Here is a 72,089-nt window from a genome sequence, read left to right as displayed (position 1 = left end):
ATTCCACAGTATTCTGGACATCTGTGTTCGTGAATCTGTTTCAATCATGTTCATTGCATTATGGAGAAGGAAGCCGAGCAAGCAAAGAAGAAAGTTGTCGGTGCGAAATGGACGTATTTTTCGAACGTAGTCAGCCACAACAGTACACAGCCGGCGCTTCTTTGTTTACATTCCCGAAAGATGCAGTCAAGATGGAAGAACTCGGATAACAGAGACTCTAACCAGGAGGACTTTTGATTTGGATACACAGACGCCTGTAGAGAACTGGGACAACACAGACTCTTACCAGGATTACTTTGATTTGGATGACAAAGACGCAGACGTGCTACTGTGAGTATGCAGCTTTGGCTTTTTTTTTGCGTATGTACGTAACTTTTTAAAAATATATAAGCTTTATGAACCTTGGGTTAGGTGAACGGTCTTTTGGGCTGAGTGATTGTGTGTGTTGATCAGGTGTTTGAATTGTATTGGCGTGTTCTATGGAGCTAGGAGCTAGCAGAGGAGCTAGGAGCTAGCATAACACGTACCGTACCGTACGTGCGCGTCACGTACGTAACTTTTTAAAAATATATAAGCTTTATGAACCTTGGGTTAGGTAAACGGTCTTTTGGGCTGAGTGATTGTGTGTGTTGATCAGGTGTTTGAATTGTATTGGCGTGTTCTATGGAGCTAGGAGCTAGCAGAGGAGCTAGGAGCTAGGAGCTAGCATAACAAACACGCAGGTGTTTTTATGCAGGATTAATTTGTGGCATATTAAATATAAGCCTGGTTGTGTTGTGGCTAATAGAGTATATATATGTCTTGTGTTTATTTACTGTTGTAGTCATTCCCAGCTGAATATCAGGTCACCCCCGGCTCTCACAGCATCTTCCCTATCTGAATAGCTTCAACTCCCCACTAGTCCTTCACTTGCACTTTACTCATCCACAAATCTTTCATCCTCGCTCAAATTAATGGGGAAATTGTCGCTTTCTCGGTCCGAATCTCTCTCACTTCATGCGGCCATCATTGTAAACAATAGGGAACTTTGCGTATATGTTCAACTGACTACGTCACGCTACTTCCGGTAGGTGCAAGCCTTTTTTTTTATCAGATACCAAAAGTTGCAATCTTTATCGTCGTTGTTCTATACTAAATCCTTTCAGCAAAAATATGGCAATATCGCGAAATGATCAAGTATGACACTTAGAATAGATCTGCTATCCCCGTTTAAATAAAAAAAATTCATTTCAGTAGGCCTTTAAGGAGTGTTAATAGCATGGTGGATGTCCGGTTGTGCCCTGTGGAGATAATAAATAAAGTGACCAACTTGTAACTAATCGACGGCCTCGTCCTTCCGACCAAAGAGCGGAGCTTTATGGACCCAGTGTTACCCCCGACAAAACATGGGCCCTGGAGGGAACGTCTCCCCTGCGCTCCTCGACCACGGTCTGGGAGCCCACAAACAGGAAAGGTGTAAAGCAACGCTTGCAGAGCGGCGGCTCCCTGTTTAAAGTGTCACCTTTATTGTTAGTTTAGAAGCCCAAATACCTCCATATTACACTTCACGCACCCTCTTTATTAACCAGTAGAATTGTCCTTTGTTGCCTTTCTTCCTCTCCACCATGTTATTGCTTGTATGCACTTTGTGTGTGCGTTTTGACACACTCAACATCATGCGCCTCGGCTCTGTAGTCACCGCCGCACAGCGGCATTCAGATGAAAGAACGGTATTGGTACTTTTCAAAGGTGGTATAGTACCGATTTCAATTGATTAGTACCACAATACTTTATTAGTAGCAGTATACTGTACAACCCTACTACACACTCATACAGTACATAGAAGAAAGTGTGTTTTTGTTTGTTTGTGTCTTGCAGACGTCCAGCAGCTGATCGGTAATCCAGAAGAAATTTCCCCTCAGTTAGGGGGGAGCTCCACTTTGAAGCAGGAGACTCCACAACCACCCTGCATTAAAAAGGAAGAGGAGGAACTCTGCATCACTCAGGAGGGAGAGTGTCTTCTAGGACGAGAGGAAGCTGATTACACCAAGTTTCCACTGAGTATTCTCTCTGTGAAGACTGAAGATGATGAAGAGAAACCACAAGTAGACAACCTCTTAGCTCCTCTATCAGATAGTGAGGCTGAAGACGAGGTTGAAGAACCTTTGAGCAGCGATACAGACTGTGAAGGTGATATGAGGACTCACACTGACAACAAACACTCTGAATGCTCTTCAAAGAAGAGAGGTAAAACATGTTTGAGCTGCTCAGTTTGTGCTGAAAGTTTCACTACAAAGTTCAATTTGACTCGGCACATGAGAACACACACAGGTGAAAAACCATTTAATTGTTCAGTTTGTGGCAAAACCTTTAATCAAAATAGCTTGTTGAGTCGACACATGAGAACACACACAGGTGAAAAACCATTTAATTGTTCAGTTTGTGGCAAAAGCTTTTCTCAAAATAGCATGTTGACTCAGCACATGAGAACACACACAGGTGAAAAACCTTTTAATTGTTCAGTTTGTGGCAAAAGCTTTTCTCGAAATAGCTCTTTGACTCAACACATGAGAACTTACACAGGAGAAAAAACATTTAATTGTTCAGTTTGTGGCAACAGCTTTTCTCAAAAAAGCTCTTTGACTCAACACATGAGAACACACACAGGAGAAAAACCATTTAATTGTTCAGTTTGTGGCAAAAGCTTTTCTCGAAATACCTCTTTGACTGAACACATGAGAACACACACAGGTGAAAAGCCATTTAATTGTTCAGTTTGTGGCAAAAGCTTGTCTGTTAACAGATATTTGACTGAACACATGAGAACACACACAGGTGAAAAACCATTTAGCTGTTCAGTTTGTGGAAAAAGCTTTTCTTTTAAGGGTGGTTTGATAGAACACATGAGAACACACTCAGATGAAAAACCATATAAGTGTTCAGTTTGTGGCAAAAGCTTTTCTGTTAAGAGAATATTGACTCAACACATGAGAACACATAGGAGAAAAAACATTTAGTTGTTCAGTGTGCTTTAAAAGGCTCGCACATAATGCAGATGCAGTAAGTAACCCATGTCATGTTGATGATCCTGTAAGCAACTTTAATTCCAAAATTGTGAATATTATAGATATCATTGCACCTGCTACAGTTAAAACGATTTCTGGTAAGCAAAAGGCACCCTGAACAAATCTGGCAGAATACAAAACTTCATATTCACCATGACATCTATAAAGAGAGCCTCCAGGCCTACAATTTAGTCTTAAAAAGTGCTAGAGAAACATTATTCTCCAATATCATAAACAGCAACACAAATAAGGCCAAAACCCTATTCTCAACCGTTGACAGACTGACCAACCCCCCAACACAAATACCAGCCGAACTCCATTCCACGCAGAAATGCAATAAGTTTGCATTCTTTTATACTGATAAAATTGAAGGCATCAGACACGCCATTAATATCTTAAGCCAAAAAGTTGGATCACCAACCCATTTAGGCAAAAGTAACACAGCAATGATGGCAAGCTTTAATGCCATAGACTCTAAAACTCTAGTGGAAACGGTGACAGCTCTAAAGTCATCCACCTGCTGCCTTGATGTTTTACCTACCAACTTCTTTGAGAATTTTTTTGACTGCCTGTCAACAGACGTATTGCAAATAGTTAATAATTCTATTCAATCGGGCAATTTCCCGAAGGCTTTCAAAACTGCAGTCATTAAACCTCTTCTAAAAAAGCGGAGCCTAGATGCCTCTGTTATCAACAACTACAGACCAATTTCAAATCTACCATTCATAAGTAAAATAATTGAGAAAGTTGTCCTCCAACAACTAAATCACTTCTTGGCTTCTACTGGCTGCCACAACAACTTCCAGTCAGGTTTTCGACCTCTTCATAGCACAGAGACGGCCCTTCTTAAAGTTATAAATGACATATGTCTAAACACAGACTCTGGCAAAACTTCAGTATTAATGCTTTTGGACCTCAGTGCTGCATTTGACACTGTCGACCATTCAATACTTTTGGACAGGTTGGAAAACTGGGTGGGGATCTCAGGCACAGTTTTAAGCTGGTTCAAGTCATATCTACAAGATAGGAACTATTTTGTTTCCATTGGTGACTTTGTATCAGAACCAACCAACGTAACGTGTGGCGTAGGGATGATGTTTGATAAGAAATTATCGAGTTCGAGCCTATTATCGAATCCTCTTATCGAACCGATTCCTTATCGATTCTCTTATCGAGTCCAGATAGGTTGTTGTATATGGAAAAAAAAATACAATATTTGGTTTAACAAATCACTTCACATTGTCTACTGCTCGCTACTATAGTATTACCATATCTGAGTTATTGTGCAGAAATGTGGGGAAATAACTACAAATGTGCGCTACATTTGTTAACCGTGTTACAATAAAGATCAATTAGACTGATACATAATGTTGGATATAGAGAACATACAAACAGTTTATTTATTGAATCAAAGATATTAAAGTTCGATGATTTGGTAAAATTGCAAACAGCTAAAATGATGTGGAATTAAATGATGGAATGGATCAAGTAAAGAAGTTAAACATTGTACTGATATGATCCAGTTTAAGAGGTTGTTCAAATGAATAGTGCTTACAAAGTACAAAGAAGAAGCATTATGAGAAATACTTTCAACCTTATTAAAAATAAGATATTCTTCATCTCAGTATATTAATAATGACTGAATTAATTAATTAATTACATACTACAAAACTGTTGTATATACTAATTCACAGATATTTATTTATAAAAAGGTCAGTAAATTATGTATATATTTGTCGGATCATGTTTTGTTAGTTTTGGACTGTACGCGCACCTGTTGCTCATCAGAGACTCTATTTAAGCCTGCCTTTTCCAGTCACTCGTCGTGGCTTCATTGTTGGCATTCTGGTTTTCGAGCTCATGATTCATGTGCTAAAGTTACCTTAGCTTCTAGTATTCCTGTGCTAAGTAGGTTTTTGCTTTAGCTTCTCGTGCGAACGGCACGCTTTCCTTTTGTTTCGTTCCTGTCTGTTGTAATGTGTATGATTTATGAGAAATAAATCATCTCCTACCTGCACGCTTTCGTCCGGAGCCGTCAGTTTTGCGTCCCGGGAGAACGCTGCACCCCACCGTGACAAATGACTGAGCTACGTGAAGTCATTTCTTGTGATGTCTCACGGGGCATTTCTTGCCGGGACGGGATTCGTTCCCAGCGATTCGAATAAAGAACCAACTCTTTTTGTTTACTATAGTGGTCTCGATAACGGGAACCGGTTCTCAAAAAGGGATTCGAGTCCGAGGACTCGGTTCTTTTCTTATCGAACAACCGGGAAAATCGGTTTCGAGCATCATCCCTAGTGTGGAGTCCTCCAAGGTTCAATCTTGGGGCCGACTTTATTTAACATCTATATGCTCCCACTAGGACAAATCATGCAAAATAATAACATTGACCATTATTGCTATGCCGATGACACCCAAATCTATGTAGCGCTATCACCAAATGACTATCGCCCCATAGATCTTCTGTGCCAGTGCATTGAGCAAGTCAAACACTGGATGTGCCAAAATTTTCTACAACTAAATGAAGATAAAACTGAGATAATTGTTTTTGGTGCTAAAAAAGAAAGGTTTAAAGTCATCCAACACCTTCAATCACTGTCCCTGAAAACCTCAAATAAAGCCAGAAATCTTGGGGTTATTTTAGATTCTGATTTACATTTCGACAGTCACATCAAATCAGTAACAAAATCGGCCTACTATCACCTCAAAAATGTAAAAAGACTTAGAGGGCTCATGTCAGCTCAAGACTTTGAAAAACTTGTACATGTCTTTATTACCAGTAGGCTAGACTATTGTAATGGTCTCCTTGCAGGTCTTCCCAAAAAAACTGTCAGGCAGCTACAGCTTGTTCAGAACGCTGCTGCTAGAGTTCTAACAAAGACCAAAAATGTGAGCACATTACACCAATTCTTAAATCCTTACATTGGCTCCCTGTACATCAGAGAATTGATTTCAAAATCCTCCTGCTCACATATAAATCACTACATGGTCTAGGGCCCAAGTATATCACTGATATGCTCCCACTATATACGCCCTCTAGATCACTAAGATCTTCTGAGACCAATCTGTTAGCGGTTCCCAGAGTAAACTCAAATCAAGGGAGAGCATCATTCAGTCACTATGCAACAAATAGCTGGAATAAACTTCCTGAAGATGTCAGACTTTCCCCAACTCTGACTACTTTTAAAACTAGACTGAAAACTTTTATGTTCACCTTAGCTTTCAGCTAAATCTTTTAACGTCCACACTGTTTTTATTTTTGTTATTGTCTGCATTTTAATTTTGCTTTTATTTTCTTTCATTTCACTTTGTTGTACCACATGTTGTGCTGTGAAGCACTTTGAGTCTGCCTTGTGTATGAAAAGTGATATACAAATGAAGTTGCCTTTCCTTGCTTTGCCTAAGACACTTAAGAACACACACACAGGAAATTAACCAATTAGCTGTTTAGTTTGTGGTATGTTGCTCATATGTGGTGACATCCATCCTACCCAGGACCTCCTCACTGCTTCTTTCACAAATATCTGAGGTATTCATACAAACTTGGATTATTTGGAGCATAATCTTATCCACTCATGACCCCATGTCTTCTCTGTATCTGAAACCTTCCTGAACAGTAAGATAGATGATGCTTCAAGTGCTTGGTTACTCCTTCTTCAGTCCAGGGACCTGGGGCCTCATGTGTCAAGTTTGTGCACGCTCAAAAACCTGCACTACACCCTTTTTCACTGCAAAGTTGAGATGTGTCAAAACTTACGTGATGCTGGGTAACTGTTTGCATAACAAACTGCCAAATTTTACTCCTCATACTGATTAATGTGCAAATCAGAGACATATGAACAATTAACCCCCAACACCCACACCCCCCCCCCCCCCCCCCCCGACCCAACGTAAAACAGGAGTAAAATAACCAATCAGTAAGCCCACTTAAAACGTTTGCCCTTTTTCTGGTTTGAACAACAGCCATCGAAAAAGTCTGTGCACATGCTTGTATATATATATATTTTTTTTTATTTTCAAAGAGTAATTGTCCATTATTTGATGTTAGATACTTTTGCCAACAATTGTTTTAAAACAAGATTAAAATGCCTTTATTTTGAAAAACAACTGATGTGGCGTAGGAAACTGAAGTTGCTGGCTTCTAGCGCATGCGCAAATGCACGTAGAGCGACGCAAAAAGACGAAGACCGCAGGCTATGGTTTTTCGGATAATTTTCGAATTCACGATCATAAAGTCATATGATTCACAGCAAATATAGCAACAAATATCTCAATTGGTATTTTCCAAAGCCACGAAACGTGCATTGAGTTTGGAGCGATATCTGAAGTGAAGATTGAAGACGTGATAGAAGATGGACGACTACTGCTATGCTAAGATGGCGACGTCCGCTAAAAGAGAACATGAAAGAGAATCAGCGCCACCAACTTCCAGCAAATCACCAACGGAGATAAAGACGAAAGATGAAGGTGAGTGACTTGAAGTTTTGTCATTTGAAAGCTATCATAGGCCCTGGAAAAAGTGTTGATGAGAAATGAGCCGACCTTGTTGAAGAATGTAAAGAAAGAGCCGCCATGATTGTTAGCTTGAAGAAGGCAGTGGAGTTCACATCAGAGGAGATGAAAGAATGCAAAAGTCAAATGAAGAAAGTGGAAGAGCAAAACAAGCGCTTGTGTAAAGCAAATAATGATGTGAAAGAAGAGATGTTGGGGAAGAGTAAGAGATGTGAAGAGAAGACTGGACGTGCAGAGGTAATAAAGAATAATAATAATATGCAACGACTCATCATCATCATGACTTTTTTAATCCAAACGAAAGAGTTCCATTTTGGCAAACAACACTAATAAAGACATCAGCTAGCATTACTACGCTAAGCCATTGGTCACGTCCATCAATGAACTCGGTGGACTTATGAGTGGACTTCACATCCTCTAACTCCGTCTTGTCAACACTCATCTTGATTTCCATTTGGACTTGTCACAATCATTAAAGATGTCATAGAAATAAGTGTTTAACGGGCCGTGCAACGTGCATGCAAATGACTGAGCTTGTAGCTGAAAAAGAGCACGTCGAGTCCACCAGAAGTTTGGAATCTCAGCAGGTTTGCTACTTTGTATTTGCCCCAGCTAGTACGTCTTCTCCGTCACTCAACATAGAAGCGAGGCCAGGTCATTTCCCTCTTAGCCAAACTGCACACACAATTGCTCCATAAAATGTCATCTGCTGTCAAATGAAGTTAAAGTAGCCATGATTGTCACACACACACTAGGTGTGGCGAAATTATTCTCTGCATTTGACCCATCACCCCCTGGGAGATTAGGGGAGCAGTGGGCAGAAGCGGTGGCCACGCCCGGGAATAATTTTTTGTGATTTAACCCCCAATTCCAACCCTTGATGCTGAGTGTCAAACAGGCTCCCATTTTTATAATCTGTGGTATGAACTCACGACCTACCGATCTAGCAATGCAGAATATCACGGAAATTGACATGATGATGAGTACATTTTTGTCATTGGGAGGCGAAGGAACATTTTGTTTGGAAAATAATGTGTCCGTGACAACTCATTCATCCTCGTCACACTCAACCACCCCTTCCTGAACTCAACAATGTTGATACGCAGGCCCACAATTGTAACTTTTCAAGGTCAAGGCAAATGTTGCCTAAAGGAGAGCTCATATTTTAGGGCACCAAGGCAAGTATATATATATATATATATATATATATATATATATATATATATATATATATATATATATATATATATATATATATATATATATATATATATATATATATATATACACACATATATATATATATATATATATACACACATATATATAATATATATATGCACATATATATATATATATATATATATATATATATATATATATATATATATATCTATATATATATAGATATATATATACACATATATATAATATATATATACACATATATATATATATACATATATATATATATATATATATATATATATATATATATATATATATATATACATATACATATACATATACACATATATATATACATATATATATATATATATATATATATATATATATATATATATATATATATATATATATATATATATATATATACAAACCCTGTTTCCATATGAGTTGGGAAATTGTGTTAGATGTAAATATAAATGGAATACAATGATTTGCAAATCATTTTCAACCCATATTCAATTGAATGCACTACAAAGACAACATATTTGATGTTCAAACTGATAAACTTTTTTTTTTTTGCAAATAATCATTAACTTTAGAATTTGATGCCAGCAACACGTGACAAAGAAGTTGGGAAAGGTGGCAATAAATACTGATAATGTTGAGGAATGCTCATCAAACACTTATTTGGAACATCCCACAGGTGAACAGGCAAATTGGGAACAGGTGGGTGCCATGATTGGGTATAAAAGTAGATTCCATGAAATGCTCAGTCATTCACAAACAAGGATGGGGCGAGGGTCACCACTTTGTCAACAAATGCGTGAGCAAATTGTTGAACAGTTTAAGAAAAACCTTTCTCAACCAGCTATTGCAAGGAATTTCACCATCTACGCTCCGTAATATCATCAAAGGGTTCAGAGAATCTGGAGAAATCACTGCACGTAAGCAGCTAAGTCCGTGACCTTCCATCCCTCAGGCTGTACTGCATCAACAAGCGACATCAGTGTGTAAAGGATATCACCACATGGGCTCAGGAACACTTCAGAAACCCACTGTCAGTAACTACAGTTGGTCGCTACATCTGTAAGTGCAAGTTAAAACTCTCCTATGCAAGGCGAAAAGCATTTATCAACAACACCCAGAAACGCCGTCGGCTTCGCTGGGCCTGAACTCATCTAAGATGGACTGATACAAAGTGGAAAAGTGTTCTGTGGTCTGACGAGTCCACATTTCAAATTGTTTTTGGAAACTGTGGACGTCATGTCCTCCGGACCAAAGAGGAAAATAACCATCCGGATTGTTATAGGCGCAAAGTTGAAAAGCCAGCATCTGTGATGGTATGGGGGTGTATTAGTGCCCAAGACATGGGTAACTTACACATCTGTGAAGGCACCATTAATGCTGAAAGGTACATACAGGTTTTGGAGCAACATATGTTGCCATCCAAGCAACGTTACCATGGACGCCCCTGCTTATTTCAGCAAGACAATGCTAAGCCACGTGTTACATCAACGTGGCTTCATAGTAAAAGAGTGCGGGTACTAGACTGGCCTGCCTGTAGTCCAGACCTGTCTCCCATTGAAAATGTGTGGCGCATTATGAAGCCTAAAATAGCACAATGGAGACCCCCGGACTGTTGAACAACTTAAGCTGTACATCAAGCAAGAATGGGAAAGAATTCCACCTGAGAAGCTTCAAAAATGTGTCTCCTCAGTTCCCAAACGTTTACTGAGTGTTGTTAAAAGGAAAGGCCATGCAACACAGTGGTGAACATGCCCTTTCCCAACTACTGTGGCACGTGTTGCAGCCATGAAATTCTAAGTTAATTATTATTTGCAAAAAAAAAATAAAGTTTATGAGTTTGAACATCAAATATCTTGTATTTGTAGTGCATTCAACTGAATATGGCTTGAAAATGATTTGCAAATCATTGTATTCTGTTTATATTTACATCTAACACAATTCCCCAACTCATGGAAACGGGGTTTGTATATACACATATATATATATATATATATATATATATATATATATATATATATATATATATATATATATATATATATATATATATATAAAATGATCACGGTTATCATTATTATGGCTGTATTTTTAAATGTGTTCAAAAAGTTCTTACAGTTGTGGTCAAAAGTTTACATACACTTGTAAAGAACATAATGTCATGGCTGTCTTGAGTTTCCAATCATTTCTACAACTCTTATTTTTTTGTGATAGAGTGATTGGAGCACATACTTGTTGGTAACAAAAAAACATTTTTCTCCAATTCTTCAGGACAACCTAAAATCATCAGCCCGGAGGTTGGGTCTTGGGTGCAGTTGGGTGTTCCAACAGGACAATGACCCCAAACACACGTCAAAAGTGGTACAGGAATGGCTAAATCAGGCTAGAATGAAGGTTTTAGAATGGCCTTCCCAAAGTCCTGACTTAAGCGTGTGGACAATGCTGAAGAAACAAGTCCATGTCAGAAAACCAACACATTTAGCTGAACTGCACCAATTTTGTCAAGAGGAGTGGTCAAACATTCAAGCAGGAGCTTGTGGATGGCTACCAAAAGGTCCTTATTGCAGTGAAACTTACCAAGGGACATGTAAGCAAATATTAACATTGCTGTATGTATACTTTTGACCCAGCACATTTGCTCATATATTCAGTAGAACCATAATAAATTCATAAAAGAACCAAACTTCATGAATGTTTTTTGAGACCAACAAGTATGTGCTCCAATCACTCTATCACAAAAAAATAAGAGTTGTAGAAATGATTGGAAACTCAAGACAGCCATGACATGATGTTCTTTACAAGTGTATGTACACTTTTGACCACGACTGTATGTAGGTGTGTAAAGTGTGTTTGTGTTGTTTGTGTCCCACAGATGTTCAGCAGCTGATTGGTCATCCAGAAGAAGTTTCCCTTCAGTTGGCAGGGGGGAGCTCCACTTTGAAGCAGGAGACTCCACAACCACCCTGCATTAAAAAGGAAGAGGAGGAACTCTGCATCACTCAGGAGGGAGAGTGTCTTCTAGGACGAGAGGAAGCTGATTACACCAAGTTTCCACTGAGTATTCTCTCTGTGAAGACTGAAGATGATGAAGAGAAACCACAAGTGGACAACTTCTTAGCTCCACTATCAGATAGTGAGTATATGTGTTTATATGTATGTATATATACAGTCATGGTTAAAAGTTAACATACACTTGTAAAGAACATAATGTCATGGCTGTCTTGAGTTTCCAATCATTTCTACAACTCTTATTTTTTTGTGATAGAGTGATTGGAGCACATACTTGTTGGTCACAAAAAACATTCATAAAGTTTGGTTCTTTTATTAATTTATTATGGGTCTACTGAAAATGTGACCAATTCTGCTGGGTCAAAAGTATACATACAGCAACATACATTATCAATTTCGGTTGTGTAGAAAAGTTACAATCAAATCAAATTAGCTTCATGGCATGGCCTCTTAACTTCATGTGAGAGATTATGATTGACGACACCTGTTGACTTCTCTGAGCTCATTTAAATATGGCTCATGTGATGCAGTCATTAGACTCGGTTACAAACGCCACAATGGGAATGTCAAAGGAACTCCGCACAGATCTGAACAAACGAATCATTGACTTGAACAAGTCAGGAAAGTCATTTGGAGCCAATCCAAAGCAGCTTAAGGTCCCAAGAGCAACTTTGCAGACAATTGTTCGTAAGTATAAAGTGCATGGCACAGTTTTGTCACTGCCACAATCAGGAAGAAAAATACAAGCGATCACCTGCTGCTGAGAGAAAATTGGTCAGGATAATCAAGAGTCAACCGAGAACGACCAAAAAGCAGGTCTGCAATATATTGGAAACTGCTGGAACACAGGTGTCAGTGTCCACAGTCAAGCGGGTTTTGCATCGCCATGGACTGAGAGGCTACCATGCAAGAAGGAAGCCCTTGCTCCAGAAGCCACACCTTAAGGCCCGTCTAAAGTTTGCTGCTGATCACATGGACAAAGATAATACCTTCTGGAGGAAAGTTCTGTGGTCAGATGAAACAAAAATTGAGCCGTTTGGCCACAATACCCAGCAATATGTTTGGAGGAGAATAGGTGAGGCGTTTAATCCCAGGAACACCATCCCTACCATCAGGCATGGTGGTGGTAGTATTATGCTCTGGGTCTGTTTTGCTGCCATCGGAACTGGTGTTTTACAGAGAGTAATTTGGACAATGAAAAAGGAGGATTACCTCCAAATTCTTCAGGACAAGCTAAAATCATCATCAGGGGTATGGTATTTTTATTTTGTATATTAGTTTTGGTGGTGGTAGTATTATGCTCTGGGTCTGTTTTGCTGCCATCGGAACTGGTGTTTTACAAAGAGTAATTTGGACAATGAAAAAGGAGGATTACCTCCAAATTCTTCAGGACAAGCTAAAATCATCATCAGGGGTATGGTATTTTTATTTTGTATATTTTTTTTTTTTGTCATAAAGAAATACAATCATGTGTTCTTACGGACTGTATCCCAGCAAACTATATTGATATTTATTGATATATAATGTATATATTGTGTTTTTTATTTTGATTTAATTAAAAAAATATATATATATATATTTTTTAAATTTTTTATTTTTTTTAAATTTCTTGTGCGGCCCGGTACCAATCGGTCCACGGACCGGTACCGGTGGTTGGGGGCCACTGCACTAGATGAGTATTTTTTTCTGACTATAAGTCGCAGTTTTTTTCATAGTTTGGCCGGGGGTGCGACTTATACTCAGGAGCGACTTATGTGTGAAATTATTAACACATTACCGTAAAATATCAAATAATATTATTTAGCTCATTCACGTAAGAGACTAGACGTATAAGATTTCATGGGATTTACCGATTAGGAGTGACAGATTGTTTGGTAAACGTATAGCATGTTCTATATGTTATAGTTATTTGAATGACTCTTACCATAATATGTTACCTTAACATAACAGGCACGTTCTCAGTTGGTTATTTATGCCTCATATAACGTACACTTATTCAGCCTGTTGTTCACTATTCTTTATTTATTTTAAATTGCCTTTCAAATGTCTATTCTTGGTGTTGGCTTTTATCAAATACATTTCCCCAAAAAATGCGATTTATACTCCAGTGCGACTTATATGTTTTTTTCCTTCTTTATTATGCATTTTCAGCCGGTGCAACTTATACTCCGGAGCGACTTATACTCCGAAATATACGGTAATTCATTGGACAAACTGTCAAAAAACTAAGTAATTTAAATGATAATTTTCCATTTATTGCAATTGTACAGAAAGTGGATCAAATGTATTGCCACTTAAATATAAGAAACGTCCTCTACTTTGTTACTGTCGACTTTTTAAAAATAGATACACTTATGTAAAAACGTTGAGATATATTTTCATATTGATTTTTTTCCCTCCACTAAATGAATGGCCATGAAACACTACACACACATACAGTACATATAAGAAAGTGTGTAAAATGTATTTGTGTTGTTTGTGTCTTGCAGACGTCCAGCAGCTGATCGGTAATCCAGAAGAAGTTTCCCCTCAGTTAGGGGGGAGCTCCACTTTGAAGCAGGAGACTCCACAACCACCCTGCATTAAAAAGGAAGAGGAGGAACTCTGCATCACTCAGGAGGGAGAGTGTCTTCTAGGACGAGAGGAAGCTGATTACACCAAGTTTCCACTGAGTATTCTCTCTGTGAAGACTGAAGATGATGAAGAGAAACCACAAGTAGACAACCTCTTAGCTCCACTATCAGATAGTGAGGCTGAAGACGAGGTTGAAGAACCTTTGAGCAGCGATACAGACTGTGAAGGTGATATGAGGACTCACACTGACAACAAACACTCTGAATGCTCTAAAAAGAAGAAAGGTAAAAAATGTATGAGCTGTTCAGTTTGTGGTAACATTTTTACTAACAGGAGAAATTTAACTTGCCACATGAAAACCCACAAAGGAGAAAAAACATTTAAATGCTCACTTTGTTGTAATAGTTATACTCGAAAGAGCCATTTGGCTGACCACATGAGGACGCACACAGGAGAAAAACCATTTACTTGTTCAGTTTGCGGTAAAAGATTTTCTGAAAAGAGCAGTGTGACTAGACACATGACAACACACACAGGAGCAAAACCATTTAATTGTTCAGTTTGTGGTACAAGCTTTTCTCTAAAGAGTAATTTGATTGAACACTTAAGAAGACACACTGGAGAAAAACCATTTAGTTGCTCACTTTGTTGTAATAGTTATAGTCGCAAGAGCCATTTGACTGACCACATTAGAACACACACAGGAGAAAAACCATTTACTTGTTCAGTTTGTGGTACACGATTTTCTCAAAAGGGCAGTGTGACTAAACACATGAGAACACACACAGGAGAAAAACCATTTAATTGTTCAGTTTGTGGTACAAGCTTTTCTCTAAAGAGTACTTTGATTGAGCACATGAGAACACACACTGGAGAAAAGCCATTTAGTTGCTCACTTTGTTGGAATAGCTTTACCCGAAAAAGTCGTTTGGCAGAACACATGAGAACACACACAGAAGAAAAAATGTTTACTTGTTCAGTTTGTGGTAAAAGCTTTTCTCAAAAGGGCAGTGTTACTAAACACATGAAAACACATATGGGAGAAAAAAACACTTATTTGCTCAGTTTGCAGTAAAATATTTGCTTCCAGACATGGTCTATTTCGTCACTTGAGAAAACACGTAGGCAGCGATACAGGCTGCAAAAGTGATGTGACGACAAGGACTCCAAATGCTCTAAAATGAGAAAGATGAAAAATGTTTGAGCTGTTCGGTTTGTGGTAAAAGTTTTACTCTCAGGAGCAATTTGACTTACCACATTAGAACACACACAGGAGAAAAGAACATTTAATTATTCAGTTTGTTGTAATACTTATGCTCGAAAGACCCATTTAACTGAACACATGAGAACACACACTGGAGTAAAACCATTTACTTGTTTAGTTTTTGGTAAAAGATGTACTCAAAAGAGCAGTGTAACTAAACACATGAAAACACACACAGGAGAAAATACATTTCATAGCTCAGTTTGCAGTAAAATATTTGCAACCAAACAAGGTTTGTTTTGCCATATGAGAACACACATAGGAGGAAAACATTTACTTGTTCAGTTTGTGGTAAAAGTTTTACTCAAAATACCAGTTTGGCTGATCACATAAGATCAAAAAACCATTTAACTGCTCAGTTTGCAGTGAAATATTTGCCACCAAACAAGGTTTATCTCGCCACATGAGAACAAATAAAGGAGGAAAAACATTTACTTCTTCAGTTTGTGGTTAAAGTTTTTCTCAAAATTGCAGTTTGACTGATCATGTAAGATTACATACAGGAGAAAGCCATTTAAAGGCCTACTGAAATGATTTTTTTTTTATTTAAACGGGGATAGCAGATCTATTCTATGTGTCATACTTGATCATTTCGCGATATTGCCATATTTTTGCTGAAAGGATTTAGTATAGAACAACGACGATAAAGATTGCAACTTTTGGTATCTGATAAAAAAAAGGCTTGCCCCTACCGGAAGTAGCGTGACGTAGTCAGTTGAACATATACGCAAAGTTCCCTATTGTTTACAATGATGGCCGCATGAAGTGAGAGAGATTCGGACCGAGAAAGCGACAATTTCCCCATTAATTTGAGCGAGGATGAAAGATTTGTGGATGAGTAAAGTGCAAGTGAAGGACTAGTGGGGAGTTGAAGCTATTCAGATAGGGAAGATGCTGTGAGAGCCGGGGGTGACCTGATATTCAGCTGGGAATGACTACAACAGTAAATAAACACAAGACATATATATACTCTATTAGCCACAACACAACCAGGCTTATATTTAATATGCCACAAATTAATCCTGCATAAAAACACCTGCGTGTTTGTTATGCTAGCTCCTAGCTCCTATGCTAGCTCCTAGCTCCATAGAACACGCCAATACAGTTCAAACACCTGATCAACACACACAATCACTCAGCCCAAAAGACCGTTCACCTAACCCAAGGTTCATAAAGCTTATATATTTTTAAAAAGTTACGTACGTGACGCGCACATACGGTCAAGCTATCAAATGTTTAGCAGCCAAGGCTGCATACTCACGGTACCTGATATTCAGCTGGGAATGACTAAAACAGTAAATAAACACAAGACATATATATACTCTATTAGCCACAACACAACCAGGCTTATATTTAATATGCCACAAATTAATCCTGCATAAAAACACATACGTCTTTGTTATGCTAACTCCTAGCTCATATGCTAGCTCCTAGCTCCATAGAACACGCCAATACAATTCAAACACCTGATCAACACACACAATCACTCAGCCCAAAAGACCGTTCACCTAACCCAAGGTTCATAAAGCTTATATATTTTTAAAAAAAGTTACGTACATACGCAAAAAAAACTTGCGCACATACGGTCAAGCGATCAAATGTTTTGAAGCCAAAGCTGCATACTCACAGTAGCACGTCTGCGTCTTTGTCATCCAAATCAAAGTAATCCTGGTAAGAGTCTGTGTTGTCCCAGTTCTCTACAGGCGTCTGTGTATCGAAGTCAAAAGTCCTCCTGGTTAGAGTCTCTGTTATCCGAGTTCTTCCATCTTGACTGCATCTTTCGGGAATGTAAACAAAGAAGCGCCGGCTGTGTACTGTTGTTGCTGACTACGTTCGAAAATACGTCCATTTCGCACCGACAACTTTCTTCTTTGCTTGCTCAGCTTCCTTCTCCATAATGCAATGAACATGATTGCAACAGATTCACGAACACAGATGTCCAGAATACTGTGGAATTATGAAATGAAAACAGAGCTTTTTCGTATTGGCTTCAATGTGGAAGGCATACCCGTGTTCGCCGGGCTACGTCACGCGCATACGTCATCCTCAGAGGCGTTTCGAACCGGAAGTTTAGCGGCAAATTTAAAATGTCACTTTATAAGTTAACCCGGCCGTATTGGCATGTGTTATAATGTTAAGATTTCATCATTGATATATAAACTATCAGACTGCGTGGTCGGTAGTAGTGGGTTTCAGTAGGCCTTTAATTGCTCAGTTTGTCGCAAAAGCTTTACTAAAAATGCCAGTCCAACCCAACACACGAGAACACACACAGGAAACTAACATTTACTTGCTCAGTTTGCAGCAAAAACTTTGTGTCCAGTCAGGGTTAATTTAACACATGAGATTACACACAGGTGTAAAACCATTTAATCGGTCACTCTGCGTCAAAAGATTCCCCCGTAAAGCAGATGCTGTAAAACATGTGAGAACAAATAAGGGAAAATAACCACTCAGCTGTTTAGTTTGTGGTATGTTGCTCATACGTGGCGACATCCATCCAAACCCAGGGCCTCATCAAAGTATGTGCACTGCTTCTTTCTCAAATATTTGAGGTATTAGTACAATTTGGGATTATCTCATCATATTCTTATCTCCTTGCGACACCATGTCTTCTGTGTATCTGAAACTTTCCTGAGAATCAAGCATTCCTTTATTCAAACAGTTACCCAGCATCCCCTCTGTGTGTCACCAAAGTATCCACAGCTTGTAGAAATGTGCGTACGACAGCCGTGAAGTTGGCGTGAGGCACCGCACATTCCCACCTTCAGTTCACTCTCCATACATCTCTACTTTGACGTGAAAAAGGACATACGCCAGGTTGTTGTGCGTACGCACGCTTAATACATGAGGCCTCTGGTGTTGATGTTTTGTGTCTACAGACCAACATCAGATGATGCACAAAGAATCTCACCCGAGTTGCAGCACAAAAGCAGCCAAGTTTTCTCAACCATGAAATTCTGTCCCAAAGATGTTGTTATAAAATGGTGTTGTCTTGACACTTCAAAGACTAATTAATGGCCCTGATGGGATCTCAGCAACTCTACTTAAAAATGTGTGCTGGAGCTTGGTGGTTCCACTTCTTCATTACTGCCCCCTATCTGCTGGTGAATCACATCCTTACTTTTTTCTATGTTTTAACAATTGTTTTCCATTATGATGGACTATCTTAACACTGAAGTAACTTTTAATAAAATCACTGAAATTATTTCTACAAATGTTTAAGTTTATTTTGGATTATGTGACGTCAGGTGTAGACACGTCTGGATATGATCTTCATATTTACCTTTACTGTGTAGTAGTTGTGTTTTAATATCTTGCTTCATTGTCTGAATAGTATTAATTATCTGACAACCACTGAAGATATTTTTCTTACTTTGAAAAATGTATAGAAGATACTTTTTTTAAATTTTCATGATCACCTTGTTTTGAAGGATGGGTTGTTGTTTTTGTTTTGTGTATAGTGTTTTGTATTGCTTTGGTATTGAAATAAATATGAAGTTAAAGGCCTACTGAAAGCCACTACTACCGACCACGCAGTCTGATAGTTTATACATCAATGATGAAATCTTAACATTGCAACACATGCCAATACGGCCGGGTTAACTTATAAAGTGCAATTTTAAAATTCCCGCCACACTTCCGGTTGAAAAACTCCTTTGGATATGATTTATGCGCGTGACGTCACAAAAGTAACGGAAGTGGTTGTACCCCATCGGACCCGATAGAAAAGCCTCTTGTTTTCTTTGACAAAATTCCACAGTATTCTGAATCTTTTGCAATTTGTTTAATGAACAATGGAGACTGCAAAGAAAAACGTTGTAGGTGGGATCGATCGGTGTCTTAGCGGCTAAGTACAATACTGTAATATCTGTGATATTTGCATTAGTGTACTGTCTTTAAGGGTTTGAGGAACGTGCATGCGCGAGTGAGTTGGCGGAGAACTTGAGTGTGTGTGATCGTGACTTTTGGCTAACAGCAGCTCGTGTATGTGTGTGCGTTACTTTTTGAACTACAACCAGTTACCGCTTGTTAATAAAGCGATTGAGCAATTTGTTTAATGGACAATGGAGACTGCAAATAAGAAAGTTGGATCGGTGTATTAGCGGCTGGCTGTAGCAACACCAACACCAGGAGGTTGTGTTGTGTTTTGAGCAGGACAGCAGACGCACTACGGTGAGTACAGCTTTGCCTTCCAAACATTTGATCGATTGCCCGTACGTGCGTGTTGATATGTGCATGTGACGTACGTAACTTTGGGGAAATATATGTTTCTTGCCGACTCTGATGGCGGCCGGGGTGTCGTCAAAAGCGTACAACGCCCGCCGCCGCATCTAAGTTAGCTACGCAGCTAGGTTAGCTTCTGTTTTTTTAGCTTTGCCAAGCGGAATATTATTAATCGTGTATTTACATGTTCATGGTTTAATAGTATTATTGGTCTTCTGTCTATCCATCCAGTCAGGTTTTTTTTTAATTTAGTTTCTATCTGCATTTGAGACTGCTGCTATCAAGTTGGCTACGTAGCTAGGTTAGCTTCTATTTTTTTAGCTTCGCAAAGTTGAATTATTAATCGTGTATTTACATGTTCAGTCACTGTGAATGTCCATTTCGCGTTCTCGACTCTCATTTTCAAGAGGATATAGTATCTAAAATGGTTTAAAATACAAATCTGTGATCCACAATAGAAAAAGGAGAGAGTGTGGAATCCAATGAGCCAGCTTGTACCTAAGTTACGGTCAGAGCGAAAAAAGATATGCCTTTCACTGCATTCTAGTCCGTCACTCTTACGTTCCTCATCCACAAATCTTTCATCCTCGCTCAAATTAATGGGGTAATCGTCGCTTTCTCGGTCCGAATCGCTCTAGCTGCGTTGAAAACAATAGGAAAATATGAGGAGGTGAACAACTGACTACGTCACGCTACTTCCGGTACAGGCAAGGCTTTTTTTATCAGCGAGCAAAAGTTGCGAACTTTATCGTCGATTTTCTCTACTAAATCCTTTCAGCAAAAATATGGCAATATCGCGAAATGATCAAGTATGACAAATATAATGGATTTGCTATTCCCGTTTAAATAAAAAAAAATCATTTCAGTAGGCCTTTAAGAAAAGTGTTCATATATAGCACAGTCTGTAGGTTCAATGTGCACAATTAAATATCTTAGATGTTGAGACAGTAATGTGATTATACAAGTTTAGATTGGGTTATGATGTTTGTAATGGGGAAAGACATTAATGGGTCTTGTTTTCATGTTTGTATTTAAGATGGCTAGCAATTAGTCCGATATCTGTGCGGGTGTTAACTGCTAGCTTTAGAAAATGAGCAGTATTACCAGTTTATGAATTTTTCCAAGTGCGGTTATCTGTCATGATTGTGCAATAATTTTCATTTGAAAAAGGTTAACTGGGGGTTTTTAAAGGTTCAAGGAACTTTATTGTCATACCAGCACACCTGAGATGGTTTGGAATTTAGTACTACAACAACAATAGTACATGCATGACCATTGAATGAGAATAAGATATACAGTAAATAGCATTGGTTAATATAAGATTGGATTGTGATCTAGTATTGAAGGGGTGTCCAAAGTCTGGCCCAAGGGCCATTTGGAGCCCACAGATTGGGTTTTCTTGACCTGCAGCACATTGTTGAAGAAGATGAATTTTAAAAAACAATACAATGTAAGAATGAATATGTATAAATCTGAAATGTTGATACCAATAACTAATAATAAGACACATTATTTGTCTTCATATCCACACTATTTGTCTGTTTTTAGCTATTTTATTTTTTACAAAATATTCATCTGAGATTTTAATTTCATGTCGTGCCTTTTTTGTTTTTTTTATACACAATAGCTAAAAAATAAATGGCATCACATTCCCTGAAGACAACGTTGATGCTTTTTGCTAGACTGTCGTCATGATTCCACATTCTCTTCTACTTTCTCACTCCGTGTAAACATCGGGACAAAAGTCTGATTCGGAAGGGAAAAAAAATGAAACTGAAAAAGAAAGATTTAAATGTGAAACTAGGGGCGGCGTGGCTCGGTTGGTAGAGCGGCCGTGCCAGCAACTTGAGGGTTCAAGGTTCGATCCCCTCTTCCGCCATCTTAGTCACTGCCGTTGTGTCCTTGGGCAAGACACTTGACCCACCTGCTCCCAGTGCCACCCACACTGGTTAAAATGTAGCTTAAAGGTGTAGATAATGGGCTTTTATTATGTAAAGTGCTTTGAGTCTCTAGAGAAAAGTGCTATATAAATGTAATTCACTCCACTACCAGAGTGAATCATATTAATATTCAACATGGAAAATAATATAATAATAACATTATATATTATGTATAATTATTAAATTTAGATTTTTTTAGTTTCAAATTCATTTTTTTGTATGTTATTGTCAATATACTAAATAATTGTGTATTATTTAGTATATTGACAGTAATATACACAATAATATTTGAATACACTGATGTATACTTCCAAATTCAACATTAAATTTAGATTTTTGTAGTTTAAAATTATTTTTTTGTATATTATTGTCAATATACTAAATAATCTTGTATTATTTAGTATATTGACAATAATATACACAATATTTGAATACACTGATGTATACTTCCAAATTCAACATTAAATTTAGATTTTTTTAGTTTCAAATAAAAAATTGTTTGTATATTACTGTCAATATACTAAATAATTGTGTGTTATTTGGTATATTGACAATAATATACACAATATTTGAATAGACTGATGTATACTTCCAAATTCAACATTACATTTTTATTTTTTTAGTTTCAAATATTTTTTGGGGGGGTATATTATTGTCACTATACTAAATAATTGTGCATTATTTAGTATATTGACAATAACATACACAATCATATTTGAAAACACTGTTGTATACTTCCAAATTCAACATTAAATTTGTATTTTTTTAGTTTCAAATTAAATTTTTTTGGTTTATTATTGTCAATATACTAAATAATTGTATATTATTTAGTATATAGACAATAATATACACAATAATACTATATACACAATAATATTTGAAAACACTGTTGTATACTTCCAAATTCAACATTAAATTTGTATTTTTTTTTAGTTTCGAATGACATTTTTTTGGTATATTATTGTCAATATACTAAATAATTGTGTATTATTTAGTATATTGACAATAATATACACAATAATATTTGAATACACTGATATACTTCCAAATGTAACATTAAATTTAGATATTTAAAATTCAAATAATTTTTTTTGCAAACACAAAACTTTTGGCCTTAAATTAGCTTCAAAATCACCACAAATATAGATTACAGTTCTGTTTCAAACACTGGACTATCCAGTTGTGTTCATTCAGTGCAATGACAGTAGAGTGAAAGGAAGGATTAATATTGTAAAGATTATATTTTCAATGGATGTGTAAACGATGAATAAATCAACTTTGTTCTGGATGGTTTTTTTCTGTGTTTTAAATCATGAACTACTCCTTGTTAAGTGGTTCTCTTTTTCTATTATGTAAACTTTTATTTTTGGTTATAAAATGAATGAAACAGTTACATTTTACAGCAAGTGACCTTGCAGAAACCGTCCTAAAAATAAAGAGTGAAGGAAATGACGTTTTTGCACACATGCGCAGAACTGACCGCATTTCCGGTAGTGAAAGGTTGGTGGAAGATGGCGGACTGAGTGGCTTGACGATGTAACTGTTGTTGTATAGAGTCACGGCGAATATAGAAACACATACCTCAAATATTCGTCTTTTCTGAAGCCCAAAAGTTGAGTACGGAGTTTTATCTGAAGATTGAAGACGTGATAGAAGATGGACGACTACTGCTATGCTAAGATGGCGACGTCCGCTAAAAGAGAACATGAAAGAGAATCAGCGCCACCAACTTCCAGCAAATCACCAACGGAGATAAAGACGAAAGATGAAGGTGAGTGACTTGAAAACTATCATGAGCCCCGAAATGAGTATTAATGAGGAATTAGCCGACCTTGTTGAAGAACGTAAAGAAAGAGCCGCCATGATTGTTAGCTTGAAGAAGGCAGTGGAGTTCACATCAGAGGAGATGAAAGAATGCAAAAGTCAACATTTGAGTGGGAAATTTACCACAAGTATCACAGCTCATAAAGTCAAAGAAAGTTACAGATGATGTGGTCCTGATGGCTTCATCTGGCCAGGATCTTCAGCTCTCACTGGATCGGTTCGCAGCCGAGTGTGAAGCGACTGGGATGAGAATCAGCACCTCCAAGTCCGAGTCCATGGTTCTCGCCCGGAAAAGGGTGGAGTGCCATCTCCGGGTTGGTGAGGAGATCTTGACCCAAGTGGAGGAGTTCAAGTACCTCGGCGTCTTGTTCACGAGTGAGGGAGGAGTGGATGGTGAGATCGACAGACGTCTTCAGTAAGTTGTGGTGAAGAAGGAGCTGAGCCGGAAGGCAAAGCTCTCAATTTACCGGTCGATCTACGTTCCCATCCTCACCTATGGTCATGAGCTTTGGGTTATGACCGAAAGGACAAGATCACGGGTACAAGCGGCCGAAATGAGTTTCCTCCGCCGGGTGGCGGGTCTCTCCCTTAGAGATAGGGTGAGAAGCTCTGTCATCCGGGAGGAGCTCAAAGTAAAGCCGCTGCTCCTCCACATGGAGAGGTGGTTCGGGCATCTGCTCAGGATGCCACCCGAATGCCTCCCTAGAGAGGTGTTTAGGGCACATCCGACTGGCAGGAGGCCACGGGGAAGACTCAGGAAACGTTGGGAAGACTATGACTAGGCCTCGGGGTCCCCCGGGAGGAGCTGGACGAAGTGGCTGGGGAGAGGGAAGTCTGAGCTTCTCTGCTTAGTTTGCTGCCCCCGCGACCCGACCTCGGATAAGCGGAAGAAAATGGATGGATAGATTGTTTTTTTTTTTGTTTTTTTTATATGTTTTGGGATCCTAGGCACTTAGAACATGTGTTGTCAAAAAGGTACTTTTCTTCAATTGCAAAAAGTCAAAATGTCATGGTATATTTCTACAAGAAACTCACTCAGTTTACACTCATTTCTTAATAACTTAAGACTAATTGAAATAAAAAACTAAAGAAAAAACAATATCACACAGCACTAATTGGATTTACATTATATTTTATATTATACCTCTATGCCCCCACCCGGTCCCTCAGGTCAGCTGATCAGCTGATCCTGGAGGTACCCAAATCCAAGCGTAAGCTCAGGGGGGACAGAGCCTTCTCTGTTGCGGGCCCCAAACTCTGGAATGATCTTCCACTTCATGTGAGACAGGCCCCTTCTTTGGCTATTTTTAAGACCCTTCTTAAAACCCATTTTTATTCACTGGCTTTTAACCCAGCATGAGACTTTAAACTGTTTTTAACTTTTAACTTTTTTAACTGCTTTTTATCTAACAAAATTGTTCTTAGGGTAATTTTGTATTTGCTTTTTTAATGTGTATTTTACTTCTGTTTTAAATTTTATTTTTTAGTCTGTCCTTTGCCTTTATTTCTTTGTGGTGTACAGCCCTTTGTTTTTCAACTGTGGTTGTTTTTAAAGGGCTTTATAAATAAAGTTGGTATGGTATGTAGAAAATGTATCAAATATAATGTTAATCTAATTAGTGCTGTGTGATATGGACACAAATATATATTCTGTTATATATCATTTTATCATCCGGTGATTATCTACATCCGAATTTAGTCTTTTTTCTCTAAATTTTACACATGCACTCATGGAATTGTATTGCCAATTTTGCTTATCCTTTTTAGGGTCTGTTTTTTCTCTAAAAAAGACAAAACAATCAAAAGGGTTGTTAGTACAAGCCCTTCTTTTCAGTCATGGGGTCTCCAAACTACAGTTTTACTACAATTTTTTTTATTACACATTTTTTTACTACGGTACTTTATTTATTTTACTTTTTTTTTTATATATTATTATTATTATTTATATATATATATACACTACCGTTCAAAAGTTTGGGGTCACCCAAACAATTTTGTGGAATAGCCTTCATTTCTAAGAACAAGAATAGACTGTCGCGTTTCAGATGAAAGTTCTCTTTTTCTGGCCATTTTGAGCGTTTAAATGACCCCACAAATGTGATGCTCCAGAAACTTAATCTGCTCAAAGGAAGGTCAGTTTTGTAGCTTCTGTAACGAGCTAAACTGTTTTCAGATGTGTGAACATGATTGCACAAGGGTTTTCCAATCATCAATTAGCCTTCTGAGCCAATGAGCAAACACATTGTACCATTAGAACACTGGAGTGATAGTTGCTGGAAATGGGCCTCTATACACCTATGTAGATATTGCACCAAAAACCAGACATTTGCAGCTAGAATAGTCATTTACCACATTAGCAATGTATAGAGTGTATTTCTTTAAAGTTAAGACTAGTTTAAAGTTATCTTCATTGAAAAATAAGGACATTTTAATGTGACCCCAAACTTTTGAACGGTAGTGTGTGTATATATACATATATATATATATATATATATATATATATATATATATATATATATATATATATATATATATATATATATATATATATATATATATATATATATATATATATATATATAGTGGTTAGAGTGTCCGCCCTGAGATCGGTAGGTTGTGAGTTCAAACCCCGGCCGAGTCATACTAAAGACTATAAAAATGGGACCCATTTCCTGCTTGGCACTCAGCATCAAGGGTTGGAATTGGGGGTTAAATCACCAAAAATGATTCCCGGGCGCGGCACCACTGCTGCCTACTGCTCCCCTCACCTCCCAGGGGGTGAACAAGGGGATGGGTCAAATGCAGAGGACAAATTTCGCCACACCTAGTGTGTGTGTGACAATCATTGGTAATTTAACTTTTGCTTCCTATGATACTGTACTGAGTCTTTGATTTATTTTGTACAATTTTCCATTTTGTCTATTATGTGTGCACTTTAATTTTTGAAGTTGTTCTGGGGGGGACGGCGTGGCGAAGTTGGTAGAGTGGCCGTGCCAGCAATCGGAGGGTTGCTGGTTACTGGGGTTCAATCCCCACCTTCTACCATCCTAGTTACGTCCGTTGTGTCCTTGGGCAAGACACTTCACCCTTGCTCCTGATGGGTGCTGGTTAGCGCCTTGCATGGCAGCTCCCTCCATCAGTGTGTGAATGTGTGTGTGAATGGGTGAATGTGGAAATAGTGTCAAAGCGCTTTGAGTACCTTGAAGGTAGAAAAGCACTATACAAGTATAACCCATTTATCATTTATTTATTTCATCACTTAATTGACCACAGCTGTGACTATTTAAGTGCATCGCTTCCTGTTAAAAAAAAATTGCACACTGACGAAGACATTGTCGAAACTGGTCTGTGTTTGGTAGCACCTGTGCAGTTTATATCACAAACTATAAGAAGGACACGAGTGTTGCTGGCCTTGCTTTTTCTTCAAATCTGGCCCGCTAGCGTTTCCAATCCAGTCCCCATGTTCGTATTAGGCGACAAATGTATTTTAATCTGTTAACAATGCACCGTCCTCTGATAGAAAATATCAGTATTGTTTCCATTTTTCCATGAGCATTTAATCAGCACCTCAGTGCAAATAAGCTACTACTTGGTACCATTCACACAGCCTTTCACACCCACGGTCTAGTTAAAAACTCAAAAAGTTAACACGTGTGACGCGAGACACACAACTTGTCTACTTAATAATGTGGATATTATATTTTTTTTAAAAAGGTCTAACCACCACACGCAATTCAAAATGATACCCAAGCATTATGGGTAAAATGCACAGCTGGATTACAAAACTTTCAGGAGGTGGAGTAAAGAAGGTAGGAGTGCTTCACATACTCTTCTTTTATTGTTTATACTTCATATTGTAGGCTGAGGGCTTGTGTAGTCTGTTCATTAAAGCTTGTTGTAATTATTGTTTGAAGAAACTGACCGTTTCAATTGTTTCTGATGATATTGTAAATACTACATCTTTTATTTTTGTGCAAAATGATCGTTGTTGCGTCATATTTCACGATATATATATATATATATATATATATATATATATATATATATATATATATATATATATATATATATATATATATATACACTACCGTTCAAAAGTTGGGGGTCACATTGAAATGTCCTTATTTTTGAAGGAAAAGCACTGTACTTTTCAATGAAGATAACTTTGAACTAGTCTTAACTTTAAAGAAATACACTCTATACATTGCTAATGTGGTAAATGACTATTCTACCTGCAAATGTCTGGTTTTTGGTGCAATATCTACATAGGTACAGTGGAGTGATAGTTGCTGGAAATGGGCCTCTATACACATAGAGGCCCATTTCCAGCAACTATCACTCCAGTGTTCTAATGGTACAATGTGTTTGCTCATTGGCTCAGAAGGCTAATTGATGATTAGAAAACCCTTGAGCAATCATGTTCACACATCTGAAAACAGTTTAGCTCGTTACAAAAGCTACAAAACTGACCTTCCTTTGAGCAGGTTGAGTTTCTGGAGCATCACATTTGTGGGGTCAATTAAACGCTCAAAATGGCCAGAAAAAGAGAACTTTCATCTGAAACTCGACAGTCTATTCTTGTTCTTAGAAATGAAGGCTATTCCACAAAATTGTTTGGGTGACCCCAAACTTTTGAATGGTAGTGTATATATATATATATATATATATATATATATATATATATATATATATATATATATATATATATATATATATATATATATATATATATATATATATATATATATATATATATATATACATACATATATATATATATATACTTTTATTCCTAAGATAAAAAGCGATTGTTGAAGACTGGGAATGACATGTTTCACTATGGCTACATCTTTCATTTTTGTGCAAAATTATATTTGTTGCTGTCATATTTCACTATATATGTTTTTTTTTATGGCAGACCTGGGAAAATATGGCCCACAGGCCACATTAAGATTTTTAATCCGGCCTGCTGGACGTTCTATATAATATTTTTAGACCTTTAACATCAAAACTGTAGCCGCCATTGTGATGTGCAGTGCTGATTTTAAATGACCGGAAGTCTTGAACTATAGAAAGTACAAACCCCGTTTCCATATGAGTTGGGAAATTGTGTTAGATGTAAATATAAACGAAATACAATGATTTGCAAATCATTTTCAACCCATATTCAGTTGAATGCACTACAAAGACAACATATTTGATGTTCAAACTCATAAACTTTTTTTTTTTTTTGCAAATAATAATTAACTTAGAATTTCATGGCTGCAACACATGCCAAAGTAGTTGGGAAAGGGCATGTTCACCACTGTGTTACATGGCCTTTCCTTTTAACAACACTCAGTAAACGTTTGGGAACTGAGGAGACACATTTTTGAAGCTTCTCAGGTGGAATTCTTTCCCATTCTTGCTTGATGTACAGCTTAAGTTGTTCAACAGTCCGGGGGTCTCCCTTGTGCTATTTTAGGCTTCATAATGCGCCACACATTTTCAATGGGAGACAGGTCTGGACTACGGGCAGGCCAGTCTAGTACCCGCACTCTTTTACTAAGAAGACACGTTGATGTAACACGTGGCTTGGCATTGTCTTGCTGAAATAAGCAGGGGCGTCCATGGTAACGTTGCTTGGATGGCAACATATGTTGCTCCAAAACCTGTATGTACCTTTCAGCATTAATGGTGCCTTCACAGATGTGTAAGTTACCCATGTCTTGGGCACTAATACACCCCCATACCATCACAGATGCTGGCTTTTCCACTTTGCGCCTAGAACAATCCGGATGGTTCTTTTCCTCTTTGGTCCGGAGGACACGACGTCCACAGTTTCCAAAAACAATTTGAAATGTGGACTCGTCACACCACAGAACACTTTTTCACTTTGTATCAGTCCATCTTAGATGAACTCAGGCCCAGCGAAGCCGACGGCGTTTCTGGGTGTTGTTGATAAACAGTTTTCGCCTTGCATAGGAGAGTTTTAACTTGCACTTACAGATGTAGCGACAAACTGTAGTTACTGACAGTGGGTTTCTGAAGTGTTCCTGAGCCCATGTGGTGATATCCTTTACACACTGATGTCGCTTGTTGATGCAGTACAGCCTGAGGGATGGAAGGTCACGGGCTTAGCTGCTTACGTGCAGTGATTTCTCCAGATTCTCTGAACCCTTTGATGATATTACGGAGCGTAGATGTTGAAATCCCTAAATTCCTTGCAATAGCTGGTTGAGAAAGGTTTTTCTTAAACTGTTCAACAATTTGCTCACGCATTTGTTGACAAAGTGGTGACCCTCGCCCCATCCTTGTTTGTGAATGACTGAGCATTTCATGGAATCTACTTTTATACCCAATCATGGCACCCACCTGTTCCCAATTTGCCTGTTCACCTGTGGGATGTTCCAAATAAGTGTTTGATGAGCATTCCTCAACTTTATCAGCATTTATTGCCACCTTTCCCAACTTCTTTGTCACGTGTTGCTGGCATCAAATTCTAAAGTTAATGATTATTTGCAAAAAAAAAAAAAGTTCATCAGTTTGAACATCAAATATGTTGTCTTTGTAGTGCATTCAACTGAATATGGGTTGAAAAGGATTTGCAAATCATTGTATTCCATTTATATTTACATCTAACACAATTTCCCAACTCATATGGAAACGGGGTTTGTATTTACTGTGATTTTAGCTACTACGGAAGCATGTTGCACTCAACCCAAACTCGAAATCTCAAAAATATCCAATGTCATGCAAAAAACTGCCATGAGAGAGCAGTACAATTATGCTTTGACTTAAAAATAGAAATTTGAATAGAAAATTGAGTCACTATACAATACTGCAATATTTGAAACATGGAGATATATTGCGATATTCTACAAATTTCACAGAAAAATGTAAATCATAGCTTAAAATACAAGTAGTACACTAATGACAGTAATAATTTATTGGTCAAACTGTGTCAAAAAACAAAGTAATTCACACGATCTATTTCCATTCATTGTAATTGCACAGACAGTGGGTCACATTTCTTGCCACTTAAATGTAAAACCTTTTTTCTCTACTTTGTTACTGTCGACTTCTTAAAAATAGATATATTTTCAGACCAATGTTGCGATAAAATACCATATTGATTTTTTTCCCCCACTGGTAGTTTGTCGTATCCTAATGTCCATCAACACAGATGTTTTCTATTTTCTGTGGTTTTAGCTTCACTAGTTCGAGTCTCAGCCAAGTCATGTAAACATTGATCCATCATTCTGGCAAGGCACTAAATGAATGGCCATGAAACACTACACACACATACAGTACATACATTGAAGAAGGTGTGTGAAGTGTGTTTGTGTCCCACAGATGTCCAGCAGCTGATTTGTCACCCAGAAGAAGTTTCCCCACAGTTAGGGGGGAGCTCCACTTTGAAGCAGGAGACTCCACAACCACCCTGCATTAAAAAGGAAGAGGAGGAACTCTGCATCACTCAGGAGGGAGAGTGTCTTCTAGGACGAGAGGAAGCTGATTACACCAAGTTTCCACTGAGTATTCTCTCTGTGAAGACTGAAGATGATGAAGAGAAACCACAAGTAGACAACCTCTTAGCTCCACTATCAGATAGTGAGGCTGAAGACGAGGTTGAAGTAACTTTGAGCAGCGATACAGACTGTGAAGGTGATATGAGGACTCACACTGACAACCAGGACACTAAATGCTCTAAAAAGAAGAGAGGTAAAGCGAGGTCGATTTGCTCAATTTGTGGCAAAAGTTTGACTAGAAAGAGCATTTTGATTCAACACATGAGAACACACACAGGAGAAAAACCATTTATTTGCGCAGTTTGTGGAAAAAGCTTTGTTTTTAAGCAAGGTTTAACTCGACACAAAAGAACCCACACGGGTGAAAAACCATTTAACTGTTCAGTTTGTGGTAAAAGGTTTTATCTGAAGGCACATTTGAATCAACACATTGGAACACACACAGGTGAAAAACCATTTAACTGTTCAGTTTGTGGTAAAAGATTTTCTCGAAACGGCTACTTGACCCAGCATACAAGACTACACACAGGAGAGAAATCCTTCAACTGTTCAGTTTGTGGCAAAAGCTTTTCTATTAAGAGCTATTTGACTCAACACATGAGAACACACACGGATGATAAAAGGTTTAATTGTTCAGTTTGTGGCAAAAGATTTTCAAACAACAGTCATTTGACTGAACATGTAAGATTACACACGGGTGAAAAACCATTTAACTGTTCAATTTGTGACAAAAGCTTTTCTATTAAGAGAAATTTGACTCAACACCTCAGATCTCACACAGGAGAAAAACCATTCAGTTGTTCAATCTGCTGCAAAAAGTTCCATCATAATACAGACGCAGTCCAACACTTAAAAACACACAAGGGAGAATAGTTAATCAGCTATTTAAGCTGTAATATGTTGTTCATATGTGGAAACATCCACCCAAACACAGGACCTTCTCAAGATAAGTTCACTGCTTCTCTTGCAAATATTTGAGATATTTGTACAAATTTGGTTCATCGAGGGCATGAATTTAAAGGCCTACTGAAAGCCACTACTACCGACCACGCAGTCTGATAGTTTATATATCAATGATGAAATCTTAACATTGCAACACATGCCAATACGGCCGGGTTAACTTATAAAGTGCAATTTTAAATTTCCCGCCACACTTCCGGTTGAAAACGTTTTATTATGCTGACGTATGCGTGTGACGTCACGAGGGCAAGGGAAGTATTCGGAGCCCGTAGAAAAAGCTCTGTTTTCATTTCATAATTCCACAGTATTCTGGACATCTGTGTTGGTGAATATTTTGCAATTTGTTTAATGAACAATGGAGGCTGCATAGAAGAACGTTGTAGGTGGGATCGGTGTATTAGCGGCTGGCTGTAGCAACACAACAAGGACTACTTACCCTGATAGCAGACGCCTAGCCGATGCTAGCCGCCAAACCCACGGATGAAGTCCTTCGTCGCGCCGTCGATCGCTGGAACGCAGGTGAGCACGGGTGTTGAGGAGCAGATGAGGGCTGGCTGGCGTAGGTGGAGCGCTAATGTTTTTATCATAGCTCTGTGAGGTCCGGTTGCTAAGTTGCTAAGTTAGCCTTAGCGTCTTTAGCAACAGCATTGTTAAGCTTTGCCAGGCTGAGAATTATTAACCGTGTAGTTACATGTCCATGGTTTAATAGTATTGTTGATCTTCTGTCTATCCTTCCAGTCAGGGATTTATGTATTTTGTTTCTATCTGCATTTGAGAACGATGCTATCACGTTAGCTCAGTAGCTAAGTGTGTCACAGATGTATTGCCGTGGAGATAAAAGTCACTGTGAATGTCCATTTTGCGTGCTCGACTCTCATTTTCAAGAGGATATAGTATCCGAGGTGGTTTAAAATACAAATACGTGATCCACAATAGAAAAAGGAGAGAGTGTGGAATCCAATGAGCCAGCTTGTACCTAAGTTACGGTCAGAGCGAAAAAAGATACGTCCTGCACTGCCTCTAGTTCTTAACTCTAACGTTCCTCATCCACGAATCTTTCATCCTCGCTCAAATTAATGGGGTAATCGTCGCTTTGTCGCTCCGAATCTCACCAAGGAAAATTGTGAGGAATATTACCTCCTGTGACGTCACGCTACTTCCGGTATAGGCAAGGCTTTTTTTTATCAGCGACCAAAAGTTGTGAACTTTATCGTCGTTGTTCTCTACTAAATCCTTTCAGCAAAAATATGGCAATATCGCGAAATGATCAAGTATGACACATAGAATGGATCTGCTATCCCCGTTTAAATTTAAAAAATCATTTCAGTAGGCCTTTAAGCTGTAATATGTTGTTCATATGTGGAAACATCCACCCAAACACAGGACCTTCTCAAGATAAGTTCACTGCTTCTCTTGCAAATATTTTAGATATTTGTACAAATTTGGTTCATCGAGGGCATGAATTTAACTCTACATGACCTCATGTCTTCTGTGTATCTGAAACTTTCCTGAATAGTAAGATAGATGATGCTTACAGTGCTTGGTTACTTCTTCAGACGAGACACACCTGATGAGTCTAGCTGGGGAGGAATTGTAGTCTTCTTCAGTGATGCTTTCGCCGCCTCCAGAATGTCTGACTTTGAACACCAACAACATGAAACTACACCTTCCAGTTCGCCTGGGGCCTCATGTATTAAGACTGGTGTGGATTTTCTACCCAAAAAAACGTGTATGCTTGATTTCAGAAAATGTCAAATGCACCAAATATTCATATATTTAAAAGTGTGTGCACGCATTAATCAAAGACCTCCATTTAACGAGAAAATGGACGCACATGTTGGCGTGGCCTGCCCCTCCCTGTCAATAACTCCATTTAAATGCACAAATAATATTTCAATTAGCCATGTGCCTGAGATCTCCCACTCTGCACAGTCAAAAAACACGAAGACAATGAGTAAGAGGGTGAAAATGAAGAATTTCACCAAGTTGGAGGTGTTTCTTGCCGGACTGTAAAAATGTTGTCAATTCTACTTGTGTTGCAAGTTAGTGCAACTGTGCATGATGATGCTGTAATGACGAGATATAACATTTGGGGTACACATGTGCTCAATGTGCATCACAGAGATGAATATTTGGACAATGCCATAAATAAATGTAGTCGCCAAGAAGCCAGCCATCACACACAATGCCAGCTTGTAGTCTGTTCCCAACCATGCTGTTACTTACAATGTAAGAATCATGTGTGGAACCAGGACACATCACTACAATGTTGTTCGTTGCATTTGCACATCACATATGATCTGTCCATTGATCCTATTAAATATGTTTCCTGTTGACATTTACATATTCATCATGTGATGGTGCTTTTATAGCAATGTGTATGCAGTCAATAGCTCTGATTACATTAGGAAAACAGCTGTTGCTTCAAATTGTGCTTTAATGTTGGCCTGTTGTATGGTAATTAAATATATCTGGCTAACATGCTGATATTTAAAGGCCTACTGAAAGCCACTACTAGCGACAACGCAGTCTGATAGTTTATATATCAATGATGAAATCTTAACATTGCAACACATGCCAATACGGCCGGGTTAACTTATAAAGTGACATTTAAAATTTCCCGGGAAATATCCGGCTGAAACGTTGCGGCATGATGACGTATGCGCGTGACGAAGTCCGAGTAACGGAAGTTATGGTACCCCGTAGAATCCTATACAAAAAGCTCTGTTTTCATTTCATAATTCCACAGTATTCTGGACATCTTTTGCAATTTTTTTAATGAACAATGAAGGCTGCAAAGAAGACAGTTGTAGGTGGGATCAGTGTATTAGCAGCGGACTACAGCAACACAACCAGGAGGACTTTGTTGGAGCGCTAGCCGCGCTAGCCGCCGACTTCACCTTGACTTCCTACGTCTCCGGGCCGCCAAACGCATCGGGTGAAGTCCTTCGTCCTTCTGCCGATCGTTGGTACGCAGGTGAGCACGGGTATTGATGAGCAAATGAGGGCTGGCTGGCGTAGGTGGAGAGCTAATGTTTTTAGCATAGCTCTGTGCAGTCCGGTTGCTAAGTTAGCTTCAATGGTGTCGTTAGCACAGCATTGTTAACCTTCGCCAGCCTGGAAAGCATTAACCGTGTATTTACATGTCCACGGTTTAATAGTATTGTTGATTTTCTATCTATCCTTCCAGTCAGGGGTTTATTTCTTTTGTTTCTATATGCAGTTAAAGCAAGATGCTATCACGTTAGCTCGTAGCTAAAGCATTTCGCCGATGTATTGTCGTGGAGATAAAAGGCACTGAATGTCCATTTCGCGTTCTCGACTCTCATTTTCAAGAGGATATAGTATCCCAGGTGGTTTAAAATACAAATCTGTGATCTACAATAGAAAAAGGAGAGTGTGGAATCCAATGAGCCAGCTTGTACCTAAGTTACGGTCAGAGCGAAAAAAGATACGTCCATCGCTGCCTCTCAAGTCCTTCACTGTAACGTTCCTCATCTACGAATCTTTCATCCTCGCTCAAATTAATGGGGTAATCATCACTTTCTCGGTCCGAATCTCTCTCGCTCCATTGTAAACAATGGGAAATTGTGAGGAATCCTAGCTCCTGTGACGTCACGCTACTTCCGGTACAGGCAAGGCTTTTTTTTATCAGCGAGCAAAAGTTGCGAACTTTATCGTCGATTTTCTCTACTAAATCCTTTCAGCAAAAATATGGCAATATCGCGAAATGATCAAGTATGACACACAGAATGGATCTGCTATTAACGTTTAAATAAAAAAAATAATTTCAGTAGGCCTTTAATGTGTTTTTAACACCACTTTGCCTATGATTTTATATTCCTTCATGTAATTTCACTTATGTGTTAATTGTGTTAATTGTTCATATGCTGCTGGTGAATCACATCCTTAGTTGTTTGTTTGTTTTAACAATTGTTTCCCTTATGATGGACTATCTTAAAGGCCTACTGAAATGAGATTTTTTTTATTTAAATGGGGATAGCAGATCCTTTCTATGTGTCATACTTGATCATTTGGCGATATTGCCATATTTTTGCTGAAAGGATTTAGTAGAGAACATTGACGATAAAGTTTGCAACTTTTGATCGCTGATAAAAAAAAAGCCTTGCCTGTACCGGAAGTAGCGTGACGTCACAGGTTGAAGAGCGCCTCACATCTGCACATTGTTTACACCAGCAGCGAGAGCGATTCAGACCGAGAAAGAGACGATTACCCCATTAATTTGAGCGAGGATGAAAGATTTGTGGATGAGGAAAGTGACAGTGAAGGATTAGAGTGCAGTGCAGGAAGCCAGGGTGTATCTTTTTTCGCTCTGACTGTAACTTAGGTACAAGCTGGCTCATTGGATTCTACACTTTCTCCTTTTTCTATTGTGGATCACGGATTTGTATTTTAAACCACCTCGGATACTATATCCTCTTGAAAATGAGAGTCGAGAACGCGAAATGGACATTCACAGTGACTTTTATCTCCACGACAATACATCGGTGAAGCACTTTAGCTTCGGAGCTAACGTGATAGCATTGTGCTTAACTGCGGATAGAAACAGAAGAAACATGCCCCTGACTGGAAGGATAGACAGAAGATCAACAATACTATTATTACTTCTACTATCAGGAGACACCGAACCAAACCCTGGACCTGTAACCACACGGTTAATGCTGTCCCGCCTGGCGAAGCCTAGCAATGCTGTTGCTAACGACGCCATTGAAGCTAACTTAGCTACAGGACCTCGACAAAGCTATGCTAAAAACATTAGCTCTCCACCTACGCCAGCCCTCATCTGCTCATCACCACCCGTGCTCACCTGCGTTCCAGCGATCGACGGCGCGACAAAGGACTTCACCCGATCATCGGTGCGGTCGGCGGCTAGCGTCGGATAGCGCGTCTGCTATCCAACTCAAAGTCCTCCTGGTTGTGTTGCTGTAGTCCGCCGCTAATACACCGATCCCACCTACAGCTTTCTTCTTTGCTGTCTTCATTGTCCATTAAACAAATTGCAAAAGATTCACCAACACAGATGTCCAGAATACTGTGGAATTATGTGATGAAAACAGACGACTTAAGCCGGCCACCGTGCTATTCCAAAATGTCTGCTTCAACCCGCGACGTCACGCGCAAACGTCATCATACCGAGACGTTTTCAGCCGGATATTTCGCAGGAAATTTAGATTGCACTTTATAAGTTAAACCGGCCGTATTGGCATGTGTTGCAATGTTAATATTTCATCATTGATATATAAACTATCAGACTGCGTGGTCGGTAGTAGTGGCTTTCAGTAGGCCTTTAACAGCTCTGAAGTAACCATACCTAAAATAATTTCAATAATTTCCACAGATGTTTCAATATGTTTATTTTCTACCATTTTGTGGAATGATTTTGGTTTATGTGACGTCACGTGTGTTCACTTTCCGTTGTATGGATCTTCATGTTTACCTTTACTGTATAGTAGTTGTGTTTTCATATCCTGCTTTATTCTCTATAATAGTCTGACAACTACTGAATGGTAAATGGGTTATATTTGTATCGCGCTTTTCTACCTTCAACATACTCAAAGCGCTGTGACACTATTTCCACATTCACACACTGATGGCGGGAGCTGCCATGCAAAGCGCTAACCACGACCCATCAGGAGCAAGGGTGAAGTGTCTTGCTCAAGGACACAACGGATGTGACTCGGTTGGTAGAAGCCGGAGATCGAACCAGGAACCCTCACGCCGTCCCCTGAATATATTCTTTTTATGACCACATTTTGAACATGTATAGAAGATATATTTTCTTATGATATATTATTGTCGTTTTGAAAAACCATGTTGTTGTATGGCTTTGTCACCTACAGAACAAAACAGACACAGTGTTTGTCTTTGTATACGCAGCATATGTCTGTTTTTAGCATTTTATTTTTTACAAAATAAAAGTGAGATTTTAATTTCATGTTGTGCCTTTTTTTTGGTTTTATACACAATAGCTGAGAAATAATGGTAACACTTTAGTACGGGGAACATATTCACCATTAATTAGTTGCTTATTAACATGCAAATTAGTAACATATTGGCTCTTAAAGGCCTACTGAAACCTACTACTACCGACCACGCAGTCTGATAGTTTATATATCAATGATGAAATCTTAACATTGCAACACATGCCAATACGGCCGGGTTAACTTATAAAGTGACTTTTAAAACTTCCCGGGAAATATCCGGCTGAAACGTCGCGGTATGATGACGTATGCGCGTGACGAAGTCCGAGTAACGGAAGTTATGGTACCCGTAGAATCCTATACAAAAAGCTCTGTTTTCATTTCATAATTCCACAGTATTCTGGACATCTTTTGCAATTTGTTTAATGAACAATGAAGGCTGCAAAGAAGACAGTTGTAGGTGGGATCAGTGTATTAGCAGCGGACTACAGCAACACAACCAGGAGGACTTTGTTGGAGCGCTAGCCGCGCTAGCCGCCGACTTCACCTTGACTTTGTCCTTCGTCCTTCTGCCGATCGCTGGAACGCAGGTGAGCACGGGTGTTGATGAGTAGATGAGGGCTGGCTGGCGTAGGTGGAGAGCTAATGTTTTTAGCATAGCTCTGTGAGGTCCCGTTGCTAAGTTGCTAAGTTAGCTTCAATGGCGTCGTTAGCACAGCATTGTTAACCTTCGCCAGCCTGGAAAGCATTAACCGTGTATTTACATGTCCACGGTTTAATAGTATTGTTGATTTTCTATCTATCCTTCCAGTCAGGGCTTTATTTTTTTGTTTCTATATGCAGTTAAAGCACGATGCTATCACGTTAGCTCGTAGCTTAAGCATTTCGCCGATGTATTGTCGTGGAGATAAAAGGCACTGAATGTCCATTTCGCGTTCTCGACTCTCATTTTCAAGAGGATATAGTATCCGAGGTGGTTTAAAATACAAATCCGTGATCCACAATAAAAAAAGGAGAGTGTGGAATCCAATGAGCCAGCTTGTACCTAAGTTACGGTCAGAGCGAAAAAAGATACGTCCATCACTGTCTCTCAAGTCCTTCACTGTAACGTTCCTCATCTACGAATCTTTCATCCTCGCTCAAATTAATGGGGTAATCATCATTTTCTCGGTCCGAATCTCTCTCGCTCCATTGTAAACAACGGGGAATTGTGAGGAATACTAGCTCCTGTGACGTCACGCTACTTCTGGTACAGGCAAGGCTTTTTTTTATCAGCGAGCAAAAGTTGCGAACTTTTTTGTCGATTTTCTCTACTAAATCCTTTCAGCAAAAATATGGCAATATCGCGAAATGATCAAGTATGACACACAGAATGGATCTGCTATTCCTGTTTAAATAAAAAAAAATCATTTCAGTAGGCCTTTAATTAGTCATTAAGTACTTATTAATGTCTTATTCTGCATGGCCTTATTATACTACCAGTAAGCCATTAACTAAGAGTCTTCCCTAACCCTAACCCTATTGTCAGGTTCAAACACTGATGACATCCATCAAACAGACAAAGAAGCAAGGAATCAAACAGAGACAGAATTTAATTTGGCTCAATGAGGAGAAACGCGTAGACCTTTATCCTTGTACAGTGTCCCACCACGCTCTGACGAAAGATTGTACGACTCCTCTTTTAATTTGGACTCTCCCTGATTACATGGCAACAGCTGTTTCTAAAGGAAGGGGGGTCGTAAACAGCCGTACCGTTTGGTTACAAAACAGTTCAAAGAAAAGGTGCCTGGAGAGGGGTCAGGTCCTGCTTCCTCTCCGCTTTGTAGATCTCGGATCAAGACAAAATCTTGTCACTGAAGTTTGTCTAAGTCTATCTCAGATTGAGTGCTGATTCTCAAAAAGTGTCAGTCTTGGAGCTACTGGATCTTAGTGCTGCTTTTGATCCAGTAGTTCACCTCGTTCTTTGGAGTACACCCAAACACCCGCCGAGCCTCTCTGGTACTGTTCACAAGTGGTTCACTTCCCATCTCTCAAACAGAACATTCTTGCTATATGGATACAAGCTCTCCAAAGACCCCCAAAATCACATTTGGTATCCCTCAAGGATCTGTTTTAAGTCCTCTTCTTTTTACTATTTACATAAGTATTATTGTACTATTTACTAAGGTTATACAGGATGTATCCCACCTAACCTTATCCCTGTCCACACACGCACAACGCCATCGTTTAAGACCCCCTTTTCCGCCGGCGCAACGCAACCTAGTATACATGCGCGGAAAATGCGCACGTAATAGTCAGCGCTGACCTAATTTGTAAACAATTTCCTGTGCATTTCTCTTCAGTGTGCTGCACTTTACATTTGTTTGCAGTGTTGCTTTTTGAGCAAGTTCTTAAATTAAATTCAACTTATCTGAACAATATCCAGTGTTTGTTTCTATGTATTTGTTTATTTGAAGGACAATATGCAGTTACATTAAGAAGATGGCTGCACCAATTAGCACCATGCTAATTTCCATCTGTAGTCCTTCTATGGTGCATCTAACATCCACGATAAAATGACACAGGATTGAAAATACACAACAATATTAAAATGACATAATGATAAACAATTTAAAATGCAAGTACAATACATACTAGGCCACCTACTCAGTGGCCTAGTGGTTAGACCAGTGGTTCTTAACCTTGTTGGAAGTACTGAACCCCACCAGTTTCATATGCACATTCACCGAACCCTTCTTTAGTGAAAACTAAAATGTTATTTTTCAAATTCAAGACAAAGTTATATGTTTTTGGTAACACTTTAGTATGGGGAACATATTCTAAGTAACAAAGACTTAATTTAGAGTTTTTTGGACACTAGGGGAACATATTCTAAGTAACAAAGACTTAATTTAGAGTTATTTGGTTAGGGTTAGAGGGTTAGGGCCAGGGCCAGGGTTAGAGGGTTATAATAAGGCCATGCCGAATAAGGCATTATTAAGTACTTAATAATGACTAGTTAAGAGCCAATATGTTACTAATTTGCATGTTAATAAGCAAGTAATTAATGGTGAATGTGTTCCCCATACTAAAGTGTTACCATGTTTTATTACTGGTGCACAAAATGAACCGTGCATGAACATCACCTTGTTCAAACAACAAAACCAACACAGTGCATAAACTCACAACAAATTACACACCTGCAAATCAGTCTGACTTCTGCTGTTGCCGTATCCGTAATACGCCGATAGGGAGAAGTTTTTATTCACACGATGAGTCGGGTGTGTCTTGACCTCCGCCGAACCCCTGAGCCCGACTCACCGAACCCCTAGGGTTCGATCGAACCCAGGTTAAGAACCACTGGGTTAGAGTGTCCGCCCTGAGATTGGTAGGTTGTGAGTTCAAACCAAAGGCTATAAAAATGGGAGTCATTACTTCCCTGCTTGAAAACTCAGCATCAAGGGTTGGAATTGGGGGTTAAATCACCAAAAATGATTCCCGGGCGTGGCCACCGCTGCTGCCCACTGCTCCCCTCACCTCCCAGGGGGTGAACAAGGGGATGGTTAAAATGCAGAGGACAAATTTCACCACACCTAGTGTGTGTGTGTGACAATCATTGGTATTTTAACTAGAGGGTAGGTGAGTTACAAATCAGTGGGCGGTCAAGTTACAGTATTTTAGCAGCTTCCTTTAAAGTGCAGAAGTATATAAAGTGCAGCAGTTTTGATCAAAGTCCACATACAGTGCAGTATTGTGGTATTTCAATTAACTGGAATCCAGTGTGCTGTGGGGCCCTATTGTAGTGCAGTGTTTTTCAACCACTGTGCCGCGTGAGATACAGTCTGGTGTGCCGTGGGAGATTATCTAATTTCACCTATTTGGGGTATAACATTTTTTGCAAACCAGTAATTAGTCTGCAAATGATGTGTTGTTGTTGAGTGTCGGCAGAGTAACCGTGTAATACTCTTTCATATCAGTAGGTGGCAGCAGGTAGCTAATCGTGATCACAATTTTTCAGACGACAGCGGGAGGCAGTGTGCAGGTAAAAAGGTGTCTAATGCTTAAACTGAAAAATTAACAAAAGGTGAGTGCTCCTAAAAAAAAAGGCATTGAAGCTTAGGGAAGGCTATGCCAGGGGTCGGCAACCCAAAATGTTGAAAGAGCCATATTGGACCAAAAATACAAAAACAAATCTGTCTGGAGCCGCAAAAAATTAAAAGCCATATTACATACAGACAGTGTGTCATGAGATATAAATGTAATTAAGAGGACTTAAAGGAAACTAAATGAGCTCAAATATAGCTACAAATGAGGCATAATGATGCAATATGTACACATCGCTAGCCTAAATAGCATGTTAGCATCGATTAGCTTGCAGTCATGCAGTGACCAAATACGTCTGATTAGCACTCCACACAAGTCAATAACATCAACAAAACTCACCTTTGTGCATTCATGCACAACGTTAAAAGTGTGGTGGACAAAATGAGACAGAAAAAGTGGCAAAAAACACGTCCTAGAAAGTCGGAGAAAGTTATATCAATCAATACATGTAAACAAGCTATACGGTGAGTTCAAGGACCGCCAAAATAAGTAGGACAAAACGGCGCTCGCCAAATACTCGAATCAGTGAATCATGTTTAATATAAACAGTGTGCTTTATAACACTTAGGGAGGTTTGTGTCATGTTTGTCCTCCTACAGAAACCATACTAAAACAAAAAAATATATTTTTTCCCCCCCTCATCTTTTTCCATTCTTCATACATTTTTGAAAAATCTCCAGAGAGCCACTAGGGCGGCGCTAAAGAGCCGCATGCGGCTCTAGGGCCGCGGGTTGCCGACCCCCGGGCTATGCAGAACGAAACTACAACTGAACTGGCGACAAAGTGAAGAAAAACAGAATGCTGGACGACAGCAAAGACTTACAGCGTGTGGAGCAGACGGCGTCCACAAAGTACATCTGAACATGACATGACAATCAACAATGTCCCGTCAAAGAAGGATAAAAACAACTGCAATATTCTTGATTGCTAAAACAAAGCAGGCGCGGGGAATATCGCTTAAAGACATGAAACTGCTACAGGAAAAAACCAACAAAACAGGAAAAGCCACCAAAATAGGAGCGCAAGACAAGAAGTAAAACACTACACATAAGAAAACAGCAAAAAAAGTCCAAATAAGTCAGGGTGTGATGTGACAGGTGGTGACAGTACACCTACTTTGAGATAAGAGCTATAGTGTTGCATGCTTAGTTATGGTTTAAAGTCATATCCCGCGACTTTTTATTGTCAATATCGAGTTTCATATTTTAATGATTTCTGCTGGTGGTGTGCCTTTGGGTTTTTTCAATGAAAAAAATGTGCCTTGGCTCAAAAAAGGTTGAAAAACACTGTTGTAGTGAATCACACCTGAGCCAAAATGAATCAAATCTTTAATGGACGTGTGAAAGTAAACAATGAACATTTTACAACAATCAATCTAGGGATGTAGATATCTGGTCTGGACACTCCTCACTCGTTTGCCTCCTCAGGAGACACATCATTTCCACAGTTATGCTGACAACACACAGCTGTCCCATATGTCCATACATTTCCAACAGGCGTTGTTCTTTCTATTTGCACACAAATATGTTTCCAACTCGCTCATTTAGTTTGATGTACTCTTCTTATCAGTGCGCTTTTTGAAGTGGATCAAAAAAGGAAAAACATTAACAAACTTGAGCTTACACACACTTTGGGGCGGTATGGCGTAGTGGGTAGAGCGGCCGTGCCAGAGACCTGAGGGTTGCAGGTTCGCTCCCCGCCTCTTACCATCCAAAATCGCTGCCGTTGTGTCCTTGGGCAGGACACTTCACCCGTGCCCCCGGTGCCGCTCACACCGGTGAATGAATGATGACTGAATGAGTTGGAAAAAATGAATGATGGGTTCTCACTCTGTGAAGCGCTTTGAGTGCCTAGAAAAGCGCTATATAAATCTAATCCATTATTATTATTATTATTATTACACACGATTAAAAACAATTGTATGTACAAACCCCGTTTCCATATGAGTTGGGAAATTGTGTTAGATGTAAATATAAAAGGAATACAATGATTTGCAAATCCTTTTCAAGCCATATTCAGTTGAATGCACTACAAAGACAACATATTTGATGTTCAAACTCATAAACTTATTTTTTTTTTGCAAATAATAATTAACTTGGAATTTCATGGCTGCAACACGTGCCAAAGTAGTTGGGAAAGGGCATGTTCACCACTGTGTTACATGGCCTTTCCTTTTAACAACACTCAGTAAACGTTTGGGAACTGAGGAGACACATTTTTGAAGCTTCTCAGGTGGAATTCTTTCCCATTCTTGCTTGATGTACAGCTTAAGTTGTTCAACAGTCCGGGGGTCTCCCTTGTGCTATTTTAGGCTTCATAATGCACCACACATTTTCAATGGGAGACAGGTCTGGACTACAGGCAGGCCAGTGTAGTACCCGCACTCTTTTACTATGAAGCCACGTTGATGTAACACTTGGCTTGGCATTGTCTTGCTGAAATAAGCAGGGGCGTCCATGGTAACGTTGCTTGGATGGCAACATATGTTGCTCCAAAAGCTGTATGTACCTTTCAGCATTAATGGCGCCTTCACAGATGTGTAAGTTACCCATGTCTTGGGCACTAATACACCCCCATACCATCACACATGCTGGCTTTTACACTTTGTGCCTATAACAATCCTGATGGTTATTTTCCTCTTTGGTCCGGAGGACACAACGTCCACAGTTTCCAAAAACAATTTGAAATGTGGACTCGTCAGACCACAGAACACTTTTCCACTTTGTATCAGTCCATCTTTGAGACACTTGTGATTTAGGGCTATATAAATAAACATTGATTGACATTGATTGATCTTAGATGAGCTCAGGCCCAGCGAAGCCGACAGTGTTTCTGGGTGTTGTTGATAAACGGTTTTTGCCTTGCATTGGAGTTTTAACTTGCACTTACAGATGTAGCGACCAACTGTAGTTACTGACAGTGGGTTTCTGAAGTGTTCCTGAGCCCATGTGGTGATATCCTTTACACACTGACGTCGCTTGTTGATGCAGTACAGCCTGAGGGATCGAAGGTCACGGGCTTAGCTGCTTACGTGCAGTGATTTCTCCAGATTCTCTGAACCCTTTGATGATATTACAGAGCGTAGATGGTGAAATCCCTAAATTCCTTGCAATAGCTGGTTGAGAAAGGTTTTTCTTAAACTGTTCAACAATTTGCTCACGCATTTGTTGACAAAGTGGTGACCCTCGCCCCGTCCTTGTTTGTGAATGACTGAGCATTTCATGGAATCTACTTTTATACCCAATCATGGCACCCACCTGTTCCCAATTTGCCTGTTCACCTGTGGGATGTTCCAAATAAGTGTTTGATGAGCATTCCTCAACTTTATCAGTATTTATTGCCACCTTTCCCAACTTCTTTGTCACGTGTTGCTGCCATCAAATTCTAAAGTTAATGATTATTTGCACACTAAAAAATTTTTTATCAGTTTGAACATCAAATATGTTGTCTTTGTAGCATATTCAATTGAATATGGGTTGAAAATGATTTGCAAATCATTGTATTCCGTTTATATTTACATCCAACACCATTTCCCAACTCATATGGCAACGGGGTTTGTATATTAATGCATGTACATGACTGAGATAAAAGCACCAATCTAACAAATCTATCTATAAATGGTAAAAGCATATAAACAAGATTGTGTTACAATGATGTCACACATGTTGTATGGGGGTGATGGTGTTAGAAAGTCCCAGCTTCATTTGCTGCTGCTGCTCTCATCAGCACACGTGTGTTTCTTAAACACTCATAAGAGAATCTGTCATGGCACACACGGCTGCGTGTTTTCCCATGTGCCGTTTCAACTCACCGTTGTGTGTAAAACCTTTACCACAGACTGAACATAGAAAAGGTAGTTCCCCGGTGTGCTTTCTAGTGTGTTTTATCAAATTTGCTTTCTGGGTGAATGTTTTGCTACAAACCGAGCACATGAATGGTGTTTCTCCGGTGTGCGTTCTCATGTGTACTTTCAGATCGACATTGTGTTTAAAACCTTTACCGCAGACTGAACATATGAAAGGTTTGTCCCCGGTGTGTGTTCTCATGTGGACTTTCACGTCCCATTTTCGCACAAAACCTTTACCGCAGATTAAACATTTGAAAGGTTTTTCACCGGTGTGTATCCTCATGTGTATTTTCAAACTTGATTTCCGAGAGAATATCTTAGTGCAAACTGAGCACATGAACGGTTTTTCCCCCGTGTGCGTTCTCGTGTGTACTTTCAGATTGCCACGGTGATTAAAGGTTTTGTCACAGAAGGAGCATTTCAAGTGTGTGTTGCCAGTGTGACATGTCTTATAAGCGTCATAGTCTTCATCATCGCTGTCAGGAGAGAGTGACGTTGTGTCGTCACTATCTGATAGTGGAGCTAAGAGCTTGTCTGCTTGTGATCCTCCACAGTGGCCTCCGTCAGCTTCTCTTGGCATGTGTTGAGTTAAGCTGCTGCTTGGATGCTCCGCCTCTCTCTCCTGCTCACTTTCACCTGCGACCTCATCATCTTCAATCTTCACAATGACACCAGTTAATGGCACCTCGGTGACATCAACCTCCTCCGGTGCGTCGAGATGCGCTCCCTGCTGACCGATGCTGTGTTCCTCCTCTTCCTCTTTAATGTGGGGGGGCCGTGGCTCCTCCTGCTGCTCGGGGAGAAGACGCTCTTCAAAGACGTCTGCAGGACACAAAAGGACAAAGACATGAAAAGTCCAGCTCAGTCACATGAGACAATGTCCTGCGCCGGTAAATGTTCTGAGAATATATTTCAGGTGATCATATTATCAGTCGCCACATTAACGTTCAAGATATCATAACCGTACCGTACAGCAATAACAGAAGCAATACAGCAAGTCATGAAAAAAACAAAATAAACCCCGTTCTATCCCTTTACATACAAACAAGACAGCTGCTCGTACACCCGAAGGACAAAAAAGCATGTGTGTGAATGCTCCAAACAATCACACATATGCTTTTCTACACCAAAATGCATCTATTTATTCTTCTTCTTCTCCAGATTTTGGCGCGCTCTACCGTCCACATTTTTCAACCGATTCAAACCGTTTCAACTTCAAACTGTTCAGCCTATTTGGTAATCGCGGGCTAATTCGGGACGGCGTGGCGAAGTTGGTAGAGTGGCTGTGCCAGCAATCGGAGTGTTGCTGGTTACTGGGGTTCAATTCCCACCTTCTACCTTCCTAGTCACGTCCGTTGTGTCCTTGGGCAAGACACTTCACCCTTTGCCTCTGATGGCTGCTGGTTAGCGCCTTGCATGGCAGCTCCCGCCATCAGTGTGTGAATGTGTGTGTGAATGGGTAAATGTGGAAATACTGTCAAAGCGCTTTGAGTACCTTGAAGGTAGAAAAGCGCTATACAAGTACAACACATTTATCATTTATTTAATTCCAAAAATTCCCAGATTTTCCAGAATTCCTGGTTTTCCGGGACATTTTTAGCATTTAAAATTAATTGGCCATTTTTCTAACTTTCACCATTTCCACATTTTTCAACCGATTCAAACCATTCCACCTTCAACACATTCCACCATCCCGGAAATACAAACTACCCTTTTCCAAGTTTAAAAAAAAATTCCAGGATTTTCCAGAATTCCTAGTTTTCCAAAGCCCTATTTCTACCATTTCTTCTGGTGACTACTTCTCCCACATTTTTCAACCCACTTCGACATTTCCACCGTCAAAACATTCCTCATAATTAGGACAAAAAACGTTTTTTTGAACTGGAAAAATTCCCAGTTTTCCCGAAATTCCGTAGCACCATTACTCAATTCAACATGTTGCTACTTCTAAATTTCTCGACCGATTTGAAAAATGTCGACACCAACCATTTCAACTCATTCAGACCATTCAAGTTTGTTTTTTTTGACCATTTTCAAAAAAATTCCCGCTTTTTCCGCAATTCCCAAAATGTTTGGAAATTCCCATTTAAATCAATGGGACATTCTTTGAAGTTCCACACTTTCCACCTTTTTCTTCTCATTCAAACATTTCAAATTTCAAATATTCAGCCTGTTTGAGAATTGTGTGCTCTACTTCAACAATTCTAAAAAAAATCCTGGATTTCATTTTCCCCATTCAAAATGAATTGTCCATTTTTCGAACATACACAATTCCCACATTTTTCAATATTCAAACCATTCCAACATTCCAACTATTCTTACATTCATACTACATTCTGTCAGCATTTCAGTTCCACTTCAGCATTGGAGCATTCACACGCAATTCCTTCAGGAATTGCCTCTTCTAGTTTTAAGTAATATATGAAATATTGTGCAAATCTGAAGAAATCAAACGTTGGAGAAACAGAAAAAAGAAAGAACAGAACGACTCAAAGAAGAAAAAAGCAAACAAGGAAACCTACTCAGTGGCCTAGTGGTTAGAGTGTCCGCCCTGAGATCGGTAGGTTGTGAGTAGAGATGTCCAATAATATCGGACTGCTGATATTATCGGCCGATAAATGCTTTAAAATGTAATATCGGAAATTAACGGTATCGGTTTCAAAAAGTAAAATTTATGACGTTTTAAAACGCCGCTGTGTACACGGACGTAGGGAGAAGTACAGAGCGCCAACAAACCTTAAAGGCACTGCCTTTGTGTGCCGGCCCAATCACATAATATCTACGGCTTTTCACACACACAAGTGAATGCAAGGCATACTTGGTCAACAACCATACAGGTCACACTGAGGGTAGATGTATAAACAACTTTAACACTGTTACAAATATGCGCCACACTGTGAACCCACACCAAACAAGAATGACAAACACATTTCGGGAGAACATCCGCACCGTAACACAACATAAACACAACAGAACAAATACCCAGAACCCCTTGCAGCACTAACTCTTCCGGGACGCTACAATATACACCCCCGTTAACCCCCCCCCCACCTCAACCTCCTCATGCTCTCTCAGGGAGAGCATGTCCAAATTCCAAGCTGCTGTTTTGAGGCATGTTAAAGGCCTACTGAAAGCCACTACCACCGACCACGCAGTCTGATAGTTTATATATCAATGATGAAATCTTAACATTGCAACACATGCCAATATGGCCGGGTTAACTTATAAAGTGCAATTTTAAATTTCCCGTTAAACTTCCGGTTCGAAACGCCTCCGAGGATGACGTATGCGCGTGACGTCAATCATTGAAACGGAAGTATTCGGACACCATTGAAGTCAATACGAAATAGCTCTGTTTTCATGTCATTATTCCACAGTATTCTGGACATCTGTGTTGGTGAATCTGTTGCAATTTGTTCATTACATTATGGAGAAAGAAGCTGAGCAAGCAAAGAAGAAAGTTGTCGGTGCGAAGCGTCTATTTTGCGAGGGAAGTCAGCAGCAACACGTACACAGCCGGCGCTTCTTTGTTTACATTCCCGAAAGATGCAGTCAAGATGGAAGAACTCGGATAACAGAGACTCTAACCAGGAGGACTTTTGACTTCGATACACAGACGCCTGTAGAGAACTGGGACAACACAGACTCTTACCAGGATTACTTTGATATGGATGACAAAGACGCAGACGTGCTACCGTGAGTATGCAGCTTTGGCTTCTAAACATTTGATCGCTTGACCGTACGTGCGCGTCACGTGCGTAACTTTGTTTAAATATATAAGCTTTATGAACCTTGGGTTAGGTGAACAGTCTTTTGGGCTGAGTGATTGTGTGTTTTGATCAGGTGTTTGAATTGTATTGGCATGTTCTATGGAGCTAGGAGCTAGCAGAGGAGCTAGGAGCTAGCATAACAAACACGCAGGTGTTTTTATGCAGGATTAATTTGTGGCATATTAAATATAAGCCTGGTTGTGTTGTGGCTAATAGAGTATATATATGTCTTGTGTTTATTTACTGTTGTAGTCATTCCCAGCTGAATATCAGGTCACCCCCGGCTCTCACAGCATCTTCCCTATCTGAATAGCTTCAACTCCCCACTAGTCCTTCACTTGCACTTTACTCATCCACAAATCTTTCATCCTCGCTCAAATTAATGGGGAAATTGTCGCTTTCTCGGTCCGAATCTCTCTCACTTCATGCGGCCATCATTGTAAACAATAGGGAACTTTGCGTATATGTTCAACTGACTACGTCACGCTACTTCCGGTAGGTGCAAGCCTTTTTTTATCAGATACCAAAAGTTGCGATCTTTATCGTCATTGTTCTATACTAAATCCTTTCAGCAAAAATATGGCAATATCGCGAAATGATCAAGTATGACACATAGAATAGATCTGCTATCCCCGTTTAAATAAAAAAAATTCATTTCAGTAAGCCTTTAAGAAAAATAATGCACTTTGTGACTTCAATAATAAATATGGCAGTGCCATGTTGGCATTTTGTTCCATAACTTGAGTTGATTTATTTTGGAAAACCTTGTTACATTGTTTAATGCATCCACCGGGGCATCACAACAAAATTAGGCACATTCCACGACTGTATATATCGGTATCGGTTTATATCGGAATCGGTAATTAAGAGTTGGACAATATCGGAATATCGGATGTCGGCAAAAAAGCCATTATCGGACATCTCTATTTGTGAGTTCAAACCTCGGCCGAGTCATACCAAAGACTATAAAAATGGGAGCCATTACCTCCCTGGTTGGCACTCAGCATCAAGGGTTGGAATTGGGGGTAAATAGCGAAGTATGCATATTATACAACATTATATACGTATAACATCCGGTTCACGATTAAAACCAGGGAAGGAAAATTCTCTGTTGTCGGTTGCTTGAACCCTCACAAGTCACTACACAAACGTTCAGCCTCATCTGAAGTCAAAAGTGCCTTACTTTTAACATTTATGATTCGTGGCAATGTGCCCTCACCTGTGAGGAAGACTCTTTGAGCGTGTGCAAAGATGAATTTTGCTTCAACCAAAATGATTGATTTTCCGAAAAACTACTTTTAATGGCGGAGTCTGTGACTACTATATATGGCAATGAAGGAGACAATGAAACACTAAGTAACAACATTAGGTTAGAAATGTGTGAATGATACGTTCGCAATGTTAGTTCAATTTTTTTGTGTAGCTAGCTTAGCCTTCTAATGTAAGACAATGGCGTCACGTCTTTTCGGCAAAATAAAGAAAAATCTTCTTAATAACTACTTTTAATTGGATCAATACCTACTGTGTTTGGCAATGGACCAGTTAGTAATATAATCCGTTATTACGTTGGCGGAACTCGCGATCAGTCAGCTAACTGTATAGCTGACTCAAGCCTATTGTTTACAAGGTTTCAAAGCAACTGTGCAGTAAAGGTATTATCATGATATAGAATAGAAAACTGCAAGGAGGTGGGGACTTGTCCAGGGTGTATCCTGCCTTCCGCTCAAATGCAGCTGGGATAGGCTCCAGTAATTTCAATATTTTTTACAATGTAGCCGGAAAGTATTGACAGCGCTTCTCTTTTTACACATTTTGTTACGTTACGCCCTTATTTCAAAATGGAATGCATTCATTTTTGTCCACAAAATTCAACATACAATACCCCATAATGACAATGTGAAAAGTTTGGTGTTTTTTTTAATTACAAATGTATAAAAATTAAACACTATAAAATCCCATGTACATAAGTATTCACAGCCTTTGCCCATTTCATTGTCGACGCATCTTTGGCAGCAATTACAACCTCAAGTCTTTTTTGATATGATGCCACTTACTTGGAACACCTATCTTTGGGCAGTTTTGCCCATTTCTTTTTGCAGTGTTGTTTTTCATCCTGGATGCTAGATCTGTTGCTAGTCATTTTTAAAACAGGAAAAAGTCACTAAGAAGATTGGAGAATTCTTGAAAAGTTCTCAACAAAGTACATTGTACAATAGGCTGCATTAAATCGGAAAATACGAGCTAAACAATATAAGAAAACAATTATGTTAATACTAATTGATAGCAGATTTGTTTTTAAATCTACGTATACATTTTAAAGAAAACATGTGCATCAAAACCGATTATATGATGACATCACATTGAACATGCCCCACACACCGCTAGCCACACCCCAACCGCCACAGATATAATGGTAATCTGAGGGAAACCCTATGAGTTGTGTAGGTTTTTACACGTTGGAGACAACAGTACGTCTGTCATGTGTAGCACCACCAGTAGCACCCATGCTACCATCTGGCCTTGCTCCACCACCACAAGCAGCTATGCTAATACCAGACCTGGCTCCACCATCAGTAGCAATCACGCTACCCTTCGCCTGAGCATCAACTTCTGTAAAATCAACATGTGCAGAAAAAAACTAAAGCAAAATTTGTCTTTTCAAACTGTCAATCATGTTAAAATATTAGGGGACTTGAAGTCAAGTCTAAAGGGTATTCTGGGTGGTCATTTAAACATACACAGTATCATCTCAATAAGGCCTCGTTCACACTGCAGGTCAATTAGTTTTTTTCCCCCATATGGATTTTTTATTGTCGGCATGAACATTGCCATTCTGATTTTTTCATATCCGACCAGGCCTAATTTGTATGTGGGAATAAATCGGATAAACAGTACAGGCCAAAAGTTTGGACACACCTTCTCATTCAATGCGTTTTCTTTATTTTCATGACTATTTACATTGTAGATTGTCACTGAAGGGATCAACACTATGAATGAACACATGTGGAGTTATGTACTTTAAAAAAAAAAGTGAAATAACTGAAAACATGTTTTATATTCTAGTTTCTTCAAAATAGCCACCCTTTGCTCTGATCGCGATCGATGATGTAGCAGTCAGCTAACTGTATAGCTGACTCAAGCCTATTGTTTACAAGGTTTCAAAGCAACAGTGCAGTAAAGGTATTATGATGTAGAACAGAAAACTGCAATGAGGTGAAGACTTGTCCAGGGCGTATCCTGCCTTCCGCCCAAATGCAGCTGGGATAGGCTCCAGTAATTTCAAGTTTTTGTTTTTTTTGTATAACATTTTTTTACAATGTATCCGGAAAGTATTCACAACGCTTCACTTTTTCCACATTTTGTTACGTTACGCCCTGATTCCAAAATGGAATAAATTAAAGGCCTACTGAAATGAATTTTTTTTTTTTAAACGGGGATAGCAGATCTATTCTATGTGTCATACTTGATCATTTCGCGATATTGCCATATTTTTGCTGAAAGGATTTAGTATAGAACAACGACGATAAAGATCGCAACTTTTGGTATCTGATAAAACAAAGGCTTGCCCCTACCGGAAGTAGCGTGACGTAGTCAGTTGAACATATACGCAAAGTTCCCTATTGTTTACAATGATGGCCGCGTGAAGTGAGAGAGATTCGGACCGAGAAAGCGACGATTTCCCCATGAATTTGAGCGAGGATGAAATATTTTTAAATGAGGAAAGTGCAAGTGAAGGACTAGTGGGGAGTGGAAGATGCTGTGAGAGCCGGGGGTGACCTGATATTCAGCTGGGAATGACTACAACAGTAAATAAACACAAGACATATATATACTCTATTAGCCACAACACAACCAGGCTTATATTTAATATGCCACAAATTAATCCTAATGCTAGCTCCTAGCTACTAGCTCGAGCTAGTTATAGCAAGCGATCAAATGTTTGGAAGCGCAGCTGTGTACTCACGTTATCGCAACTGTGTATCCAAATCAAAGTCCTCCTGGTAAGAGTCTCTGTTGTCCGAGTTCTTCCATCTTGACTGCATCTTTCGGGAATGTAAACAAAGAAGCGCCGGCTGTGTACTGTTGTGGCTGACTTCCCTCGCAAAATAGACACTTCGCACCGACAACTTTCTTCTTTGCTTGCTCAGCTTCTTTCTCCATAATGCAATGAACAAATTGCAACAGATTCACCAACACAGATGTCCAGAATACTGTGGAATAATGACATGAAAACAGAGCTATTTCGTATTGACTTCAATGGTGTCCGAATACTTCCGTTTCAATGATTGACGTCACGCGCATACGTCAACCCTCAGAGGCGTTTCGAACCGGAAGTTTAGCGGGAAATTTAAAATTGCACTTTATAAGTTAACCCGGCCGTATTGGCATGTGTTGCAATGTTAAGATTTCATCATTGATATATAAACTATCAGACTGCGTGGTCGGTAGTAATGGCTTTCAGTAGGCCTTTAATTTCTGTCCACAAAATTCAACATACAATACCCCATAATAACAATGTGAAAAGTTTGGGGGTTTTTTCATTACAAATGTATAAAATTAAAACACTATAAAATCCCATGTTCATAAGTATTCACAGCCTTTGCCCAATTCATTGTTGATGCATCTTTGGCAGCAATTACAACCTCAAGTCTTTTTGAATATGATGCCACTTGCTTGGAACACCTATCTTTATGCAGTGTTGTTTTTCATCCTGGATGCTAGATCTGTTGCTAGTCATTTTTAATAAAGAAAAAGTCACTAAAAGGATTGGAGAAAATATGCGACACCAAGCAGGTGTGCGGTACTCAGCGGCAGAGTGGACCAAGGCAAGGATGGCTGTACCAAGTGTACCACCACCAGCACCCCAGCTAGATCCAGCCAGTCCTCTCAAAAGCCCAACGCGCCTTGTTAGCTTTTTGCGCAGTGACTCCAGGTGTCAGCGAAATGCGAGTGTTCTACCCAACTTAACCCTTGTGTAATGTTCATATTGTTGTTACTTAGCCAGCGTTTGTGGGTCTGATGGACCTGTTGCATTTTGTGGCTTTTAATGCCTCACAATCAAACACTTTTATGTTAAAATACTGAACAGATGTTTACCTTATCCCAATAAACATCTGAGTGGAAGCCATGTTTACTATTGTAAACTATGCAGTGTGTTTATGTCATGTCCGCATACAGGCTAGGTTGCATGTACATTAGAAATGGCCTTTTTTGTGTGATGTGAACAGCCACATAAAAAGATCGGATTTGACAAAAAAAAAATCTGAATTGGACATCCGACCCTGCAGTGTGAACGTAGCCAAAAAGGTCAAATTCATACCTGACATACTGATTCAAACGTAGACTATCTTTGTTTAACAGAAACCTGGCTTCACCAAAGTATACCAGCAAACATGATGGACATACCAGGATATTTGTGCTCTAGAAATGACAGGTCAATATAAAGGGCAAAGGTGTCATGATTTACAAAACCCAAAACCAGTGAAGTTGTCACGTTGTGTAATTGGTAAATAAAAACTGAATACAATGATTTGCTAATCCTTTTCACCTTATATTCAATTGAATAGACTGCAAAGACAAGATATTTAATGTTCGAACTGAGAAACTTAATTTTTTTTGCAAATAAACATGAACTTAGAATTAAAGGGCAGCAACACATTGCAAAAAAAGTTGACACAGGGACATTTTTACCACTGCGTTACATGGCCTTTCCTTTTAACAACACTCAGTAAACGTTTGGGAACTGAGGAGACACATTTTTGAAGCTTTTCAGGTGGAATTCTTTCCCATTCTTGCTTGATGTACAGTTTAAGTTGTTCAACAGTCCGGGGGTGTCCCTTGTGCTATTTTAGGCTTCATATTGCGCCACACATTTTCAAATGGGAGACAGGTCTGGACTACAGGCAGGCCAGTCTAGTACCCGCACTATCTTACTACGAAGCCACGCTGTTGTAACACGTGCAGAATGTGACTTGGCATTGTCTTGCTGAAATAAGCAGGGGCGTCCATGATAACGTTGCTTGGATGGCAACATATGTTGTTCCAAAACCTGTATGTGCCTTTCAGCATTAATGGTGCCTTCACAGATGTGTAATTTACCCATGCCTTGGGCACAAATACACCCCCATACCATCACAGAGGCTGACTTTTGAACTTTGCATCTATAACAGTCCGGATCGTTTTCTTCCTCTTTGGTCACGACGTCCACAGTTTCCAAAAACAATTTGAAATGTGGACTCGTCAGACCACAGAACACTTTTCCACTTTGCATTAGTCCATCTTAGATGAGCTCTGGCCCAGCGAAGCAGGCAGCGTTTCTGGGTGTTGTTGATAAACGGCTTTGGCTTTGCATAGTAGAGTTTGAACTTACACTTACAGATGTAGCGACAAACTGCAGTTACTGACAGTGGTTTTCTGAAGTGTTCCTGAGCCCATGTAGTGATATCCTTTACACACTGATGTCGCTGTTTGATGCAGTACCGCCTGAGGGATCGAACATGCAGTGATTTCTCCAGATTCTCTGAACCTTTTGAGGATATTACAGACCGTAGAGATTCCTAAATTCCTTGCAATAGCTGGTTGCGAAATGTTGTTCTTAAACTGTTCGACAATATGCGCACACATTTGTTCACCTTTGAAACACGTTGCAGGCATCAAATTCCAAATGAGCTAATATTTGCAAAAAATAACGTTTACCAGTTCGAACACTAAGTATCTTGTCTTTGCAGTCTATTCAATTGAATAAAGGTTGAAAAGGATTTGCAAATCATTGTATTCTGTTTTTATTTACCATTTACACAAAGTGCCAACTTCCCTGGTTTTGGGTTTTGTATATTAAAGGGAAGTATAAATGCAGTGAAATATAATTCAATAAATACACCTCTTGAATGTTTATACATGAATGTGGTTCTCCTATCTCAGATGAATTTTAATATTGTTGGTTTATATAATGCTCCCCTATGTTCTACTTCTTTCTATGATACTTTGCAAAATGTTGTGAGACAGCTTGACTCTGATAAAGAAACAAAGCGGTATGGTGATTTTTATATTCGCTGGTCAGATAAAACCAACAAACACAAATTATGTTTAGCATGTCAAAATGTTACTTCCAGGAAATGATTGAAGGACCCAGAATTACTAGAACCACAATAACATTAATTGACATGATATTTTCCAATAAACCAAAAATGATAACAAAAACATGTTCATTGATTGGATACTCGCCGTCAGAAAACTATCAAAACAGCGCAATTATTTATTTTGATAAAAGTAACCCAGACCAAATAAAGGTGATCATCCCAAAAACAAAAATTCAGCAATTTGAACATTCATTTTAAATGATTGACGAGAATCCCCAGAGAGGAGCTAATGAATTGGATAGGTGCTGTAAAATCATGAATAATTCTATTGCTAACTTTGTAGTAAAATGCATCAAAAATATTCAAAAATAAACAAAGAAAGGCTACTTCTTGAACTGGTTCTTCCTTACCATTTGTGGTATCATATTTAATATATATATATATATATATATATTAGGGCTGAAACAACTAATCGATTCAATCGATTAAAATCGATTATAAAATTGTTGGCGATTAATTTAGTCATCGATTCGTTGGATCTATGCTATGCGCATGCGCAGAGGCTACTTTTATATATATATATATATATATATATATATATATATATATATATATATATATATATATATATATATATATATATATATACAGAAGCAAGGCTGAGACATGGCGTCTTAGTGGGTGCTGTGGCAGTCGGACGAGCTGGGCTGGGTAGCCATACAAGACCACGCTACGACAAAGCCCAGGGTCGAGAGAGACGGCTGATGGTGCACGGAGAGATCCGTGCAGAGGTTGAGGAGGAACGCCGGAGCAAGACAGTGGCCATGCGCCAGCAAGGAGCCTGGACAAATTGGGACCACGCATCTACCCGGAAGATCACCTGGACAGAACTTTGGAAGTCAGAACCAGCAAGACTCAAGTTCCTGATCCAGTCAGTGTATGATGTCCTCCCAAGTCCATCTAATCTTCATTGCTGGGGGCTGGTAGAAACACCTGAATGTCCACTGTGCAAGGCACGGGGTTCCATGGAGCACATCCTGAGCTGCTGCCCTAAAGCCCTGGGAGAGGGGAGGTACACATGGCGCCACGACCAGGTACTGAAGGCAGTAGCAGACACCATTGGCACTGGAATCCAGCAGAGCAAACACCAGCTCCCAGTCAGGCATAACATCTCCTTCGTCAAGGCAGGAGACAAACCACAGGCTGGACGTAAGGCCCCAACCGGACTGCTAGCCACAGCCCGTGACTGGCAGCTTCAGGTGGATCTCGGCAGACAGCTGAAGTTTCCAGAGCGCATAGCAAGGACATCGCTGAGGCCAGACCTTGTCTTAACTTCTGACTCAACGAAGCATGTTGTGCTGCTGGAACTTACAGTCCCCTGGGAAGATCGGATGGAGGAGGCCCATGAGCGAAAGAAGGCCAAATACCTTGAGCTGGTCGAGGCATGCAGAGAGAGCGGCTGGAGGACCCGCTGTGAGCCTAAAGAAGTGGGCTGCAGGGGCTTTCTAGGGCAATCTGTGCATCAAGCATTCAGACTTCTTGGAATCAGAGGGTTGCTGGAGAGAAAAGCCACCAGAAATATCAGTGAGGCTGCTGGGAAAGCCTCAAGGTGGTTGTGGATCAAGAGGGGAGACGGATGGAGTAGTTCGCTGCTTGGACACAAGCCGGGGCCTGATCAGCCCCGTTGGGTCGCCCAGGCGAGGGTGTATAGAGATCAAAGACCCGAAACACCCAATGAACCTCAATTCTTTACTGATGATGTGTTCAAGCTGCACCGCAAGGTGTTTCTCAAATCTATATATATATATATATTCTTTTTTTAATAAACCTTTATTTATAAACTGCAACATTTACAAACAGCTGAGAAACAATCAAAATAAGTATGGTGCCAGTATGCTGTTTTCTTTCAATAAAATACTGGAAAGGATAGAAATGTAGTTTGTCTCCTTTATCCCATTATTAATCGATTAATCAAAGTAATAATCGACAGATTAATCGATTATCAGATTAGTTGTTAGTTGCAGCCCTTATATTGTATATATCTTATTTGTCGTTGTGATGTGCAATTTCTTTCTATCCCCTCTTGTTCCAGTATGGTTGCGCCAAACAGTACATTTAACTATATATAACTATATCCACTTATAATAAATTCATTTTAACAAGTTGACCAGCAATTAGTGAATTTTCACCGGTTTTAATAATCCATAACTTTCTTAATATTTATCACAGGAAACCGATATGGAATTGTATTTACCAGACACCTCTGACAATACTGGTTTCATGTAACTCGATTAATCCGTTAGACTGATACATAATGTTGGATATAGAGAACATAGAAACACTTTATTTATTGAGTTAAAAATATTTGAAGTTCGATGATTAGGTAAAATTGCAAACAGCTAAAATGATGTACAAAGCAAACTATAACCTGCTACCAAAGAAGGAACAACCATTCTTCTCAACTAAAGAGGAGAAATACAACCTTAGAGGAAATTCTAATTTAAAACATTTGTATGCATGTACAACACTTAGAACATTTAGCATATCAGTATGTGGAATGAAATTATGGAATGGATTAAGTAAAGAAGTTAAACATTGTACTATTATGAGGTTGTTCAAATGAATAGTGCTTACAAAGTACAAATAAGAACAATTATGAGAAACACTTTCAACCTTATTGAAAATAATATATTCTTCATCTCATTATGTTAATAATGACTGACTTAATTACATATTACAAAACTGTTGTATTACTCATTCACGGATGTTATTTTATTATTAAAAGGTCAGTAAATGAATGTGTATATTTGTAAACGCTCTGAAGTGGGAAAGGGGTAGGATTAAATAAGCTTTGCTTCTTCCTACTCCTTTTCGGCCCTGGTGTTAAGTGAAATGATATGAAATGGTGTGATGTATTATACTGTAAGTGTGTTCATGTTCCAAATAAACTAAAGCAAGAAAGAATCTTCGACATTTTACACACATTCCTACAAATAAACTATAAGTTAGGTTTCCATGGCAAAACTATCTTACTTTGACTTCTTGACAATGCTCCTCCACCCAGTAAAGTTATTCCAAGTGTTTTTGACGTTAATGATACAATATAAAGTTAGTAAAGTTGCGAGAGTGAGAAGTCAACAAACCTGCTGTGTGCTTCTTTAAAACTGCGTCCAGGAGCCGACGTTGTCGCACGTTCTCCTCTTTTGTTCGAGAAAGTTCCTGCTCGTATTCAGCTATCGTTCTCTCAAACATTACAAATATTTCTTCGACGGCGGCATTTAGTCGCCGATTGACCATCGCCCTGAGCATTTGTACTGGACACATATTGTCTCCGCTTAACGTTGTGCCGAGTCTTTGTTAGCAGCTAGCAAGCTAAGCTAACTAGCGAGCTAAGCTAGCCTGATAAGCTTCAACGTTCACTGCGACAAGTGGAGTTTATCCTTGAGGCGGATAATGAATAAAGTGTAGTTTCATACGGTAGCCAAACAGAAACAAAAGTCGAAATGCAGGAATGAAAGCGGACTTGAAGAGCACTGCTATGTGGCTCGTCTCTACACGAGTGCTGCCAAAGGACAGACCCAAGCGCGCATGCGCGTGGATGACGTACTTCTTTTTTGTGTTTCACGGCTTAACGACGCATTAGCGCCACCTTCTGCTCTGGAAACGGAGTCACACATTCATTGACCTTCTAAATCAGGGATGTCAAACTCAAATACAGAGTGGGCCAAAATGTAAAACTGAACAAAGCTGCGGGCCAAGGTTGAACAAATTAACCTTTTAATAGGGACCCAAACAGGTTTTGCATTGAATATTGAACAAGCAAGGCGTATATAACTTTATAGCAGTGACGTGCGGTGAGGTTCATGATTGGTGAGGCACTGACTTCATCACAGTCAGATTTACAAACATATGAACCCTAAAGAGTATAATATTCCAATTCAGAATCAGAATCAGAATAGTTTTATTGCCATTGTTTGAGAACGGGTTCACAAACTAGGAATTTTTCTTGGTGCAAACGTTCACCATTTGATTGGCAGCAGTTAACAGGTTATGTTTAAAAGCTCATACCAGCATTCTTCCCTGCTTGGCACTCAGCATCAAGGGTTGGAATTGGGGGTTAAAGGCCTACTGAAAGCCACTACTACCGACCACGCAGTCTGATAGTTTATATATCAATGATGAAATCTTAACATTGCAACACATGCCAATACGGCCGGGTTAACTTATAAAGTGACATTTTAAAATTCCCGGGAAATATCCGGCTGAAACATCGCGGTATGATGACGTATGCGCGTGACGAAGTCCGAGTAACGGAAGTTATGGTACCCCGTAGAATCCCATACAAAAAGCTCTGTTTTCATTTCATAATTCCACAGTATTCTGGACATCTTTTGCAATTTGTTTAATGAACAATGAAGGCTGCAAAGAAGACAGTTGTAGGTGGGATCAGTGTATTAGCAGCGGACTACAGCAACACAACCAGGAGGACTTTGTTGGAGCGCTAGCGGCGCTAGCCGCCGACTTCACCTTGACTTCCTACGTCTCCGGGCCGCCAAACACATCGGGTGAAGTCCTTTGTCCTTCTGACGATCGCTGGAACGCAGGTGAGCACGGGTGTTGATGAGTAAATGAGGGCTGGCTGGCGTAGGTGGAGAGCTAATGTTTTTAGCATAGCTCTGTGCAGTCCGGTTGCTAAGTTAGCTTCAATGGCGTCGTTAGCACAGCATTGTTAACCTTCGCCAGCCTGGAAAGCATTAACCGTGTATTTACATGTCCACGGTTTAATAGTATTGTTGATTTTCTATCTATACTTCCAGTCAGGGGTTTATTTATTTTGTTTCTATATGCAGTTAAAGCAAGATGCTATCACGTTAGCTCGTAGCTAAAGCATTTCGCCGATGTATTGTCGTGGAGATAAATCAATCAGCTTTATTGTCCATTCTTACATGTACAAGACACATAAGAACTGAAATTACATTTTCGGCACAATCCCGCTAAGAGCAGACATACGTTACAGGGAGACAAGACGGGACCGCCAACGGATCAGCCTCACTTAGGCGCTCCTTAAAAAGGTGGGAAAAAGGTGACATTGGGGAAGGGGGGAAGTAAAAAAAAATATCAGTCTGAGGCTGGACCCTCAGGAATGGTCCAGACTGAGTCCGAGGAAAAAAACCTCACATAGCATGGCACACATAAACATGGTACATTTAATCACAAAAAGGCACTGAATGTCCATTTCACGTTCTCGACTCTCATTTTCAAGAGGATATAGTATCCCAGGTGGTTTAAAATACAAATCCGTGATCCACAATAGAAAAAGGAGAGTGTGGAATCCAATGAGCCAGCTTGTACCTAAGTTACGGTCAGAGCGAAAAAAGATACGTCCATCGCTGCCTCTCAAGTCATTCACTGTAACGTTCCTCATCTACGAATCTTTCATCCTCGCTCAAATTAATGGGGTAATCATCACTTTCTCGGTCCGAATCTCTCTCGCTCCATTGTAAACAACGGGGAATTGTGAGGAATACTAGCTCCTGTGACGTCACGCTACTTCCGGTACAGGCAAGGCTTTTTTTTATCAGCGAGCAAAAGTTGCGAACTTTATCGTCGATTTTCTCTACTAAATCCTTTCAGCAAAAATATGGCAATATCGCGAAATGATCAAGTATGACACATAGAATGGATCTGCTATTCCCGTTTAAATAAAAAAAAATCATTTCAGTAGGCCTTTAAATCACCAAAAATTATTCCCGGGCGCGGCGCCGCCGCTGCTGCCCACTGCTCCCCTCACCTCCCAGGAGGTGAACAAGGGATGGGTCAAATGCAGAGGACAAATTTCACCCCACCTAGTGTGTGTGTGACAATCATTGGTACTTTAACTTAACTTTACACTTTACACATTCAAACTGTAGCACACAAAAAAGCACATTTAATTAAAAAAAAACGTTATTATGGTCTTACCTTTACTTATAAGTGCGGGAACAGTGGTGTTCGTGTTGGAGGAATTGTGAATGAATGAAATATGAAATCCGTGCTGCAGTCTGCAGGTGTACCTAATGTTGTGTCCCTGTTCACGGCTCCTCCGGCGCGAGCATTGTTGTTTTTGCACTTTTTGGCTTCTTGTTATAAATAAACATTGATTGATTGATTGATTGATTGTTAACTTACTTTTTTTGGGTGGATTCGGTCTTGCACGTGGAGGGTTTGGGTGTGGGCTTTGGTTGGTGTGGCGCTCCCGTCGGGCGGTGCATTCTGCGGCGGAGGTGCTTGGCACCAGGAGGCGGGGTTATGAGGCGAGCCTCCCACAGTGCGTCTTCGCAGCAGTTTTATGATCGCTCAGCACAAGAAATACGTTACACACATACAGTTGTTGACAAAATACAATGTACATTATATACCTCAGCTAACTAAACTATGGAAATGTACAATATAATTCATATAGCAATACGGTCTCACTGCATAGCAGTCCAGCAGTTAGCCGAGTCATTGTGCACAATCCATGTTGAGGCACAAGTGCCTCAACTGGCTGCTGATCACCGCACCGTCTCTTCTCAGTATTTGAACGGCAAATGTGAAAATTCAGCGATTTTGAATAAAAATAATCTAAAACTGGTGAAGTTAAATGGAACATAACTTTATAGTATAATCACTGAACACATAACAATTTAATTATTATTTTTTCTTTCCATGATGGCAGGTGAGGCCCTGCCTCCCCTGCCTCTAGTGACTGCATGCCACTGCTTTATAGTGACATGCAAAATCGAGTTTCAAATAATAATAATAATAATTAAAAAATATCAATGGCATATCAAATACAATTTAAATAAAAATGTAATGCCTCTTTTCTATTTGCAGCCTTCTGAGGTAAAAATCAACATTAGCTTTTTCCACAGGCTAATACATTTGAAAATAAAATAACAATGAATAAAACAACCATTCTGGACTTTAAACTGCTCAGGTTGCAACACACTGATCTCATCTGATGTGCCCAAGCCAGATACCTGCCATCTTTTCTTGGATGCTAGTTCATTAATGTCGGGGCTCAGGCTTTGAGCTGAGGCAACCTTCATTATCGAACGAAGGTGTTCATCAGTCATTATATCTCGTAGCCCACCCAGACCACAGTCTTGGGAGGGTGCCTTAAAGGCACTGCCTTTAACGTCCTCTACGAGCTGTCGTCACGTCCGCTTTCATCCATTCTAACAACGTGCCGGCCCAGTCACAAGATATGTGCGGCTTCTGTATGAACACACACGTCAATGCAACGCATACTTGTTCAACAGCGATACAGGTCACACTGAGGGTGCCCGTATAAACAACTTTAAAAATGTTACAAATATACGCCACACTGTGAATCCACACCAAACAAGAATGACAAACACATTTCGGGAGAACATCCGCACCGTAACACAACATAAACACAACAGAACAAATACCCAGAACCCCTTGCAGCACTAACTCTTCCGGGACGCTACAATATACACCCCCCGCTACCACTAAACCCCGCCCCCACCTTGTAGCTCCCGGAAGAGTTAGTGCTGCAAAGGGTTCTGGGTATTTGTTCTGTTGTGTTTATGTTGTGTTACGGTGCGGATGTTCTCCCGAAATGTGTTTGTCATTCTTGTTTGGTGTGGATTCACAGTGTGGCGTATATTACAAACAAAACTTCAAGTTGTTTATACGGCCACCCTCAGTGTAAATTGTATCGCTGTTGATCAAGTATGCGTTGCATTTACTGTTGTGTGCGTGCAGAAGCTGCACATATTATGTGACTGGGCTGGCACACGTCGGACTGGATGAAAAGCGGATGTGACGATTTTCGGGACGATTTTCGGACGGGCGCTGAAATCTGGTACTCTCCCGGGAGGGTTGGCAAGTATGAGAATTAGCGGTGAATGCGGTGTTACCGCGGCACCGCCGCTGTATATAATCGGCGGGCCAGCTCTAGTGTTAATTTGATATTGCCTCAAGGGCCAAGTGAAATTACACGGCAGGCCAAATTTGGCCCGCGGGCGAGAGTTTGACACCCATGGTCTAAATCATCCGTCAGTCTACCCCAGGGCAGCTGTGGCTACAAATGTAGCTTACCACCACCAGGTGTGAATGAATGATGGGTTCCCACTTCTCTGTGAGCGCTTTGAGTATCTAACAATAGAAAAGCGCGATATAAATCTAATCCATTATCATTCACAGAAAGTTGAAACGACATATATACATAAATTAAATAACCAATCTTCCTTCTTCTTCTTCTTCTTCTTCTTCTTCTTCTTCTTCTTCTTCTTCTTCCCCTCCTCTTTCTCCTCCTCCTCCTACTCCTCCTCTTCCTTCTTCTTCTACTTCCTCCTCTTTCTTCTTCTTCTTCTTCTCCTCCTTCATCTCCTCCTTCTTTTCCTCCTTCTTCTTCTTCTCCTCCTTCTCCTCCTCCTCCTTCTTCTTCTCCTCCTTATTTTCCTCCTTCTTCTACTTCTTCTTCTCTTCCTCCGCCTTCTTCTTCTTCTCCTCCTTCTTCTCCTTCTTTTCCTCCTCCTCCTTCTCCTCCTCCTCCTTCTTCTTCTCCTCCTTCTCCTTCTTCTTCTCCTCCTCCTTCTTCTCCTCCTCCTCATTTTCCTCCTCCTTCTTCTTCTCCTCCTCCTCCCTCTCCTCCTCATCCTCCTCCCCCTTCTTCTTCTTCTCCTCCTCCTCCTCCTTCTTCTTTTCCTCCTCCTTCTCCTCCTTCTTCTTCTCCACCTTCTTATTTTCCTCCTCCTTCTTCTTCTTCTTCTCCTCCTCCTCCTTCTTTTCCTTCTTCTTCTCCTCCTCCTCCTCCTTCTTCTTCTTCTCCTCCTTCTTGTCCTCTTCTTCTTCTTTTTCTCTCTATTCGGGAATCGCGGGCTTTCTTTTGACAAATTCCAAAAATTCCCAGATTTCCCAGAATTCCATGTTTTCCGGGACATCTTTCCCATTCAAAATAAATTGGCCAATTTTTCAAACTTCCACCATTTCCACATTTTTCAACCGATTCAAACAATTCCACCTTCAACATATTCCACCCATCCTGGACATTCAAACTATCATTATTTCTAGTTTTAAAAATATCCAGGAATTCCCAGAAGTCCCGTTTTTTTTTTTAACCCTTTCTTGACCCTTTTTTCTGTCGACTACTCCTTCCACATTTTTCAACCCACTCTAACCGTTCCACCGTCCAAACATTCCTCTTAATCAGGAAAAAAAACAAAGCTGTTTTTTAAAATGGAAAAATTCCCGGTTTTCCCGAAATTACTGGAATTCCATAATACCATTCATCATTAAAAAATGTCACTACTTCAACATTTCTGGACCGATTTGAAAAATTCAAACACCAACCATTTCAACTCATTCAGAACATTCAAACTTCCAAGAAATCCAGCTTTTCCCAAAATTCCATGAAAATTTCCATGAGTAAAGTTTAGCTGCCGAAATGTTACCATAAAATGGACAATATTTTTTACAATATATACTGAAAATGTAAATGGATAAACAGTACCACTGTTTTACTGTAAAATCTATGGTCGTTGTTTTTACGGTGTATTACTGTAAATGGAAAAACAATATTACATTTTTTTAATTTTGTGTTTTTACGGTAAAATTCTGGCAACTGAGCTACCGGATTTTTACCAAAAAATATTTTTTACATTGTAAAACTTGATGGATAAGTTGCTTCAAAATCATGAGTCAAGCAGATATTTAAGTACCTATTTTGATGTTCGGAATGTGCGATAATATAAAGTTTGTTGCAGTATTAGATTAAGTTTAAAATATGAAATTGCATACAGTACATGTATTTTTTTCTGTCAAAATAGAAAGTTGACTGCATTTAGAGACAAATAGACGCATGGTCATTCCAGGCCTTTGCGGGCCACATAAAATGAGGTGGCGGGCCAGATATGGCCCCTGGGCCTTGAGTTTGACACTTGTGGTATAGTGGGTATTTTATTGTCCTGGCTCAAGATATAGTCCACAGGTAAAGATGTAGCATTTAACATAAAGGTGTAAGTAAAACGAAGAGCACATGGAATACGTTGCTATGAAAAAACAACAACAAGCCTCATTTAAGGGGGGCGGCATTGAATATTATCAGGAGAGCAAACTTTTTCAACCTCCAATTTATTTGCTTGAAGCTGAACAATGGCTCTGTGACCACTCCGACAGTGCGGACAAATAATGTTCCTCTTACTAAAAAGGGGCAGTTCATCCCAAAATCTAAAAAAAGAAACAAACAAAAAAGTGTAGTGCTGTGTTGAGTTTGTAATGCACAACACAATTTTAAAAGACACCAATCTGTACAGACTGAAAAACATGAACAATCATATTACAGTATCTGTAAAGTATTATTTCATGTTTTGTGTGTACACAGCTAGAGTGTATGGTGAAGTGCTCCATGTATCATGAAAAATAGTATAGTTACTTACTCGATTGACAGTTGTCTGTTTGGTCCAGCTGACCGGGGACGTTTCCAATTGATTTTGGGTAAGCACTCCATTTATGTCGACATAGCTTGGCTCAAAGTACCACATTTGCACCGCAAAAACATTTCACCATCTATTTGTGCTCGTTTCTATAACCTCCGTATATTCAGCTTCAAAAAGATAAGGTTGTGAATCCTCACCTGTCCAAAAATAGCCATCTTCATTATCTGTTACCAAGCATGCCATTATTAGAACACAATCGCGTTTATTTCCGGAAGTAGAAACACACATTTGTTGCCGCCAGTCAGAAGTGCACTGCTTTATAAGTTCCGATATTGCATAAAATGACCAAAATACGGTAAATATTGTACATAGTGTTATGAACGTGTCAGTTACTACATTATGCTTGTGTGTATAAAAATGTTGATGTCAGGTTCAAACACCGATGACATCTATTAAACAGACAAGAAGCAAGGAATTAAACAGAGACAGGATTCAATTTAGCTCAATGAGGAGAAACGTCAGAGCTGGACTCTTTGTACAGTCTTCCACCACGCTCTGACGAAAAAGGTCCATGCCTCCTCTTTTATTTGGATATTCCCTGATTACATAGCAACAGCTGTTTCTAAGGGGAGAGGGGGTTGTAAACAGCCGTCGCCCTTGGTCACAAAACAGTTCAAAGAAAAGATGCCTGGAGCTTGTGTCAGGTCCTGCTTCCTCTCCACTTTGTAGATCTCGGGTCAAGACAAGATCTTCCTGTGGATCACAATAGATCAAAGAAACCCAACAACTTCATGTCGCTTCCCATCCTACACAGTGGAGTTTTACAAGCCTCTTGCTTGGTAAGATCAAAGACAGCTTTTGTTTGCTCGCTGGGAACTCATGGAAACACAAAGTTTTGTGATAACTTAGATACAATATTCTGACAGTTGATGAGGGTTTTGAAGTTATTTTCGAAGGCTTTGAAGGCTACAATGGTGACTACCTGTTGCAAGCGTTTTTTATTATGTTTAAAATTATTTTTAAAAAAGACGTGTGTTTTTGTTTCTCATAAGGAATGTGAACGATAGGCAAAATTCCAAAAACGTGTGCAGTTCTCCTTTTGTAAGGACCTTCATTAAGACTACCCGCAAAGCATTTGTTTAACACAAAAGTAGCATGATTTTATGGTCAGGAATGATGTAGTTAGTAATTTTTTTCCCGCGCAGGTAAATGCCAATATACATCTTTTTTAGGAACTGTTTCTATTTTATTATGCTACATCTCTGAAAAAGCAGTGATGCATGTATGTTGTGAAACGAAGTTAGGATACATGCCTTGGTCATAATTGGTTTATGGAAGCAGCAAATACAGCTTTAGCTTACAGTTGTGGAAGGCGGGGTACACCCTGGACAAGTCGCCACCTCATCACAGGGCCAACACAGATAGACAGACAACATTCACACTCACATTCACACACGAGGGCCCATTTAGTGTCGCCAATCAACCTATCCCCAGGTGCATGTCTTTGGAGGTGGGAGGAAGCCGGAGTACCCGGAGGGAACTCACGCGGTCACGGGGAGAACATGCAAACTCCACACAGAAAGATCCCGAGCGCAGGATCGAACCCAGGACCTTCGTATTGTGAGGCAGACGAACTAACCCCTCTGTCACCGTGCTGCCCTATATATATATATGTATATATATATATATATATATATATATATATATATATATATATATATATATATATATATATATATATATATATATATATATACATATATATATATATATATATATATATATATAAAGCACATATAAACCATATATAAACCCTTTGTCAATATTATTGAGTAGATTTTTTTTTAAATTTCAGAATAAAAAATAAACAAATATTTGATTTACATGACATTACTCTGGATGTGTGAATATGCAAATGTCTTAGTAGACATAAAAGTTGAACAGCAGGACAAGAAAAATACATTGTAGACAAACATTTGTTCTTTAAAAATCAAAAAGTGTATTATTACGAATACTAAACAGTACAACAGAAAGTTCCGTCCAGAACAATTTGGAGATATGACATTTAAAAAAATACATGTTTTCTTTTTCAAGATGCATGCTGGAGAAACATCCTGTGTGGATTTGGATAGGAGTGGGTTACAAAAGTAGAACTTGTGAGTAATTTTGATGAGTAGTTATTAACCTTGTTTTTAAAAAAAAATGTGTTATGTTCAGTCTAAATCTTTTTAAAGTTAATATGAGGGAAAGAGTTTCTGCAGAACACAACAGTTTTTGCTGGGCAAGTTCTATATCTAAACTCAGAGTGTTACTGATGTTTTTATTATCACAAAAATGATCCAAGAACTTTCTTCCAGCTATCATTAAGCTTGTAAAAACCTCCTCCAATCGCCACCATGAGTCTTTTTGCTTCCCGGATCTGCCTGATCGCATGCGCCAAACATCAGCCCCTTCAGGTCCATGCTCTTCCTCTTCTACTACTCCTATTCCTAAACCAAGTGCTGATTGGCAATTGCAGATATTTTTTGATTTGATACGACACTCATTATAATTTACGCCATTTTTCTTACCCCAGTAAAAAAACAAGACAAATGTATGCTATTTAAAAACTTTTAATGTCATTTTTTTCATATTAAAACAAACTACATTAGTTTCTCCATAATACAACATATACGCTGTAATCTAATCTCAAATACATTGCTTGTGTTACTGCTGAATGTTTATGTCACATAATTTGCACCTTGCTGTGTATAGTGTGAGTTGTAAACAAAAAAAACATTATTTATACTATCTAAATATTTACATTATATACCTTTGCAAACCTTAATACCACAATATTTGTATAATACGTACACAGCCCCTCCTTCTCTTGTTATGTTTAAAATCTAATAACATTTAAGATCTTGTTTTATCTTTTTGGCTAAATTGACACAAACCATTGGAATATGTCCAATTATTAAATTTAAACTCTTCCTTCATGTTAAAGGAAAACTGCACATGATGTGAGAGAAGCGCACATGTCTTTCCATTTTCTGTGTGTTCCTAATAGTCAAAAACTGCTAGCATGAGGCGCCAACAAGGCAGGTTATAGGAAGTCACCTATTCCACCAATAAAGCCTTCTAAAATAATCTAAATCTACTAACAATATTATATATACAATTATTGTATATAATATCATGTAATAATTACAATATTTTGGTCAATTTAAGTTATTTGTATCAGCAATTTATTTCCTCTGCGCATTGATTTCGCAGAGCACATGACCTCCATCAACAACAATAGCAACATGGCTGCTGTGCAGCAAACAGTGGCAAACTATCGGAGTACGCAAGGGGCCTAGATCTTACCGTTAAAAGCAGATACGAGCAAAATAAATCAAAGTATGCAATGAAATCTATCCCCATACAAAATACGATTTGTCGAGTGATATCAGGGATTATCTGTCGGTCGTGTTCCCAGACATGTCGAACTATCTGGTGCTCCGGACCCCATTCTACACGACAAAACAGATGAAAACGTGGAAAAGCATGGAGGTCTACAACTTCTTTGTGTGTGGCTGGGTCAAGGACAGTGGTATCAAGACTCTCTGGGATAACTATGCACCGTTTTTGCTCGGGTAAGTTTGCATTTCATGATTTTACTTTGTGTCTGGCGAGGACGCGCCCTTGTAAACAAACTGAAAGTAGCACTCGATAGCATTAACTCAAAGTTTTTCATTTTCCCATTATGTTAACCACTCATTAGGAGAATACACCTGGCTGGTTGTGAAAGAGGTTTTCGGCCACAATGCCTTGTTAATGTTGTCACGAGTACGCATGGTTTTCCTGTCTTTAATAAAAATCTAACTATATATGTCAACATTGTTTACGTGCTGCAATCCTCATTTATGATTGCTACATTTAGTAAGAACTTAACTCTTTTATGTTTTGCTCACATTTGCTTTCTTTTATTTGGACTTGTCAAGTTGGTGGTTTACAAACAAGTGCGTTATGATAGCTCCGAAACAAGTTAAAAATCAACCAAAATCATGACAATATTTAAATGGGACATACTAAACTGTTCAAGTATATCAAACCAACCGTTAACTGCAAAATTGCGCGTTTCTTGTCGTCGTTTCGTAAAATCTTGCCATCTTTCGCCCTTCTTTATTTCCTCTCGGGGAACTCTAAAGATAATTGTATCCTTTTTGCTATTTGAATAGTTCGACCAGCCTGAAACAACACAATCATAGGGCGTTTTTCTATGAAAAAGGCAAAATGTCGCCCACATATTTAATAATGAGCTGGGTGTAAGGTCAAGTGGATACAACCTACAAGGCAATTAAATGTGTTCTCAGGAGATTGGACATGATGTTACTTTGAGGACAGAACAACTAGATGTTTTCTCTACTGTGAGTCCTTGTGTGGCGACACAAATGTCTCCTTTGAGTATAGCTTTTGCCACAAGCTGAACAACTCAATGGTTTTTCTCCCGTGTGTTTAAATTTGTGTCTAGTCAAACACTGTTTGTTAGAAAAGCTTTTCCAACAAACTGAGCAACTAAACGGTCTCTCTCCAGTGTGTGTTCTCATGTGGTCACCTAGACTGCCTTTTTGAGAAAACCATTGACCACAAACTGAACAATGAAATGTTTTTTCTCCTGTGTGTGTTTTCATGTGTTGAGCCAAAGTGCTCCTATGAGAAAAACTTTTACAGCACACTGAACACGTGCATGGTTTTTCTCCTGTGTGTGTTCTCATGTGGTCAGTCAAACCGCCCTTATAAGAAAAGCTTTTGCCACAAACTGAACAACTAAATGTTTTTTCTCCAGTGTGTGTTGTCATGTGTCGCATCAAAGAGCTATTTTGAGAAAAGCTTTTAC

General features: G+C 39.3%; 5 protein-coding genes across 6 annotated transcripts in view; 3 read left to right on the top strand and 2 right to left on the bottom strand.

Annotated features, from left to right (window-relative positions):
- LOC133632490 (zinc finger protein 37-like) overlaps window positions 1-6,893 on the top strand; it is a 44,882-nt gene extending 37,989 nt beyond the window's left edge. For both annotated transcript variants that reach the window (XM_062024941.1, XM_062024940.1), the window contains exon 3: window positions 1,858-6,893. In XM_062024941.1, the coding sequence (XP_061880925.1) occupies window positions 1,858-2,996 (1,139 nt within the window). In that variant the 3' untranslated portion in view covers window positions 2,997-6,893. The remainder of the gene's footprint in view (window positions 1-1,857) is intronic.
- A 282-nt stretch (window positions 6,894-7,175) lies between these two features.
- On the top strand, window positions 7,176-15,507 carry LOC133632495 (gastrula zinc finger protein XlCGF57.1-like). The gene is made up of 3 exons (XM_062024949.1): window positions 7,176-7,511; window positions 11,644-11,904; window positions 14,270-15,507. The coding sequence occupies exons 1-3, from the start codon at window positions 7,397-7,399 to the stop codon at window positions 15,427-15,429; spliced, it is 1,536 nt and encodes a 511-aa protein (XP_061880933.1). The 5' UTR covers window positions 7,176-7,396; the 3' UTR covers window positions 15,430-15,507.
- A 7,759-nt stretch (window positions 15,508-23,266) lies between these two features.
- Window positions 23,267-34,574, top strand: LOC133631890 (zinc finger protein OZF-like). Its single transcript, XM_062024067.1, has 2 exons — window positions 23,267-23,556; window positions 30,945-34,574. Exons 1-2 carry the CDS (start codon window positions 23,442-23,444, stop codon window positions 31,991-31,993), a joined length of 1,164 nt encoding a protein of 387 aa, XP_061880051.1. The 5' UTR covers window positions 23,267-23,441; the 3' UTR covers window positions 31,994-34,574.
- Window positions 34,575-45,295: 10,721 nt separating this feature from the next.
- LOC133631888 (zinc finger and BTB domain-containing protein 49-like) lies at window positions 45,296-60,380 on the bottom strand. Its single transcript, XM_062024066.1, has 2 exons — window positions 59,945-60,380; window positions 45,296-46,774 (listed from the first exon to the last, which is right to left on the bottom strand). The coding sequence occupies exons 1-2, from the start codon at window positions 60,123-60,125 to the stop codon at window positions 45,846-45,848; spliced, it is 1,110 nt and encodes a 369-aa protein (XP_061880050.1). The 5' UTR covers window positions 60,126-60,380; the 3' UTR covers window positions 45,296-45,845.
- A 9,612-nt stretch (window positions 60,381-69,992) lies between these two features.
- The window catches only part of LOC133632109 (zinc finger protein OZF-like), a 3,509-nt gene continuing 1,412 nt past the window's right edge, over window positions 69,993-72,089 (bottom strand). Inside the window, exon 2 of the mRNA XM_062024344.1 lies at window positions 69,993-72,089. This exon is cut by the window's right edge and continues 930 nt beyond it. Coding sequence (XP_061880328.1) covers window positions 71,602-72,089 — 488 coding nt within the window. The 3' untranslated portion in view covers window positions 69,993-71,601.

Source organism: Entelurus aequoreus, linkage group LG17, assembly GCF_033978785.1.
Source record: "Entelurus aequoreus isolate RoL-2023_Sb linkage group LG17, RoL_Eaeq_v1.1, whole genome shotgun sequence".
In the NCBI taxonomy this organism is placed as follows: Eukaryota; Metazoa; Chordata; class Actinopteri; order Syngnathiformes; family Syngnathidae; genus Entelurus; species Entelurus aequoreus.
The sequence above is the reverse complement of the archived record's forward strand: the minus strand, read 5'-3'. Positions and strand labels throughout refer to the sequence as shown.

Excerpts from the sequence above, each read along its gene's own strand:
- LOC133631888 (XM_062024066.1), bottom strand. The coding sequence starts at position 60,125 with ATGTGTCCAGTACAAATGCTCAGGGCGATGGTCAATCGGCGACTAAAT. Across the intron at positions 46,775-59,944 it reads TTTAAAGAAGCACACAGCAG|ACGTCTTTGAAGAGCGTCTT; the intron begins GTTTGTTGACTT and ends TGTGTCCTGCAG.
- LOC133632495 (XM_062024949.1), top strand. The coding sequence starts at position 7,397 with ATGGACGACTACTGCTATGCTAAGATGGCGACGTCCGCTAAAAGAGAA. Across the intron at positions 7,512-11,643 it reads GATAAAGACGAAAGATGAAG|ATGTTCAGCAGCTGATTGGT; the intron begins GTGAGTGACTTG and ends TGTGTCCCACAG. Across the intron at positions 11,905-14,269 it reads CTTAGCTCCACTATCAGATA|ACGTCCAGCAGCTGATCGGT; the intron begins GTGAGTATATGT and ends TGTGTCTTGCAG.
- LOC133631890 (XM_062024067.1), top strand. The coding sequence starts at position 23,442 with ATGGACGACTACTGCTATGCTAAGATGGCGACGTCCGCTAAAAGAGAA. Across the intron at positions 23,557-30,944 it reads GATAAAGACGAAAGATGAAG|ATGTCCAGCAGCTGATTTGT; the intron begins GTGAGTGACTTG and ends TGTGTCCCACAG.